The 71,121-nt window shown below is 37.6% G+C and overlaps 1 protein-coding gene and 3 long non-coding RNA genes across 4 annotated transcripts; all 4 read right to left on the reverse strand.

Annotated features, from left to right (window-relative positions):
- Positions 1-1,636: 1,636 nt before the first annotated feature.
- Positions 1,637-5,239, reverse strand: LOC120311860. The gene is made up of 3 exons (XR_005557747.1): positions 5,105-5,239; positions 3,574-3,702; positions 1,637-2,636 (listed from the first exon to the last, which is right to left on the reverse strand). It is a non-coding gene; the product is annotated as an uncharacterized LOC120311860 (long non-coding RNA).
- An 8,858-nt stretch (positions 5,240-14,097) lies between these two features.
- On the reverse strand, positions 14,098-16,525 carry LOC120311877 (WAP four-disulfide core domain protein 12-like). Its single transcript, XM_039351946.1, has 2 exons — positions 16,438-16,525; positions 14,098-14,448 (listed from the first exon to the last, which is right to left on the reverse strand). The coding sequence occupies exons 1-2, from the start codon at positions 16,523-16,525 to the stop codon at positions 14,249-14,251; spliced, it is 288 nt and encodes a 95-aa protein (XP_039207880.1). The 3' UTR covers positions 14,098-14,248.
- Positions 16,526-19,999: 3,474 nt separating this feature from the next.
- On the reverse strand, positions 20,000-21,692 carry LOC120311508. Its single transcript, XR_005557638.1, has 3 exons — positions 21,477-21,692; positions 20,603-20,774; positions 20,000-20,131 (listed from the first exon to the last, which is right to left on the reverse strand). It is a non-coding gene; the product is annotated as an uncharacterized LOC120311508 (long non-coding RNA).
- A 2,789-nt stretch (positions 21,693-24,481) lies between these two features.
- Positions 24,482-27,100, reverse strand: LOC120311722. The gene is made up of 3 exons (XR_005557711.1): positions 26,970-27,100; positions 25,132-25,303; positions 24,482-24,657 (listed from the first exon to the last, which is right to left on the reverse strand). It is a non-coding gene; the product is annotated as an uncharacterized LOC120311722 (long non-coding RNA).
- Positions 27,101-71,121: the final 44,021 nt, after the last annotated feature.

A 71,121-nucleotide genomic window follows, 5' to 3' on the forward strand; every position in this document is an offset into this window, starting at 1 on the left:
TTGGAAGATATGAAAGAACAGGTTAGGAATAGATAATCATCAAAAAAAATGTAGAAATATGATCACTAGGAGTTGAAAATCACTTGACAGCATATAACCAAAACTACTGTAAAGTAATAGAGAACAGTTTTGATCTTCTATGTGACATTCCTTTAAGCATTTTCAAATATCCTTGTCTTTGTGTCTATCCATGTATTCTTCTTCTTTATATTCGTTCTGATCACACTTAGTTAGGTGTAATGATATTGGTTCTACATCCCTGTCTAAAAACTATGTTTATCAGAGAACAATAGTTTATTCCCTTCCTTATTTCCTGCCTGCTTCATCAGTGGTGAAGATAAGATCATAAGCAGTTCAACCTGAAGTTCCATGAGATTAGTAGCAGGACATTTATAATGAGACTGAAGCTCTTGAATAGTGTCAAAGTTTATCTAATGATCACTTCCTGCTTTAAAAGGCATAACAATATTGAAATGAATGCATAATAATCTTGCTAGGTGGCCTTGAAAACACTGCAATTCAAACTAAACCAGCAACATTTGTTCTTTTCTAAAGAAGATAAAGAAGTACTCAGATATTTAGAGTTTCAACTAGCAAGGAAGAATCATTAAAGTCAAATAATGATTTAGAGAGCAAAACCAATCCTATACCAGCATAGCTGTCCTATGCTGTATTATTAAAGTCAGGCTTAAGTTCATTGTAAATAGTAACTAAATTGGCACATTGATACAAAATCTTATGACTAGTTCTATGGTTACGAGTCCACTTATATAGTCAAGCATTCTCCTTTCTCTCTCTTAAGCTGTACACACTGTTCAGTGAGACTTCTTTCTGTGTTGTTCCTTAGGCACCAAGTAGAGAGCAGCTAGAATCTTTCAAAAAGTTATGAGAACACAATAACCCAAAGACTACAAAGCTTTATTGAAAAAGAACGTTCTTTGCCATCCTATCATTCCTTCTTTCATTCACCAGGCTCTTATGATTCAGAGTTGACCAACCATCTATCTCAAAAACGTGTATACCTTTCATCCATTGAAATTCCTTGTTTTAAGTCTTTTACAGTTTTGTTATTTGCTGGGCTAACTGCTTAGCACAATTTTGATTTTCATGGTGTCTCTTTAAAACCAGCATCCTCACTGTTCTGGGATCTGTTTTTCTAATCTCAGGAGGGTGATTATGATACCTATCTGATCTTTCTCACTTCCAAATAATGACTTCTTGGGCTCTATTTTATAGACACAGGTTCTAACATTTACGTGACTCCAATTTCTTTTAAATATTGTTACAACATTTGTTGATGCATTAAAGTTCATATGCCTGAATATATGCATGTATATTAGAATCACCCTTCATTTACATTTCATTCCAATCTATCCTGGTGGCAGCACTGACAACACTAGTTTAGCTTATTTTCTCTGGGAAAAGAACAGTTTCCCAGTTCCAACATTTCATGATTTATAGCAACATGTCAGCTGAAGAATTCTGGGCGTTGAAGTCCACACATTTTAAAGCTGCCAAATTTGAAAAACACTGCTTTATATGCACATGCACTAGTGAGTAATCATTTTATTTATAATAGAGAATTTCTAAATAGAACATTGTTGGTCAATAATTCCATCTTGATAGATCCAGAACATCTTTAATTTGGGGTAAAAGGCAAAATAATATTTTGGTCAGTTATTGATCTTTGTGTATCTATGCATTCATGGAGGTATTGTAGGCTGAATCTAATGATAGCCTATCTCATGTGATCCCTGCAAAACCCCATTAGCTTCTTCAGCATATACAACCCAGATCAGCAATGCTGGCTGTGGACTTCTGGGAGTTGAAGTCCACATGCCTTAAAATTGTCAAGGTTGAGAACTGATTAAGCATTTATCTCTCTATTGACGTGGTTATTAGCTTGGTCATCAAGGAAGATCATACAGCCATGGCTGGGTTATTAGGTCTTTTCTGTTATCACCACTGCCCTCTGTAATGTTTTTCCTCTCTTAAGATAAAACACTCTTTGTGTGACACTTTTGACTACTGTAGTAGATGGATCTTCTTGTTCTAACTTTCCAGTGATATTTAATGCTGTTTTAACATCTTTTTAAAATATGTGAGATGTTTTTATTGGTGGTTTTCCATAGCATTGTTTTATTTTGCCTCATATTTTAAATTATTGTGGTTTGCAATGGATATGTGTCAGTAAATGCATTCATGGTGGATAGATTATGTATATATGCATGTGCATATGTGTTTATTTCATTCCTATCTCACTTTTCCTTTGGTAGTTCAAAGATAGTTCAAATATATATAGCTGCATGTGCATGTTTGTGTGTCCATATATACATAATCTATCCATAATCTATCTATGTATATTACCATTTCTTTCTTCATATCAGCCTTTTGAAGTAGATTAGCCTGTTAGCATTAAGTAAACATCACCTTTGTTTTAATCTAGTCCAACACTTTAAGCACTATAACACGCTGGTTGTCTTTTGAAGATGCCAATCAACATCCAAATGGATTTTCCTTCTTCAGATGAAATGAAGTTCAGATGAGATGTTTGGTTGTTGACTTTTCACTGCAAGAATGTGTGTGGGTGAAGCGCTATTGATGTTAGGTATCCTTCCAAATATCAGGTCATTATACTAAAGAAAAAAAAAACAAGACATCTGTTGAATTAAAGGCTATCATTACACTCCAGAAATATAGGTTGGAAACTAGTCTAAATAGATTGGGTGGGTCATGCAGTTTGCAAACTCTGTCTGAAAGGTATGATTTTATTTCTAATCTTAACATTCAATAGCAAAAACTGTCCATAGGGAGAATATGCTTCAAGTTGCCTCTTTCAAAATTTGTCAATTTATAGGACTTAGGAGGTATGACTTTTCAGTGGTTGCCCCTGCTCTTCCCCCAAGCATTAGGGCCTATTTGAATGATTATCTCCTTTATTTGCTAGGTGCCACTTTATGCTTTACATTTTGTATTTCTTTATTGTGAATTTTTTTCTTTTTGATTTATTGTTTGTTTTTTATGCTGTTCAGTACCCAGAATCCCATTGTTTAAGCTGGGTGGCTTTATAAATCTTGAAAAAAAAAATAAAAAAACTAATCTAAAACATAACAAAACAATAAAAAGTAAAACACCTGCCTACGAACAGTTGAGGCTAAATACTGTAGATATAAATCTACTAAAAATATTACAAGTAAAAAAATGAGTTTTTTTAAAAAAAATCTTTGAAGAATGAAAGAGTTTTGAAAGGATAAAGGATCTTTTCAGTCCTGGTGATGACATAGACACATCCAGGTTGTTTTCCTGGGAAAAATATGGAAGTGATTTGCATTGAGTTCTTCCAGGATGGCTTTCTAGCATCTGATCAAGTCTATTCCTAAGGGTTTCTTGGTGGTATCCCATCCAAAAACCAAGCAGCTCATTGCTTCTTATCCTTTTGGAGTTTATTCCAGGTTCACTAGATGCACCCACCTCTTGAATCTAACAAAGGTATTACACAAACTCAAAGGGAACAAAACTGGTACAAGGTTGTGAGTCTACTACTGAAAAGACCTACTCCACATAGTCACTTACCATGGTTCAACAAGTTTTTTAGTGAATCCAGTGCTCAGGTAAAAATGTATTATTGATTTTAGCAGCCCCAGTACATAAAATATGGATTATTCTTATAACATCTTACAGTTCTGGAGAATATCTGAGAAGCTAGAAAACCATAAAAACATAAATAATTTTTAAAATAATAACACATTTAGATTTATAACTGGATTGTGGATTATTGCAACAGGATCTGGAATATATTACAGCATAACAACACTAATACTTAGATTTATATACCACTCCATAATGCTTTACAGCACTCTCTTGAGCAGTTTACTGTGTCAGCATATTGCCCTAACAATTTGGGTCTTCATTTTACTGACCTGGGAAGGATGAAGGCTGAGTCAACCTTAAGCCCCCTTAGGATCAAACTCCAGACTGTGGGCAGAGTTAGCAGGCAATTCTGCATTCTAACCATCGTACCACCAGTGCTCATAATATACAAGATCAATAAACAATAATGAATTGCCCTATAAGGAAAAGCTAAGAGGAAGACATGATATTTCTTTTTGTATTTAGTTTGGTAGTAGCCAAGCTGACATTAAATATGTGTTCTACCCTGAATGTAAGAATTAATACATCTTTAGGTATAGTAACATTTGAAATCATACCACTCCAAATATGATTGGTTCAGGCTTCAAATTCATTCAAAGAAACAATTCAAATGTCTCTTTATTACCAAAATGCTTTGGGACCACATTTTCTTCTATCAGGTATATTGTCCATGTTGAATTTCTTTTTTTTTTTTTTTTTTAATTGAAATTTTTCAAAAATTTTCCATGTTGAATTTCATAATCCTTTATTTCAGATTCTTATGCTAATGGTATAGGGCTCTAAGATTTTACTGTACTTATTTAATACTCAATTTTAAATATAAGCAATCTCAAGGACCCTTGTCAAAATGAAAAGACAGGTTGGAAATACTTTAAAATATATTTATGAATTACAAATATATTGATTGTTTGGTTATTGCAGTATTGCTTCTTAATCACTGTGACTTTGCTGATCAAGATTACATGAATAATATGAATGTGAATTACTCACTTGTCAATACAGTCATAAGGCAAAGATTAACACGTAATCCCAAACTTCCTTGGGATGACTATGTGTATACTATTTATGCTCATGGAATTAATTCAGAATTCACAAGAAACATTACTGGATCTTAGTAAGGAAAAAGCCACATAAATCAGAATGCCTGATGGATCAAAAACTATGATATGCCTAATAGGTTTTAGAATGATGATGTTCAAACAACAGGTCTTGTTGTCATAGTGTAAAGTTAATAAAAAGGAGTGTTCTCTACCAATAGTTATATATCATTGTATACCATTATGTCTCTTCCACTTCAGTCAGAATTGTTTATGCATTTTGGAATAGCACTATTTCCTATTTTCAGGCTCATTTTCCTTTGTAGGTATAGTCTATGTCATCCATGTATAGATCAGTCTTAGGATCATTGATAAAATCTTTTTTATAATAGTTATAATCTCAGTGCATACTGTACCATATACTGGTGGAAGACACACCCTCCCACATATTCCTTCACAACACTTCAGGTTGCCACTGCATTGGAAGTCATAATCACAGTCATTGGGTGGATTGAGCATCCGACATTTTTCAAGAATAAATGGACACAATCCTGGTTTCTCTACAATACAGTACAGGAAAAAATAAAAATGTGACATTGAAGATAAACTCATATGGTTAATGCTTCCTGAATTCACCTTGAGTGCTAAAGCCTATGTCAGAAGTATTCCATGCTGTAGCTTTCTCATATAGTCCATAAAAACCTGAATCTGAAGGGTGAATTATTTTGGGCCTTAATTGCCGTTCCCAAAACAAATCAGTGGAATATGCTTTCATACTGAATGCCAATTTCATAATGAAGATAACATTATTTTGTATGCTATATGGGCCATTTTAGCACCTCTGTTATTTTGTTGCCCCCTAAAACCTAAACTGGAGAAAAGTTAATCCTTTTCAAGCCCTCTCAAAGTGTAGTTACAGAATGGTAACTATGCTACTTTATTTTTTATTTTTTTTAAAAATTACCTTGAAGCCAGAGTAATTAAACTCCTAATAACATACTCCACCCATCCAATGCTGTTCCCTAATCCATCAAATTATACTAAAAAAAAGGAATGTAATTCCTGTCAAACTGCGGGCATGCAGTGGCACATTTTGGCAGTGGAATTCAGGAGTTTCTGGGGTTTAAATGCATTTTTTCAGCATATAAAAAGCTTAAGTCAATTATTTTAGCCTTTCAAATGCCTCAGAATGCCTCAAAATAGGGTCTCAGACATATGGGCTCATCAAATGGGTTGGATCTGAAGCCACAAAAGGGATGCTAGCAGGCCACATTTTGTACTATTGTTCTTGCTTCTATCTTCCAAAACACACCACCCATGATTCCAAACCTAAGCATGCTGAATTGATATTTTCTTCTGTATGCCATATATTGTTTTATATAAATCATATATTGACTACTCACCATAGTAGAAAAAAAATATCTACATCTTTAATTGAAGCAAGCAAATTACTCAGACCTAAATTTGGAAATACAGTAGTTTTGATACTTACCTATGAAAATCCTTGTTCCAGATGCAGATGATATCTCTGACCAAAGGACAAGAATGCCTATAAAAAATAAGAAATCCAATGTCTTCATGGTACTGTACCAGATGTTGATGCCCAAGGCAGAGATAGGCTGTTATTTATATTGGTAAGACTGGGTCATATGATCATGATTGTCTTCTCCCATTTAGGTAATAATTAGCTTTTCACATCCTCATAGGTAGGCGATGCATCTTGCACATGTAATTCCATTGTTCAGCATTTTCCATGTAGGCTATTTTTTTTTTTTTACAACCATAGATACTGGAATAAATGGAGGATAAACTGTAACCTTTCCAACCTAGCTTTGGGCCAAATTTGTGGCTATGTCACTTCTCAGATTTCCTGGGCAACACGGCCAGCAACAAAACAATATTCCAAGACAAATATAGGTCTTCAGTTCTTTAGATATTATGGTCAAAATAGAGATATACCATATGAACATATAAAGAGAAGAAAGATTATCTATAGGATGAGCTTTTCTTTAATTCAATGCCAATCTGGAAAAACCTGAACTATAATTATCATTTTATTTTTCTAGATTTCTGAAAATGACACAGAACATATGTGGAACAACAGGAATACATAGAATATTTTGCGGAAGATAAACAGGATGTGGTAAAGAGGCCCTAGAGAATGACAACTATCACTTGGTATTCCAATCTTGAACTTCATTCTGCAGGAAAAGAAGGAGAGAAATTGCTTGGGACATCTGTGTTAACATGGGTGAAAGAGTGGATAACACTCAGAAATAAAAGGTTATTGTATTTAGAGGGACATGGTTTACAACTGGGATGGCATGTTTTTTTATGGTACGGGAAAAACAGTCCATAAGTACTTTCAAAATCATTTTATAAGAAATGCTTTGTTAATAGTATGGGAGAAAATTAAAGCTGACCAGGGTGGTTATCAACGATGGAGGCATTTATTCATCCGAATCTGGTAGACTTTGAAAAAACATGGACATATAAAGATATTTTAGATATGGATGGGAAATTAAAATCTAAACAAGAATTGGAAAATCAGGGAATTAATCTGTCTTGGTGGGCACATTTACAGATACAAAGTAGATATGAAAAAGATGTAAAAATGTATGGATTTTACAAGGACCAATCTGTGTTTGATAAGATTTTGTTATCTTCAGATGAGAAATTAATCAAGAAATTGTATAACTTTTTGTTAATTTTAGATATGGAAAGTGAACAAGTGAAAGAAACAATGACAAAATGGGCAAAAAAATTTGGTTATAATATAGAATTAGAAAAATGGCAAATGTTATGGGAGAGAAACTATAAATTAACAATGTCAACTTCATACAAAGAAAATTTGCATAAAATGTTTTATAGATGGCACCTTCCACCAGTAAGATTAGCAAAAATGTTTAAAAATATTTCAGATAGATGTTGGAAATGTAAACATAACATAGGCACGTATTATCATATTTGGTGGACATGTGGGAAGGCAAAGACTTATTGGAAAAATATACATATGTGCTTAGAAAAAATATTGGGCGAACAAGTGGATTTTAAACCTGAGCTTTTTCTACTAGGCATTATGCCTAAAAAGACTAATAAGCAGAAATTATATTTAATTTTACACATCACCACAGCAGCGAGAATAATTTTTGCACAATACTGGAAGAATGAAGGATTGCCATCAGAAGAAGAAATAATTAGGAAAATACTGGAATGTGCAGAGATGGACAGATTAACTATGAGATTGAAAGACAAAGAAGATACAGACTACTATCAAATTTGTAATTTATTTTATTCTTGGTTAGAGAAAAGAATGAAGGATTAGGAATTGAACATGTATTAGCTTACCAAACTCCAGACAACTTTGTTGATTGGAAAAATTAACATATGTTGATGAAAATAATAAATAAATAAATAAATAAATTGCTTGGGGGAAGTACTAAAAAAAATCTGGCAGGAGTTTGCCAGAATAACAAAGTCTTAATACCCAGCAGTGTAACATGAACCGTTCATACAGTCATACAATACAATCAACAAGTTGAATTTCCTGTGGCTTCTTTAGCATGCAGCAGATTATGAGAAGATTGATGCCTGACTGATTCTCTGAACCCAGAACACAGCAGCAAAGACATCTTCATAACAAATTGTGAAGTCGAATTTGGACTAGAGGGGATTGTTGCTGATTTAATTTTTTAATTGGGAGCCTCCCAGAGTTGGCTGAAAGATGGGCAGCTATATAAATGACAAATGAAAGGAAATACCCATGTCCCAGAATAATGTTGGAGGATCCAATCTGAGTTGATCACTTGGACCAGAGGTTTAATCGTTCAAGCTTTCAAGCTGAAGCCCATCCTCAGTGAACTACTCTTTCTCCAGAATGTGCTATATAAATATTTTAAATAAATAATAATAAATAGATTTTTAGAGCTGAACTTTAGAATTTTGGAAATAGACCTATTTTGAAAAAGCCAGACTTTCTCAGGTTTATAGTGTGAGAGCTATTCTAATATTAGTATTGGAGTTCCTGGCTCCAGGGGCATGTCATCGTTAAGGATCCTGAGAGTGATTTTCTGCAGTGCTGGCCCCACTTTGGAAAAGTCTACCTAGAAATAAAGGGAGCTCCATTGCTATTGGTGTTCAGGCTGGCTGAGTCTTTCTGGAAGGACCTTTGGAGACAGAATGGAAGTGGAGTTGTTCCTGAGAAATTAGTGCCTGGTTGGTACCAGAGGTTATAATGATGATATTGGTGGTGTTCTGAATTATGACTATATTTCTTTTTCATTTTTAATCTGATTGCTTATAGAGGAATTGTAAATTTCTCAGAGTTAGCTTATTAACTCCCAAAATATCAATAAATAATGGGAATATTATTAGCTTCTGTTCATAAATACGTTGCAATCTGGAAGACCGAGACCTGGTATTGTGATAATGTCTTGACTGAATGAAATATATATATTGTTTTTGACAACCCTTTAATCTATGTCAAAAACCAAAGCTGAACTAGAAAGTGTAATACTGATGGTGAACATTGGTGAACTGGACAGCCATTTGTCCGAAATGGTGTAGGGTTTCCTGCCCGAGCAGGGGGTTGGACTAGATGACCTCCAAGGTCCCTTCCAACTTTACTATTATTATTATTATTATTATTATTATTATTATTATTATTATTATTATTATCACTCCTGGAGCTGTCATATCAAACCTATGTGGAAACAGATTTGCTGATTTGATTACTGGTGACTTTTGAAGTTGAGTTTAAAGTACCGTATTTTCCGGCATATAAGACGACTTTCTAAACCCTGAAAATCTTCTCAAAAGTCGGGGGTCATCTTATACGCCGGAATATACGGGTAGCTGTTCTCTGAATTTAAAACCAATCTGCCCCCTAGTGGCCAGCCCTATTTTTTTTTTTTTTACAGAAATAAGCACTGACAAGACAAAGCTTTCTAGCAGCAAAGGAATGGAGCTCCTATTGTGCTCATCTATAAACAAAAATTCAATATTGTACTGTATTTTCTGGTGTATAAGATGAAAATCTTCTCAAAAGTTGGGGGTCGTCTTATACGCCCAGTCGCCTTATACACCGGAATATACGGTATTCATATTGGTGGGTAAAACAATTTTTTTTAAAAAAACTTGGCAACTTGAAGATCTGGATTTCAACGCCCAAGATTACAGAACAGACTAAACTGAGTGTTGTCTCCTATTGTAACTTGGGAGTAGGCACAAACTTTTTGTACTTTTTAAAATGCTGCTGACTACATAGATTTAATACTTATATTTTCAAAGGCCAACTAAAGCTATTTGAGAGTGTCAATCAGTCAATCAGTAGTTCGCTATTATCATTTAGCAGGGCCTAGATTCTTGTTGATAGTGATCCTTGCCCTTTGGAATACCCTTCCCCTGATTTCAGCAAGTCTTTAACCACTTAGCCTTCCAAAAAGCCTTGACGACCTGTCTTTTCCCACAAGCCTTCAGGTAGTTTAAGGTTGGAGCCCAGTGAAGTTCTTTGTAGATATGCAGGAATTTGTTGCATTTGGCAGTGTCAGGAGTCTCTGTGGTTTTTTTTTTTTTTTTGCTGTTTTATTGATTTTATCTTGTTTGTAAATAGGTTATAATGCATATGAATCTTTTAAATACTTGAATTAAAATGCCCTGAAAGAAAAATATTCTTATGCATTATTCTGATGTTGGGAAATATAGCAGAAGAAATTCATTATCTGTATGTGAAAAGATAAAACCAAAACTTTATATGAAAATCCCAGGATGGTTATCAATGATGGAAGCTTTTGCTCACCCAAACCTAGTTAAATTTGAAAAAAAATTAATATATAAGGATATTCTGAATACAGATAGAAAATTAAAAACTAAACAAGAGCTAGAAGAGAAGGGCATTGACTTATCATGGTGGGCCCGATTGCAAATGCAATCGAGGTATGATAAAGATGTTAAAACATATGGTTTTTATAAAGACCAGACAATATTTGATCAGGTGTGGTTGATGTTGGATGAAAAATCATTAAAAAATTGTATATTTTGTTTTTGAATTTAAAAATGCAAGACAAACAAGTGAAAGAAGCAATGATTATACAGGCAAAAAAACCTTTGGATATAATATAGAATTAGAGAAATGGCAAAATCTTTGGGAAAGAAATTATAAACTGACAATGGTACTTCATATAAAGAAAACTTACATAAAATGTTTTATAGATGGCATTTTCTGCTTGTTAGATTAGCAAAAATGTTTTAAAAATGTTAAAAAATGTCTAGTAAATGTTGGAAATGTAATCAAAATCCTGGTACATATTATCACTTGTGGTGGACATGTGTTAAAGCAAAAAAGTTTTGGACATAAATACACACTTGGTTAGAAAAGATGTTAGGGAAACGTAGATTTTAAACCTGAACTTTTTTATTAGGCATAATGGCAGAAAAATTTGATAAACAAAAAAGAAAACTATTCTTATGCATTATTCTGATGTTGGGAAATATAGCAGAAGGTTACAGAAGACCCAGAAAAATTGTCTTCATGATGCTACCAGATAATAATTCTTTTTTAAAATAAGCTTTATTGGTTTTTAAAACATAAATCACATAATAGTTGATTAACAGTGTGTTTGCTTGGTTTACATTTGTAAAGAAAAATAATTAACAATTGATTTCTATAATTCACAATCCACATGTTCAAACCAAAGTTTCTTTTTTTCCTTAAATATTCTCTCTGGTAGCATCTATATTCTTAATTTTCACTTTAATATTTTAATATTTTTCCTTTGATCAGTATCTTTCTTGGTCAATGTGTTTTGCTGAATTTTTCCATCTATTTTTCCCCAACCAATTATACAATTTGTTCCAGATTATACAATTATACAATCTGTTTCACTCTTATCCTTATCCACAGAGTCAGACTGTGAATTATATGAAGAGGGCTGAGTCAATTTTTTTTTGTATAATGCTAATTTCACATCTCATATATCTAGTTGATATCTTATATACTGGTACTGTACCTACCTGATACCTTTTCAGGGTGAACTGCATTTTTCAGTATTTTTCAATATTAATCTCTTTTTTTGTTTTCTCTTTTCTTTGCTGAAGCAATAGCTATTGCAGTAGGGATAAATTGCATTAACCTTTCCCAACCCTGTAAATACTCTATGCAGAAACTGTTCTACTCTTTGTTGCTTTCTGAGCAAGCTCCAAATGCTCAATATGGAATGCTGTGTGTGACAGAAACCCCAGGAAATTTCAGCCATATGCACACCTGACCTCAGACAAGCTAGAATCCATAGTCTATTATCTTGGCTTGGCGTTTGTATTTTTGTATTTTATTCTATAATCTAATAAAATGTTACAAACTCTAAAAAAAAGGGGGGGGAGTACCGGTTCTAAATCATTCGGTAGCAGTTCCTTTGCTGAATTACTTTCCCTTTGCACTGACAAATGTATGATGAATTTAACAGAGCAATAAAGGACTCTATTGAAGCCTGCCTCTGCCTAGGTGACCTGGGTCATAACAATATATAAAGGGTCTCCTGCATATGGGATGCATAGTCCATCTGTTTGGACTTAGCTTTGAGGCACTGATACAAGTGGCTTTTCCCCCCTAATTGTCTCTCTTGTCAGTTTGTGGTTAACCTATAGTTTCTTTGAACAATAATGTGGTTAGCTCATTTCACTTTCAAACCATTAGCAATATCCTGTCCATTTCCCTTCCCATTCAACATCTCAACCAAAGCAATTCTTGTTTCCTACATTCTAATGGGAAGTCCAGTTGGAAGAACTAAACAACATAGTAAGGATCTGCCCACACTCCTTGTGGTAAACAGTTCCCATATTTAGTCTGGTAATAACATTCAGAATTCTCCAAATGCACTCCAGTTTGGAATATCATAACATTTCTAAAAGATATAAACTAACTTTCCTAGACTGAGGAGGACAACAGGAGGTGATATGGAGTTTGCAAAATAAGTGTGACTTAAAGAGAAACAGGATTAACTGGGGAAGAGTTTATTGAAATGAGGATTGAAATGAATGAGTTAGATCCCTTTTAATCATGATTCAAACTGAAGCATAGGTTGGAAGCATATATGGTTGTTCCTGTGAATGACCTAAGTTTAACTTAGATGCTTGGAGTGCAGCTTTCCTTGTCTTATTAGATCTCTTGGGGACTTTTGATACTATCAATCCTAATATGGTTCTGAGCTGCTATGAAAGTTACAATTTGAGAGCACAGCATTGTAAGTGTCTACTTAAAATGTGAGTTTTATTTTTTAAATTTTTATTTTATTTAAAAGATTAAAATCCAAAATCCAAAAAACAATTGATAAAGACGAAACAAAAGAACATGAAAAAATGTGAATTAAAATGACAAAAAATAAAAAATGCATATTATCCCCCCAGATGAACAATGACAGATATATTGCAACAATAATATTATAAACATCTACATCTATTTGCAACCCAATTTGACCTGTCATGCATTGTATATATAAAGAATAATTAACAATTAAATAATAGCAAAGTTAAACTTCAAGGCCCTTTGTTAACAATGTGACCTTTGAAAGGATTCTTTTTTCAAGCTCTCAATTTTTCTTTCTTCTTGATATCAAACTAATTTAGTAAAATCTACTCTGCCATGGATAGGTTGTCTTCTTAGGGGAAATATTGTAATTAAATTTTGTCTAGTAGAAATTACCAAGATGCATTCTGTAGGTAAATAAAGAACTGAAAAGTGAAATTTGAGATGCTAATTTTATTTATGAGAAAGAAACAATTTCCATTACAATGAACAATCTTTCTTCATTTTTTATATTTCATTATCATTATAGTAAGCTGTACCCACTCAAAAAAAGGAAGGAAGGGAAAAAGGAAAGAAAGAATGATGAAAGAAAAGTTCTCTGAAATAACCAGGAATAAAACAGTGTAACAAATATCTTGCTGTTCTGATCTCTTGGTCAAGAAACACTCCTGAGGCTGATGAAGGGATCAGAAGATGCTGTAAAATTGTTGGAGTTTTATGTGGAGTTGCCAAACCACTTTCATCAACCAGGATGCCTGTTAATGGATTACAAATTAGATGTTAAGCTTAAACAACAATACACAAGTAGCTAAACAAGCATCTATGTTTCTAATTACCAAACTAGTTCAAGAAGAAACATTTTGCATCAAGGAAGCAGCCAAATGATATAATAAAGAAAAACTTCTGTCAGCCTAGGTTGGAGGAACTCTAGTTGTCAATGGATGGTTGAAGAATTTAAAATAAGAGTCAAGGATTAGCTGCTATGGGAAACTTAATGAAATATAACAATGCCAGCAAATTAGGTTTGCATGTGGTTGGTCAAAGTTTCTGTAGCTAATCTGAAGCAAAGAAATCAAAGGCAGGTGAAGTGAAAGCAATATCTGTATTCACCCAAGAAAGAAAGGAAAGAATGGGGAGATGAGGCTACGGGCTAAAGTGAAGGAAGCATGGAGGATATTTCATCAAGACCCTGATAATATGGAACCCAGTGCATCCTTGAGAAGAAAGTGAATATAAAGTACTACCTGGATCCCGGATCTTCTTATTCTGGGTCCACACAGTGCATTGCACAACAAGAGAAACAACATTTCTTCTTTTCTTTACAAGAACAATCTCTCTTGCACTCATCAGGCTGAGGACCAGTGCATCTGCAGTGATCTCTTGGGCACACCCCCGGGTTCTGTTGAACTTTACCTTCTGGTGACAACAGAGGGGAAACAGGGGGGAAATGTTGTGGAATTACACACACACACACACACATCTCCTTTCTGATGTTGCTGTCACTTGGTCGTAGGAGCACCTGGGGCTGTGACTCCTAAGCTGAGAGAGAATCTCCAAAAGAGCTCAGGAACAATATCAAATCTCTCTGTCCAGAAGTGTGCAGTGCTAGGAACAGCTAAGATACTAGGCAGAACCTCAAACTCCCAGGCCTCTGGTAGAGGAACTAAGATTTGGAAGACACAACCACCCATAGAGGTGAAAAGTGATACATACATATATATAAGAGCCATGGTGGCGCAATGGTTAGAATAAAATATTTGAAACTAATTCTGCCAATTGCCAGCAGTTTGATCAAGGTTGACTCAGCTTTCCAGCCTTCTGAGGTCGATAAAATGAGGACCAATTTATTGGGGGCAATATTATAACACTGTGAACCGCTTAGAGAAGACTGTAAAGCACAGTGAAGTGGTATATAAGTCTAAGTGCTATTGCTATCTATCTATCTATCTATCTATCTATCTATCTATCTATCTATCTACCTACCTACCTATCTACCTACCTATCTACCTACCTATCGATATCTCAATATATCTATATCTCGATAGATATATATGTCTCTCTCTCTCTATGTTTTTATATGTATATAGCTGTACTTATTCTAAGTCTGACAGAAATCTTAAAATATAATGTAGAGGTAATTCTACTTTATCGACTGCCTTGTTTAGTGACTATGCACAGTTACTATCACAACAAAAAAGTAACTTTATGACCAATCTGGGCATTTACAACCTCAACAGATCTGCAAAGTAAAGAAAATCTGATGTAAGATCATAAGCATATTTCATTTAGTGCTTTCTTTGCTTATCAACTGAGCTGATGGGCCCAATAGTTGCTAAATAAGGGCTACCTATATTCAGTGCACTTGTAATTAGCAACCAAAAAAATCTCAAAGCTTTCAACAATTATTGCCAAAGTTTGTTGAAAAAAAGAGCTGAACTCATTTTCCAGGAGACTAATGAAGAAGTGACTTAATTAGTATCTGCGCCCCACATTTTCAGTTACCACAGAAAGGACTTCAATCCACTGCTAGACTTACACCTCTTAGAAGGGAAATTCTGAACAATTTCTCCTTCCTAACTGAAGCCAGAACAATTGGAAAAAAAGTCATGGAAGATTACTTCAATATATGATTACTATTGCAAACTTATATGCACAGAGAAAGATTCAGTTCTACCCTCTTTGGAGGAATAGTTGGTGAAGACAAGAAGCAACAGGAATTTTCCTCACAGATATTGTCCAATGTATTCCTAATTCTTCCTTTGTTTCAAAGGACAATTCAATCCACTGACTTTTTCAGGCTTCCAACTGCATATTTCACTAAAAGATTTATGGTTCAGCAGCTTCTATGAACAAAATCACTTAGTCTTCACCCTTCAGCAATATGGGCTTCATTCCCTCCTTACTTGCAACAACATTGTCTGATGCAACACCTACAAACCTTATCAAAATGAATTGTAATTTTCTCCAACTGCAAAGGCCTGCAGTGTGCTACTTATTGAGAGAGAATGCATATTATATTTGAAAAGGTTGCCATTTACAGCTAATATCTGTAGCATGGAGTACAGTAAATTTGAAATTTCTGATAGAATTGTGAATTGGCCTGATATGACTTAAAACAAATTCTACTGGGTATGTGGATATATGGAAAAACTCTCAAGATCCACAGATTGGTTGAATAATATCAACACTACAGTAAACTGTATTAAGAGCATCTCCAGCAAAATTTAAACATTTGCATATTATATTTCTGGAAACTGCATTATAGATTAAAATATGTTACCTTATTTTTCCTGATAACAATAATGGTAATAAAGATTATATAAATAACTATTCAATCAGCTACATCAAAGAGACAATTTAAAAGTAAAGACGAAGGCATAAAACTCAGTGAGGCTTCCGGCTCTTTCCTCCATCATCTCAGTTCACCAAACAACAACTTTTATGTCTCACCTGTTGGGATGTCACTCCCGGTTGTGGAGGGGAATCCCACCCAAAGAGCTAGAAGGGCCACAAGGAGAAAGGTGGTGAGCAGCTTCATGCTGTCCTCCAGATTCAGCAAATGACTTAGAATGATCAAAAACTACTGCTGGGCAAAGCAGTGTATGAACAGAAATATGGTTAGGGCTTCAGTTGCATAGAACTGCAATAATAGTTTTGCCAAACTGGTTTGTATGCTTCAATTTTGTCTCCTCCCCCCAAACATAAGCAATTCATCTCATTTTTGTTGAAACAGAAGCTAGGGTTAGAACAGATGACAACATTAGTGTAATATTATGGAATAGTGTAGCTCATGATCAAACTTTCATGTCTATAAACCTTAGTTTCTCTGACGTCCAACAAAAGAGATGTCCTTTTTTGGTCCTCATGTCCCCTGTCTGGCAAGCAGAGTCTTTTTTTTTTAATAATATTTGTTTATTAATTTTCTGTGTTTACAATTCATAAGTGCTTAGTAAACAATGTGTTGTCTGGGTCCAATTTGCTTAATAATACACATTAAGATCCTAGTCTCTACCCCGTTTTTCCATAATGGAAATATTCTGATTTTTTTTTTTAATTTTCAATGTCAGTCTGTCCATTTCTGCACATTCCAGTGTATTCTTGATTATCTCTTCTTCAGATGGTATTTCTTCATTTTTCCAGTGCTGAGCAAATACAATTCTTGCTGCTGTTAATACATGCAACATCAAATATATATTTTCTTTAGCATATTTTTCTGATATTATACCTAATAAAAATAATTCCAGTTTAAAATCTACATGTTTTCTTAACATCTTTTCTAGCCAAGTATGTATTTTTGTCCAAAATTTTTTTTGCTTTAGGGCACACCCACCAAATATGATAGTACATGCCTGGTTTTTGCTTACATTTCCAACAATTACTAGACATGTTTTTGAACATTTTTGCTAACTTCGCAGGTGTTAGATGCCATCTATAAAACATTTTATATACATTTTCTTTATAAGCAGTTGCCATTGTCAATTTATAGTTTCTTTCTCATAGATTTTGCCATTTTCTAATTCTATATTGTGCCCATGTTATCATTGTTCCTTTCACTTGTTCATCTTCCATTTTTAGATTTAATAGTTTCTTAATCAGTTTTTCATCTGATGTCAACAATATTCATATCTCAGATAGGAGAAAGCAGAGTCAAATATATTTCCTTAAATTTTGAACTTTTTTTGATAAAGGTAGTCATTCAAACTTTCACATATTGTAGTCTTGTAAAATGCCTGCTTCTTTTATTTCCTCATCTATCAATAGATTTATGTAATTTAGCTTATGTCCTGATTCCAGCAATTGGCTTTAATCTGGCCCCTTCAATTCTATGATCACTGTTTGTAGATTATATGTGATTGAAAAACACATCATAGTTGATTCTGTATGATTGCTAACAATTTTTATTCATTTTAATAATAGACAACAACTCCAGAGCACAGATTTTCCTACTCTTTGTTCTGTAGTTTGACTGGAAAGCAGGTATAATCCAGATTCTCAAACCAAACAATGTTCCAAATGAAAATGTCTGCTACTATGTCACAGAACGTGTGCTGGACCAGCCAGTTAGCTTAAGAACTGTATGTTAGAACGTTTAACATTTAAAGGGTTAAACGCTGTTTCCTTAAGAGATGGTTTATGGGTAATATAGTTTTAGCAATCCTATAGTTTATCTAGTCAGTGGGAGAAGTTAAAAGTTATTACAGGATATCCTGTTACATGCCTTTGTGCCTTTGTATCATCTTTCTGCATGGGTTCCAGCACATGGCTGGAAGCTCCGTGCCAAAGCATGTGATTTGCACACAGGATGGAGAAATCCATTAACCTTTTACCTATGAAATGGATCAGATTACCACTGCATTCCGGAGGAACCTCTGTTGTAACTGTGAGTTATTGATTGAGGATACCTGTGAAATAAAGTAATCTTTCTTGATCTGTTCATTGAGTAAATATTTGCTTGCTCCACATGGAAAGTCAACCATCCAATCTGTGTGGGCAGGACAGAATGTATGGAAAACTTATAAATTTTCGGTGGCCTAGAGTGAAGAAAAGGAGAACAATCAGCTGCCCTTTTACCTTGAAGTCCAGCTGTGCTGTTTAATGAGCTGCACAGGCTAGGGTTGGTGTGGGATATTTTTAGTCAGCAGTCCCACTGGTATAGCAAGGTATGTAGGTTATGGGACTTCAGCCCAGGTGGGGTGGTGATACCCATGTTCTCAGTTAATGTAAGACATGCTGTCGATTCAACAAATAATTGAAGGAAGAGAGAGAGGAGGAATGGAGAAGAGAGGAGAATGGAGTATCTGGAGAGAAAGTTTGAAGAGAAGTTGGAGAGAGATGTAAAGCATACAAAGCAGTAGTGGGTTCCTGTTTGGGAGAAGCAAAGAAGAGTCCATGGGAGCTTCCCTGGAAGAAGGGAATTGAAGACTCCCAGGGACCAGAGCTCCATGCAAGACCCAAGAATAGGGAAGGAGGGACCTGGCTGGCTGAAGGGGATGGCTTCATCCAAGATTTTGGAGGAGATGAAGGGAGTGCAGATGGAGAAATCCAGTTTTGATGTGAAAACTATGCATGAGGTTCTGAGAGAGAGTCAGCTTTGAAAGATGTTTTGAAAGATGAAAAAGAAAGTTTTTGGTTGAGCTGGAGAAGGTCATGTGATAGTACTCCCAGCTATTTTCTTTCTACTCTCACACATACTCTCTCTCTTGTCTAGCTCAGAAATTGGTGAGGGAGACATAGAGAAGGGGAAGGAAGCAGGAGAGAGAGTGGGGTAAAGTTGCTGGTAGGAAGAGCTGGGAGGAATCCTGACCCCAGCACCATTGTATAGCCCTGCTATACCTGCTGTAAATAAATATGTAGTATAGGGAAAAGCAGAAAAGCCTACGTTGTTATGCGTTTCTGTGTCTCCTTTGCAAAACAGTATACCTTCACTACAAAAAAGAACTTTGTCATACTGTTAAAAGTCAATGTTGAGGTAATTGTATTGAAGATTATATTGAAGATATTCAATTAGTTTACATTTCGGTGTGAGACTTTGAAAAAAGTTTGTGAATATATGGATATTAACAATCAGCAATTTTTGTATTACAGTAAAACAAGATGTCTTAGTATATTTGCTGTTACTGAGAGACTAGTGAAGTTATTTCCAGGACTAAAGGAATTTCCTTTCTGTAAATCAGCCACCATTTATGATCAAAAAAATTTTTGAGAATAATTTTGCAAAATTTGTATTTGTTTCTGAGCTCATTGATATCTGTCTTCCAGGATAAAATTGAGGTAGTTAAAAATGAGAAATTATTAGTAATAGAGGTGGGAAATCTCCTTCACTCAACAGTAGAACTTCTTAAAGGGAGATTGAGTGCCCCTGAAAGTTAGAGAATTGTGAACACACTGTATGAAAAAGAAAAGGGAAGAAAAATAATATCAGCATTTCATAGAAGAGATTATTTTATTTATTCATTATTTATTTAATTAATTTGCTTGCCGCCCATCTCACAACAAGGTGACTCTAGCTGGCTTACAACATTAAAACCATAACAACAACTTTGTTTCCCGAATAAAAGATTCTTTAAGGTAAACAATGCCTCAAAGTTCTTTTGAAGGGTTTCATCTGACGGAACCATGACACCACTTTCATCAACCGGGAAGCCTGTTAATGGATTACAAATTAGATGTTAAACTTAAACAACAATGCAGAAGTAGCTAAGCAAGCATCTATGTTTCTAATTACCAAACTAGTTCAAGGAAAAATATTTTGCTGGAGATAGAGTCAGGAAAGCAGCCTGGTTGGAGGAATCCTAGTTGTCAATGGATGGCTGAAGAATTTAAAATAAAAGTCAAGGCCCAGCTGCTATGGGAAGTTTAATGTACTCTAAAAATGACAGAAATTTGTCTGTGGTTGCTCAAAGTTTATGGCAGCTCATCCAAAGCAAAGGGAATCAAAACAGGTGAAGTGAAAGCAATATCTGTGTTCCCCAGAGAAGGAAAGGAGAGAATGTGGGGAAGATTAGGCTACAGGGCTAAAGTGAAGGGAGCATTGAGGATATTTCTTTTTTCACCCAGAACATGATAATATTGAACGCAGTGCATTCTTGAGATGAAAGTATATGTAAACTATTACCTGAATCCCAGAGCTTCTTATGCTGGATCTACACAGTTCATTGAACAACAGTAGTAACAACACTTCTTATTTTTTTCACATTCATGATCTCTACTGCACTTGTCAGATTCAGGTTGAACGCAGCTGCAATAATTGACTGGGCACACCCCCGGTTTCTGTTGAATTGGATGTTCTGGTAATGGCAGAAAACAGTACAGGGAAAAAAAAGTGAATCAATATGTATTTCTCTCTCTCATATATCTGTCTGTCTGTCTGTCTGTCTGTCTGTCTGTCTGTCTGTCTGTCACATTCTGCCCTTCAATTGATCACTTTGGCCTTTACTATTCACATCCTCTCCAGTAAATTGTATGAAGAGTATCTCCAACAAAATGTAAACATTTGCATATTTTATTCTGAAACTGCAATATTAACATATTTTCCCTGATAATAATGGTAGTAAAAGCTATATAGATTTATATTCAATCAGCTACATCAGTTTAAAAGTAAAGACGAAGGCATAAAGTGAGGTTTCCTTTTTTTCCCTTCATCATTTCCATTCACCAAACAGCTACTTTTATTCTCATCTGTTGGGAAATCACTTCCTGCTGTGGAGGGGTAGCCCATCCAAACATCTACCCTTCCATGTCTTTAAATGTTAGGTTCCCTGACATCTAGCAAAAGGAAATGTCCTCACTGTTAGGAAGTTTCTCCTTAATTCCAGGTTGTTTCTCTCTTTGGTTAGTTTCCAACCATTGTCTCTTGTCCTGCCCTCTGGTGCTTTGGAGAATAGTTTGATGCCCTTTTCTTTGTGGCAGCCCTCAAATGTTGGAATACTGCTATCATGTCACCCCTATTTCTTCTTTTCAGTTCACCAAACAGCTACTTTTATTCTCACCTGTTGGGAAATCACTTCCTGCTGTGGAGGGGTAGCCCATCCAGAGAGCTAGAAGGCCCATAAGGAGAAAGGTGGTGAGCAGCTTCATGCTGTCCTCCAGATTCAGCAAATGACTTAGAATGATCAAAAACTATTGCTGGGCAAAACAGTGTATGAACAGAAATGTGGTTAGGGCTACAGTTGCACAGAACTGCAATAATAGTCTTGCCAAACTGGTTTGTCTCCTCCCCCAAACATAAGCAATTCATCTCATTTTTGTTGAAACAGAAACTTTGGCTACAACAGGTGGGAATATTAGTAACCACAATATTATGGGATAGTCCAGATCATAATCACCCTTCCATGTCTGTAAACGTTAGGTTCTCTGACATCTAACAAAAGGAGATGTCCTCTCTTTTGCCCTAATGTCCTCTGCCCAAAAAGCAGAGTCTTAAAATCAAATAATATCTTTTTTTTAAAAAAAATGAATCTTTTTGATAAGAGTAGTAATTTAAACTTTCATATATTATGGCCTTGTAAAATGGCTGCATCGTTCATTTCCTCATTTGCCAACAGACTCAAGAGCCAAAATGTATGTAATTTATTTCCTGATTCCAGCAATTAACTTTAATCTCGCCCCTTCAATTCTATGATCACTGTAATCTGTAGATCACATCATATGTTCCTAGGGTGAAATTTGAAAAGCACATTACAGTTGATTCCATATGATCGCTAGCAATTTTTCTTTCTTTTAGTAATATTTTTGCAATGGTAATTGAAGACAGCAACCCCAAAGCACAGAGGATTTTCTACTAATTGTTCAGTACATTGATTGGAAAGCTGGTATAATCCTGATAAAGAATGGAAGGAGAAAGGAGGGGGGTAGAATTTACTATTTGTCCATCAATCATCTCCAACATAATAACATGATACTCTTCCATTGGGGCCCCAAGCCAACTGGCAAAGCCAATTCTTCTGACTTACAGAAGGTTAGGAGAGTGGAGGCAGATCTTACCCTGGGAGGCAAGATGACCCAAAGGGCTGGTGGCAGAGAAGAGTCTTCTCCTGGATCCCACCAGCTGGAATTCCTTGACAGACAGTTTCCACAGCATGCCTCCTCTGCTGGCATAAGTGAGGAAGGCCTGTCCCTTTGTTTGAGATGGTTCCTCAAGTAACCTGGACCCATGTTATTCAATGCTTTATAGTAATAACCAACACATTGAATTGCATTAGATTACTATATGAAGAGTGCATTAAGTATTTGGAAAAGGAGTTAAAAGCTTTTGTTGAATTTCACAGCTTTTAGTCCATGTGTTTGGACACAAGGGAAGACATTTTGTTACACATGCTGTTACTATGCCTTCTGTAACTGAAGGAAAAGGGTATTATTGTGGATGATGTATAGTTATTTGCCACTAGTGTAAAATTAAAATATTTCTAAAAGAACAGAATGTCCACATCTTTGAAGATTTCTTGCTTGTACAGTGTGTGGTAGTCTTACTTCAAAAGCTCAAACAATGCAAGTTGTTTCTCTGGGTTGCAAAAAAATCTTTGGATTCTTCTTCTGTATTCCTGGACACAATGCTAATTTGAAGGGCTATTGGCTTTAATCAGTGCTTAGTGGATAAAAGAAACTGGCTATCCCTTGAATCTGTCAAGGGAATAACCATGAGGAATGTCACCAAATGATGCCAACTGTACCTTCAGGAAGGAAGATGATGTTGCTGAACCAGATAACTAGGACAGCGGAATCCTGCATGTGCCAGATAATCCTTGAAATTTCAGCCAAATGTATATAGTCTCCAATGAGCTGGGATGACCCTCCCTATCTTTTAACAGTATTTATTACTGATTATTTTTGTTTTATTCTAATATGTACCAGTTTTAATGTAAGCTGACTGCAGTCATCCATGACAAGATGCACAGCACATAGAGTAAATTTAACAGATAGATAGATAGATAGATAGATAGATAGATAGATAGATAGATAGATAGATAGATATTGATTTGGCTTTGCGACATTGATACACCAAGTGGCTGTTTTTCTAATTATGTCTCTTGACAGTTTGTGGTTAACTGACACTTGAATGTGACATAACCTAACCACCTTATACTTTTAAGAAACTATAATGTGGTTAGGTTATTTCACATTCAAGTCATCAGCAATATCCTGTGACCTTTCACATTCAACAAGCAAAGCAGTTTTTGTCTCTTACATTCGGATGTGAGCTGCAGTTGGAAGAACCAACCAACACAGTAAGGATCTGCCCACACTCCTTGTGGTTAAATAGTTCCCCTATTTATACTGGTAATAATATTCAAACTTCCCTGAATGCAGTCCAGTTTTGATGTTAGCAAATCTTCCTGATCCTGAGGAGGCCAAAAAGAGGTGATATTCAGTTTAGAAAAGTTATATTAGAACAGAGTCAGGACCATCTAACTGGGGGGAAACTGACTGAATGGAGAGGTAAAATGGGTTGTGTAGATCCCTTTCAATCAGGACACAATCTGAAGCATGGGGTGGAGGCATATGTGATTGCTATTGTGGAGGACTTCAGTTATAATGTATGTGGTAGGAGTGCAGCTTCCTTGATGTATTAGATTTCTTAAAAACTTTTGATAATATCAGTTCAGGTATAGTTTGGGAATTCAGGGCACAGTTATTACAATTGTCTATTTATAATGTGATTCTTTTTCCTGCCTAAGCCTGAGCTTTTCCTTCTTTGAGGTACAGAAATGTGAGATTAACATCACAATTTAATAGAATCTATTCTGTCATGGTTGTATTGTTGTTGTTGTTGTTTTTAAAATGAATTAAATATGATCAAGATGGCATTTTGCAGGTAAATAAGGGAAGAATTGAAAAATGAAATTTGCAAAAGTAATTTTATTTATAATAGAGAAATAATCATTGCCACTATAATGAAAAACATATTGTTTTCTGCATTTTTCATTATCCATTGATTATCCATTGAAAATATGTATATCATTTCAAGCTGTAAGACAGAAAGTGAGACAGTCAGAGAAACAGACAGAAAGAAAAGTTCCCTGAAACAACAAGGAGTAAAGCAGTATGGCAGGTATCTTGCTGTTCTCATTTCTTGTTCAAGAGACATTTTTGAGGCTTAGGAAGGGATCAGAAAGATGCTGTAATATTGTTGAATGCATTGAACCATCAAACCACTTTCATTAACTGGGAAGCCTGTTATGGATTAGAAATGACATGTTAAAACCTAAATAAGCAACACACCAGAAGTCACTACATGAGAATCATATTTCTAACAACCAAACTATTTTCAAGGATATGGTACACATTTTGCTGGGGATAGAGTCTTGAAAGCAGCCAAATGATATAATTAAAAAAAAAAAATTCAAGTTGGATTGGAGGATTCTAATTGTAAAGGGCTTCCTGAAGAATTTAAACTAAGAGTCAAGGACCAGCTTGTAAAGGAATTTTAATGAAATATAACAATGCCAACAAATTAGGTTGTGCAGTTCCCACAGAGTTTATCCAAAGCAGGGGGAATCAGAGGCAGGTGAGGTGAAAGCAATATCTGTATTCCCCACAGAAAAAAAGAGGAAAGACTGTGGGGAAGATGAGGCTGGAAGAGTAAGGGAAAGAAGCATGGAGGATGAACCAAGTGTGTCCTTGAGAAAAGTGCATATAAAGTACTACCTGAGTCTCAGAACTTCTTATCTTGGAGATACACATCTCATTGCACAACAATAGTTACAACACTTCTCTTTTCCTTTGCAATCATTATCTCTCCGGCACTCATTATGCTGAGGATGAATGCAAAAGCAAGGATCGGTTGGGCACTCCCCTGGCTTCTGTGGACTTTGTTTTCCTGCAATAGCAGAGGATAGTACAGTAAAACAGTGGTAAACCTTAAAATATAATGTATAGGTAATACTCACTCATCAACTGCTTTGTTTAGTGACTATGCACAGTTACTACAGGGGTGTCAAAATTGCAATGTCATGTGATGTGTCGTGACGTATCATGACTTTGTTTCCATTGCTTGCAATGGAGTGGGCACAGTTTTGCTATGATGCATCTGGCCCGCGGGCCAGCAGTTTGACACCCCTGATTTATCATCTTTGTAATTTTGTAAAACAAAGGAAAGCTGAAGTGAGATCCTAAGGACAGTCACTGTTACATTTGGTAACTGCTTTGCTTATCAAGAGAGTTGCTAAAAGAGAATTACCTGCATTAGAAACACATGTAATTAGCAGCCAAAAACCATCATTATCAATGGCAAAATTACTAAAGTTTGTTAAAAAGATGAGCATGCTCATTTTCCTGGAGACTAACAAAGAGGAGATTAATTAGTTTCTGTGTTTGTTGCACATTTTCAGAGCTACCTCAAAAAGGATTTCTGAGAACGGAAGCTTTGAACAATGTCTCCTTCCTGAGTTCCTGTGGTACAACTACTATTTTTTTCATTGGATACCTTGTTTTTATTTAGAATATGATTTTTCTCTTTGATACTTAGAAAGCATTTCTGGCTCTCATAAGAGCCACAATCAGCATTGAACAGTAGGAAATTTTGTCACAGATATTGTTCAACACATTCTCTGTAGAATTCCTAACTCTATCTTCCTTTCAAAGGCAATTCAATCCACTGACTTTTTCAGCCTTCCAACTTAAATCTATGCTAACAAAATGCAGAGGGAGATGGCTGAATGACATGAACTGTTGCTATCCATGGGTAAATGTGGCTTGCTACTTTATGCTTCAGCAGCTTATATGAACACAGCCATTTTGTCTTTGTTCTTCAGCAATTTAGCCTGTTCTTCATTCTCTTCTTACCTGCATAGAATCTACCTCGTGCAATACCTACAAACTTTGACAAAGTGAACTGAATTGCAATTTTCTCCAAACTGAAAAGCCTGCAGTATGCTAGATGTAAAAACGGTGCTCACAACAACCAATGTGGAGTAGGTTAAGAAATCAGTCTCAACTTTAGAATTCTTTCATTCCTATTTAATTCCTTTCAAGTGTTGTAAAATTAATATATATTATTTTTACACTGGAAGTACATATCAACTTACTGAAAGAAAATGGAGACATCTGAAAATGTTGCCATCTGCAGGTGTAGCTAATATATATATAACATGGAGTACATTGAATTTGAAATCCCCATGAGTTGAACTGATGTGTCTTAAAGCAAATTCTATTGGATAAATAGAAAAATTCTGAAGGTCCAAAAGGTTGGTTGAATGCTATAAGGACCACAATACATTGTATGAAGAGCATCTCCAACAAAAAACAAACATTTCCATATATCATTATTTTAATCTGTAATGAAACATCATCATGGATTAAAATATGTTAACAGGTTTTCTATGATAACAATAATTGTAATAAATGCAGCAACATAGAAATCAATATTCAATTGTCCACAGAAAATAGATGACATTTAAGTAAAGATGTAGGCATTAAAACCAATAAGACTTCCTGCTCTTTCCTTTACCATGTCTTCTTATTGAACAGCTAGTTTTATGTCTTACCTGTTTGGAAGCCACTTCCAATTGCAGAGGGGAATCCCATCCAAATTGCTAGAAAGCCCACAAGGGGAAAGATAGTCAGCAGTTTCATGTTGTCCTCCAGATTCAGGAAAAATTAATAATCAAGAACTATAACTGAGCAAAGCCAATATATAAGCAGAAATGTTCTAAGGATTATAGTTACACCTAACTGCAATCAATAACATTGCAAAAGATTTTATATGCTTTCCTCCCTCCTCACCCCAAACTTAAGCAATTTCTTTTGTCTAATTGCCACAGTATGTATGCTGTGTTAAAAGATAGGCCAGGGAACTGGTGACTACATCCATAACTGCAATATTCTGGTGTGGTGTAGATTATAGTCACCCTTCTGTGTCCTAAAATCTAGGGTTCCCTGACCTGCAGGAAAAGCAGGTGTCCTCCTTTTTGTTCTCATGACCCCTGTCTATGTTTTCCAACATTTGGGTTTTTTATTTAATGGAGGGTTGTTGTTGTTGTTGTTACAAAAATAGTCATTCAAACTTTTGTGTATTGTGACCTTGTAAATTGTCTACTTCTTTCCCTCACAAAAGATTAGACAGCCCAAATATAACTTCTTCAATTTTATGATCACTGTAAAGCATATGAAATATTATACATTTTAGGGTGAAATTTAAAAATGAATAATGATCAATTCTATATTATCACAAGCAGTTTTTCTATCTCTGAACAATTATCACTTCCAGTACTTTGACTGGAAAGCTGATACAATCTAGATGAATTTATTACTGATAATTTTTGTTTTATTCTAATATGTACCAGTTTTAATGTAAGCTGACTGCAGTCATCTATGACAAGATGCACAGCACATAAAGTAAATTTAACAGATAGATAGATAGATAGATAGATAGATAGATAGATAGATAGATAGATAGATAGATAGATAGATAGATAGATAGATATTGATTTGGCTTTGTGACATTGATCACCAAGTGGCTGTTTTTCTAATTATGTCTCTTGACAGTTTGTAGTTAACTGACACTTGAATGTGAAATAACCTAACCAGATTATAGTTTTAAGAAACTATAATGTGGTTAGGTTATTTCACATTCAAGTCATCAGCAATATCCTGTGACCTTTCACATTCAACATCTCAAGCAAAGCAGTTTTTGTCTCTTACATTCGGATGTGAGCTCCAGTTGGAAGAACCAACCAACACAGTAAGGATCTGCCCACACTCCTTGTGGTTAAATAGTTCCCCTATTTATACTGGTAATAATATTCAAACTTCCCTGAATGCAGTCCAGTTTTGATGTTAGCAAATCTTCCTGATCCTGAGGAAACCAAAAAGAGGTGATATTCAGTTTAGAAAGGTTATATTAGAACAGAGTCAGGACCATCTAACTGGGGGGAAACTGACTGAATGGAGAGGTAAAATGGATGGTGTAGATCCCTTTCAGTCAGGACACAATCTGAAGCATGGGGTGGAGGCATATGTGATTGCTATGGTGGAGGACTTCAGTTATAATGTATGTGGTAGGAGTGCAGCTTCCTTGATGTATTAGATCTCTTAAAAACTTTTGATAATATCAGTTCAAGTATAGTTTGGGAATTCAGGGCACAGTTATTACAATTGTCTATTTATAATGTGATTCTTTTTCCTGCCTAAGCTTGAGCCTAAGATTAGACAGCCCAAATATAACTTCTTCAATTTTATGATCACTGTAAATCACATGAAATATTATACATTTTAGGGTGAAATTTAAAAATCAATAATGATCAATTCTACATTATCACAAGCAGTTTTTCTATCTCTGAACAATTATCGCTTCCAGTACTTTGACTGGAAAGCTGATACAATCTAGATGAATATATTCAAAGTAAAAAATGCTCACAAGGAAGCCTCTATTCCTATAACACAGAATGCATTGAAAACCCTATCAAAATATGATCTTTCTAGCATAAGGATTTAATGGCCTGGCCTGGCTGCCATCCTGCTTTGATCTGATGAAAAGGAGAAAAGGCAGCTCACAAGTGGTGTTGAAGGTCTGCTGTGCTTTCACATATGTGATGAACTGCCTTCCCTATTGCTGGGGATGCTATAGGGAGATTTTGAGTCAGCAATCCCACTGGTGCAGCATAATATGTAAGTGATGGGGATTAGGGCCTTGGGGGGACATCCATCTCCTCATTTACTACAGGTTTGCTGTTGGTCTAACCAAGAAAAAGAGAGAGAAGGAGTGGAGAGTTAGACTGAAATTGTGTAAACCCAGGAACTGGAAAGAAAAGCTGGAGTGAACAGTTATGGGTTCCTGTTTGGGAGAAAGGAAGAAAGGTATATGGGTGGTTCCCTGGAAGAAGGGAATACAAAACTCCTCGGAACCAGAGTTCCATGCAAGAAAGGGCAGGAGGGACCCAACTGATTGCCAGGGGCAGCTCAGCCAAGATCCTAGGGGGGATGTAAGCATTCCATTGCTGATGGAGAAGTCTGGTTTTGGGTGGACAACTATATGGGAATCCTTGAGAGAACTTCATCCCACAACAGAGAAAGTGGAAGTACTGAGCTGAGCTAGAGAAGGTGAAGCCATGCTGAACACAATATACTAATCCCAGATATTTTTTTTCCTTTGCACAAGAATTTTTGCCAAGAGAAAAGGTGAAGGAGCAGGAGAGAGGGGGGGGGGAAGAGAGACTAGGAGAAATCCCCACCCCAGCATTTTATTGTATAGTTGTGTTGAAAACTGCTGTAACAGTAGATAATACTATAAAAAGCATAAAAGACCCCACTGTTTTGTGTTTTTTTATCCATTGCCACCTTTGCAAAGCAATACACCTATCAAGCACCAGGGAACTAAAAAAATCCAGACAGTTCAATTGAATATAAAGATTTATTGCAAGCTTAAGCTCTCTTAACTAATGGTCAAAGCAAATTGGCGGTAGATAAGAGCGAAAGGAATTCAAGGTGGGCTGGACTTAGATTTTTTTGTGAGTGTGAAGGGACTCATGACTGATGACACATTTGACCCTGCCCTCAGGCTCAGTCTGGTCATCTACCATGGGCTCTTCTATGCTGCTTTTCCCTTTCTGCATTGTGTCTTCAAAGTCTGAAATTTTCATGGGAACTTGACAAGGACAGAAGAAAAGCAGTCTCAAAGGAATCTACCTCCCATTCCTCTGAAGTACTTGGTTCGAGGTTCCCTCTCCTTCCCAGGAACTGAAGGTCATATGTGGCAGGTTCATTGTAGGAGAGTATCCTGCCTTCCCCTGGAGGATGCAGAGGGGCTGGTTAACCTCTTCCTCAGTAGGTTTCTCTGGTGAAATGGGGCAGGGAGCTGGTAGGTTGGTCAACTTTGGCTTGTTAGGGAAGCACTGGTGAAAATGATGAACTAAATCAGGGCATGGACCATGCATTTTCCCAGGAGCTATCTGCAACTGAGTAGCCTTTCCAATGAATCAAGTACTGAATGCCTTTGCCTCTTTTCTAAAGACTAGGATTTCTTCCAACTTGTATTCTGGTTCTCCCTCTACTATGACCAGTAGTGGAGGGGTGCAGTGGGACTGTATTGTGCTTGGGGAAACATCTTTGGAGAGTAATGTTCAGTGAAATACTGGATGCACCTTCATTGAAGGGGGTAATGGGATGTGGAAGGCTACAGGGTTGATTTGTTGGAGAACTTTGAATGGTCCCACCAATTTATCATCTGGTTTCTTGGAAGATTTTGAAGTGGCTAAAAACTTGGTAGAAAGCCAAACTTTATCTCCTACTGCTATAGTGGGCCTTCTGCCAATGGGCATCTGCTGCCTTCTTGTAAGTCTGTTTCACTTGGTTGAGCTGCTGTTTCCAAAAGTCTTGGGCTGCAATTTGCTCCAATAAGATGTCTGCAGCTATCCTAGAGAAGAAGGAGTGTGGATACAGTGAAAGGGGAAATGGGCGAGCAACACCAAAAGTCATGTGTATGTATTTATTTACCAAAAGTCATGTGTATGTATTTATTTCATTTTATTAAAAGTATCTTATATATGAATGTAAAAAGAATGTATGTTAACATCTGATAAATATCATGGTATATGTATGGGGGAGAGTTTGGAAAAATAAAAAATTATTAAAAAAAAACAGATGTCTGCAGTTATCCTAGGCTACCAAAAGTCTCTTAAGGTTCTGTACAGAGTTTTGAACACATCCCCATCCCCTGCTGTTTGATTGTCATGGCAAAGCTGTAGTACCTCTTCCCTGCATGGAAGGGAAACTACTGTTCTGCCTCTGTGTTTCAGGGCACCTCCCTCCATTGCATTACCTGCTGGGGTTTCACTGAGGTCCTCTATTCTGGCTCATGAGAAGCGATCCAGTTGTTGCGGGGGCTTTATTCTGGTGGATTAAGTCCTGTGCAGTTGGCTGCTCCTAACCTCTCAGCAGTTGATGATGATTGGTGAAACTGGAAACTTAAAGATTGTAGGATTGTTGTTGGTCCTGAAGTCAATCGAACAAGGGAATATTCTGGTTTGTGAGAGAGGGCATCTGGCATTAAGTTCTTGGATCCTGGAATATATTTAATGTAAAAATAAAAGTGTCTGGGCAAAAGTGGCTTGGTTTGTTGCAGGGTGTGTAGATTCTTGTGGTCAGTGTTTACTTCCATAGAAAGTTGTTGGAATGCTGATTTAATGGCAAGGAATTTCATAATTGCATTCTGGGATCATCAGGACTCTGGAAAAGAAGGTGCATGGCATAAGGTTATTGTCTCCCCCTTTTTCTTGTAAAAGAAGAGCTCCAATGGCTACATCTGAAGCACCTACTTGGACAATAAATCTCTTTGATGTGTCCAGATGCTGAAGCAGGGGCCACCAAGCAAAAAGCTGCTTTAACTCTTTGAATACTGATTGGTGTATAGAAGTCCAAGCAATTTTAGCTCAGTTGGGTCAGTGATTTGGCTTCATGAGCAAAACCGGATATAAATTTCTTGTAGAAGTTAGCAAAACCTTTGGATGCCTTTGGCCTTGTTTAGGATAGTTTAGACCTTCTGCGGATCCATTTGGATGCCTTTGGGGAAAATATGGTAATTGAAAAAGTCTAGTTGTTGCAGGTCAAAGGCTCATTTTTCTGGCTTGGCAAAGAGGTGGTTATTTCTTAATCTATGGAGAATTGTGTGCATGTGATCTGTATGCTGATCGTTGTTCTCAGAGTAGACCAAAATGTCATCGAGATAGATAACTACAAATTTATGAATGAGATCTGAGAATATCTATTCATGAATCTGGAAAATACATCCCCTGTGTTAATTATTCCAAATGGGGTTATTATTCCAAGTTTGCCATATCTGCTATCAAAGGCAGTTAAGTATTCATGACCTCTTTGATCCTAATGAGGTTGTAAGCATTGCAGTGGTCCAGTCTTATAAAAATGTATACTTTCTGTAGCATATCCAAGAGGCCTGGAATGAACAGCAATGAATAATAGTCTCTTACTGTTACTGAGTTCAAAGCTTTGTAATTTTCGACCACTCTCAGTGGGGGATCCCTACTACTGTTAGACCCACTGGGGGCAAGGGGAGGGTGGCGAGAGACTGGGAGGGTCATATGAATCCCTTTTGCAAATTAGAGTCCAAATCATGTTCCAGAGTTTCTAGACATTTGGTATTGTCTCTTGACAGGAATCTCGGTGCAAGGGACTATATTTATTTCACAAAGTCTTTGTGGAGGAGAAGGACTGAGGCTTCCTCCTCTCCAAAAACATCAGCAAAATCTTGTATTCACTTGGCAGATTCAGGAACTTTTTGTCAGTTGTCAGAGGGGTTTTGGAGGGTTAATTGCAGTGAGAAAGGCTGTCGTGGTTCCGACAGATAAATCTCTTCAAAAGAACTTCGGGCATTGTTTTTCTTAAAGAATATTTTATTTGAGAAACAAAGTATCAGCACTACATAGTTGAAGCCAAAAACTGAATTCCCCTCCCCTGGTACAAAGCAGCAAAGTGCAATTCCTTCCTCCAATTAACAGTCATAAATCACATTCCCCAATTAACTTGAAGCACGGGCTTTCTCCCCATTTCTCCTGCCCGCCAAATTTCTATCAAATCTGGACCCAATAACCTTGGGTTCCCACGGCTGAATTATTATTGTTATGAATAATAATAATAATAATAGTAGTAGTAGTAGTAATAATAATAATAATAATAATAATGTTGGAAGGGGCTTCTAGGTCGCTTCTCTCCTTGATTAGTTTCCATCCGTTGCTTCTTGTCCTGCCTTCAGGCGCTTTGGAAAATAGCTTGACTCCCTCTTCTTTGTAGCAGCCCCTGAGATATTGGAACACTGCTATCATGTCCCCCCTCGTCCTTCTCTTCATTAAATTAGACATACCCAATTCCAGCAACCGTTCCTTATATGTTGGACTCTCTATAGCTGGACTCTCATCCACATTCCCCCTCCCAGCATCAAGAACTCTAAAAGCGATAGAGAAAAGATGGCTACATTTCCATCTGTTATCAAAGCAAGAACATCCGATGTTAGCAGAGTTGACAAAGGCTTGTCAACTGGTTTGTAGCACTAGTGGAAGATCAATGTGGTCAGCCACATAAAGGATTAATGTTTTAGGATATTGATTTATTGTTAATTGCAAAAATACTGTGGTGTGAGTGATGGGGTCCACTTTTAAAATTTGGCCATCAATAGTTATCACTGGCAATGGAAACTTCAGAGGAACAGTGAGGATCTTACGTTTCTGACTGTGGCTACCACTTATGAAGTCTGAGGTTGCCCCAGAATCTGAATATAATAATAATAATAATAATAATAATAATAGTAATAATAATAATAATAGTAGTAGTAAAATTGGAAGGGACCTTGGAGGTCATCTAGTCCAACCCCCTGCTCAAGTAGAAAACCCTACACCATTTTGGACAAATGGCTGTCCAGTCTCTTCTTAAAAACTTCCAGTGTTGGAGCATTTACTGCTTCTGGAGGCAGGTTGTTCCACTGATTAATTGTTCTCACTGTCAGGAAGTTTCTCCTTAGTTCTAGGTTGCTTCTCTCCTTGATTAGTTCCCACCCGTTGCTTCTTGTCCTGCCTTCAGGTGCTTTGGAAAATAGCTTGATTCCCTCTTCTTTATGGCAGCCCCTGAGATATCGGAATGGTGCTATCATGTCCCCCCTTGTCCTTCTCTTCGTTAAATTAGACATACCCAATTCTAGCAACCGTTCCTTATATGTTTTAGCTTCCAGTCCCCTAATCATCTTTGTTATCAAAACAGGGATGGTGGTTTCCTGGCCATTGGGAAATGTCATGATAGAATAAAATTTTATTAATGTGCCTGAGAGTGTAGGAATTGAGGCTCATTCAGTCTTGGTTGGCCTTCCTGTGAGCTCATGGAGGAGGGGCATTTCTTGTTGCCTTGGCCTTGGGGCTTGTCATCCAGGCAGTGAATAGTGGAGTCATTGCTAGACTGTCTATTGCCTCTTCTGGGAGGTTTAATATGGAAATTCTTGACCATGTAGCCAGGCTCTCTGCAATAGAAACAAAGAGTGCTGTTCCCATTCTTCTACTCCAGGAACTTGTCTGGCCTCTCTGATTTGCATCGGCTCTTCAGTGTCCAAATCCAAGGGGGCAGGGACGCTCAGAGTAGTGATGAGAGAAGGCAGCTTTGGAAGCAGTTGGCTGGGGATGCTGAAAAAATGTTTTAAGTTCTGCAAGTCGGGACTCAGCAGCTAAGTAGAGGTCTTATAGATGAATGGGAATAACTTGTATCAATTGTGTGATTATGACCTTGTTGAGCTTGCTCTTGAATTGTGATCTTAAGGCTGGCTCATTCCAATCCAGTTCTGCTGCGAGAAGCTTGAAATCTTCAAGGTATGTTCTCACAGAGTTATTGACCCGGTAGAGCTGGTAAATGTATTGGTCAGTAGTTTCTGTCTGAATAGGATCTCCAAAGTGCTCTCTAAATCTAGTAAGGAAATTTGGGAAATTATTCAGGATGGGGTTATTGATCTTGATGAGTGGAGATGAAGGAGACCCTCAATTGTCTGTTGGAAACTCCCCTGGTCATGTGCCAATGAACATTTGGCACTGGACTAGGAACGTTCACATGTTATCAGACTCCCCAGTGAATATCTGCAGTAAGCAGTGGGGGTCTTGAGGATGAGCGCAGCAGGAACTGGCAGTTGTTCTTGGGCAAGAACTGGTAATTGTGGTTGCAGAGGAATCCCTTGGTGAGTCAGAATCTGCATTTGCTGTATCAGTTGTTGAAGGTTGGCTGCAAAATTCCTCTATAACAGCATTTTATGTATTCTGATTAGTTGAAAGTTGATGTTGAGGCAATTGTATTGCAGATATTCAATTAGTTTACTATATATGCAGTTCAGGCCTCAGAAGCAGCCCAGGAGTTCAGGACCTGCATAGTGGCCATGGACCTATCCCAGATCATCATGGACCTGACTCAGGACAGTGCTCATACACAAGACATGGTCTTCTTGTCAGAATAAGGGTAATGTGATCTGACGGGGGGGGGGGAACCTAACATTATCACCCATCATGGTCAGATCATACCCTGATGTGCTTGAGACTCATCTATGCCACTGGGCCCAATTGAGCAGTCTTCCTTGACAACTGATGGACCCAAATGGGATCTAGAGAGAACTGGGAGATAGCCTGGAGTTTTTGCTCCAATGGTCTGCCAAAGCCTTGATAATGACCTGGAATCAAAGGGCAATCAAGGATGTGTTCAAGATCCAGTGTGCCTGTGCAATTTCTCTTGACCCTTTGCTCCCAACTCTCTTTGAGGCTCATGGAGGAGTTGCAGGTTCTGAAAAGGGTTAAGAGATGCCTAGAGTGCCACTGGAGGAAAATGAAGTATGATTCTGGGCATGACTTAAATCTATGGTAAATCTTATTTCGTGATGATAAGAGTAGTGAAACAGCATTATTCCCCCCCCCCTATTGTTCTCTGTCTCTGTTTCTTTCTCAATTGATAAGCCAGCCATCTCCCTGGCTTGTTAGCATTACAGAATGTATTTTGTTTCATAAACAATAAATTGGTTGCAGCTTGATCTGCTAACAACATATTAAATTGTGTTCTTAACAACTTTAAGGATTATTTAATACTTTCATCAGAAGGATTTAAAATCAAAGACTTTTCTTTTAATTTAATTTCATCTTCCAATTCTTTACGTTTCTGAATCTGTTTTTGCTTATGACAATTATTCATTTTTATCAAAATCCCACGCATAAATGCTTTCCCTGCATCCCATACCATTGACATTGAAGTCCCCTTATACATATTCAAAGCAAAATAATCCTTTAAACATTCCTTTAGTTTCTGAACATTTTTTTCTTGTCTAAATAAATTCTCATTTACCCTCCAGGATCTTCTCTCCTCTTTTTCTTGAGTCAACTCCATCCAAACTGGACTATGATCCGTCAAAGACCTAGGGAAAATCTTGACATACTTTACTCTATTACATAAGTCCGTTGTAATCAAGAAGAAGTCAATTCTTGAGAAGGATTGGTGTCTATCTGAAAAGAAGGTAAAGTCTTTCTCCTCTTGATTACATTCCCGCCAATAGTCCCGTAATTCCCAGTCCTCTTTCATATCAAAAAAGGCTTTAGGTAATTTTGCCTGCTTAAGAAGAGGAGAGGAACCTTTTTTGTCCCTTTGTACATCTAAGACACCATTCCAATCCCCCATTAGTACCACGGATCTGTAGTCCAGCAGATTTATTTTTTCATGTAAGAGTCTATAAAATTGTTCCTGTTGCTGATTTGGTGCATATAGTCCCACTATAAGTACTTTCTTACCATATAAGCCCAATTCAACCATCACATATCTCCCTTGGGGGTCAGACTCCACCAGACAAACTGGCAGATTTTGCTTAACATAGATAACAACTCCCCCCTTCTTCCCGGAAGCAGAAGATACGAAGTGAGATCCCAGACGGGCATTAACTAAATATTTCTGATCCTTAAGTAAAATATGAGTTTCCTGTAAGCAAATAACATCATTATTAAGTTGCTTCAAATAATAAAAGATTTTTTTCCTTTTCTGAGGAGAATTCAATCCATTAACATTCCAGGTCAAAAACTTTGCCATCTCCCTTGGCCCGCAGCATGGAGAAGACACCTTGGAGATCTGAAATTGCAACATGTGTTGCATGACTCTTGGGTCTTGCTCCTCCCACCGGCGGTGATACATTTCCAGGAGAAATCTCTTTGGCCTCTTTCTTACGTGGCTCCTTCTCTTTACGTTTATAAGCTGCACGAGTCATTCTCTGCTCTTTAACCTCCGTCTGGCGTTGCCCTTCAGCTTGCAGCATCCCAGCAGAAACCAAACCTACTGCCTCAGACTGCTGCTCCGCCTCTTTGCCACTCAGGGATTTCTGAACAGGTAAAGTTGAGCCTGCACCTAGGACTGAAGTATAGAATTCTCTAGCTTTATCAACCTTATTCAATCTATAACGTGTCCCCGCATGGCTCAAAACAATACCCATCGGGATTTCCCATCTAAATGGCATCGATCTAGCTTTAAGCTCATTAGCTAAGAAAGCAAAATCTTTCCTGATTCTTAAAATTTTTGATGGTATTTCCTTTAGTATGATGACATCTTGGGCAGCTATCTGAAATCTTTTATTATAAAAGGCTTGTATGATCTCATTACGCAGAGACTTCTTCATAAAATAAATCACCACATCTCTAGGCAAATTCTTCTGCTTAGCAATCCAAGAGTTAAGCCTGTACACTTTTTCAACTTCTCTGCGTAATTCTCCTTTATCCATATCCAAAACCACAGCCAAATCAGTAAGGACCACCTCCATCAGATCTTGATTCATATCTTCCTTGAGGCCTCTAATCCTCAAGGCATATTCCATCTGCCTATACTGAAACATCAGAATATCTTCTTGTGAAGTCTCCACCTTCCTTTCCACATCTTGAATTTTGTCATCAAAGGAATCAACTTTATCTTCAACTTCCTCGAGTCTTGCATCCAGCTTAACCACCACTGTAGCAAACCTGAGACTGCTGCAAGTATATCTTGTCGCAAAATATTATTGTTATTTTCCAATTGATCCTTTATCCCACTTATCTCTTCTTTGAAGTCAGATTTAATTTCTGATTTAAGCTGTGTAGAAAATTGCTTCATTTCCTCTCTCATTTGAGCTACAGCCTCTCCCATTATACCTCTAACCTCTTGTGCTGAAAGTCCAGGCAAAGGAGGGGAGGGTGGTGGCTGTGCCAGTGGTGCATGTTTAAGTTGTTGTTGTGGTTGTGCAGGAGAAGTTATAGGGGAGGAGATCACCTTGGATGTTGTAGAAGGCGGCTGTCTCTTTGAAGCCATTTTAAATGACACAGTTCTCACTTCCCTTTCCCCCCCCAAAAAAAAGAGATGAGGGGGAAAGAGAAAAATTTTTACTTTTAAAAGAGGCAGCAAAAACACTATAATCCTTGAAAATCCAGAGAAAAAAGACCAAGAAGAAAAAATCAAAAAAGAGAATTCAATACCAAAAGCAAAAGTAAAGTCCAGTCCTTAAAAGGAGAAAGTGAAACAAAAGACAAAGGAAAAAAAAAACTCCGTCACTTTCAAAACGCCATCTTAATTCCTTCTCCACAGTAATAAAAAGAAAAAAAAAGGAGAAATAATCAAAACTAAATAAAAAAAATAAACACCTAAATTATATAAGAAAAAATCCTTTAAACTGCTCTGTCCGGTTTTTTAGGAATTACTCACCAACTCTCTATAAGCACGGAGATAGAAGCGGCAGTTTCTTTTGATTCCTAGGAAGCAAAAACAGCTGGGAGGCGGAGACAACAAGAGCTCCGAGGGAACACTCCTTTCACCCCCTCTAGAATTAAATCCAGAGAGGGTTCAGGGGTTCTACCTCTACTCTTGTACTCTCTGTCCCTTCCCTTTGCTCGGGAAGGGAATTCCGAGCCGCGGGCCAGCTGATGCGCGCTGCGCTCCGCGGCTCTAACACTTTCCCAGCTGGACGGCTAGAGGATAGCCGCCATCGCTGTCGCTCCGTACCAGAAGCCCATATCCCATTTGTTAAACATCCTAGGAATGGAACTGAGTTAAGAAAGATTTTTCTGGATTTCAGTTGGTTCATCTAGTTTGGGGACATTGCTAGTGGTTAATATGGACTCCAGTGTGTGGTATCCTCTGCTTTTTTAACTTTCCCACTCAGGTCATCAATAGAAGGGTCAATTGTTTTCTATTCTTTGGGCATGTTAATTGTTTTATAGTTCTTTATGTCATATGAGTTAGGAGAAGAAATTTGGTAAAACTCTTGAAAAGCTTAATTACTTCTAATACTTTGAGTTAAGATCAAGTGTTTGGAATAATAGTCCAGAATTGGAATAAATGGAAGAATCATTTACATAAATGAAAGGCAGTTTGGATTACTTGGATTAGTAAAACCATGGTGCATTTTAAAGAGATTTACCAGTGGATGAGTGAAAAACTAAGCATTTTCTTTTACAAATTCAGGAAAGAATATTCAATTTTCTTTTTTTATTATGATGATGAAATTGACAAGAAATGTGCCAGTTGCTAATAAAGAAACAAGATTTTCATGTTTTTGTTACTTTCTCTTTTCTGGTCCACTAATAGATATATCAGAAGAAAAGATGTCAAGCATTCAGAGACTTCAGTGTAGGAGGCTCATAAAATAGTTTTTTCAGTGGGGGCCATGTGTCCCTCAAAGATTGGTCCATGGAAAATAGTTGGAGCTTGCTTTTCTGAAATTTATAGAATGTAAAAGGTTGGAAAATACACCAATCAGAGATTATGGTAGATGCACAGAAACAAAGAGAGAGTAAAATCCATAAAGGGATTTTCATTTTTAGTCATTTTAGTATATGGAGTTGTGCCATTTAAGGTTGTATTGTGGAAAATCCTTCAGGAGGCCAAACAGCTGTCTCATTGTGAAAAAGGAAAGAAACCACAGTGTGCATGGTCAGAGGTAAAAAGAGGCACTTGGGGCATGATGGCATTTCTCTGCGTGGTCCTGTAGATGATCATCTATGCTCTCTAATCCCAGAAGGACTGGCTAATCCAAACAGGGCCACCTGGTGACAAGGGTAAATTAGTTTCTCAGAAGGAACTGATTAAGAAATCTTTTTTGGATTATTATCAAAAATTATATAAATCTACTAATGTGCAAATTTTGGAGATAAATAAATATCTAAGCGAGGTTAGTTTCCCTAAATTGACAGAGGATCAGAAACATGAAGTTAATGGTTTAATTACTAAGGAGGAAATTTCGCTAGCAATTCAACAATTGAAACCAGGGAAAGCACCGGGTACGGATGGGTTAACAGCTGTTTATTATAAAGCCTTATTGTAGGAGATGACTCAACCATTAGGTGATCTTTTTAATGGCATTTTACAGGGTCAAGAGATTCCTCCCTCATGGCGTACTGCTTTTATATCATTGATTCCAAAGGAAGATCAAGATCTTACTTTACCAAAGAATTATAGGCCTATCTCTCTTTTAAATGTGGATTATAAGATATTTGTAAAAATCTTAGTAAATAGGCTTATGAGGGTGGTGCACCACCTTGTACATAAAGATCAATCTGGGTTCATAACTGGAAGGTACATGGAAAATAATGTCAGACAAATTATTAATTTATTAGAATATTTAGATAAAAATAACCAAGTTCCTGCAGGGCTGATATTTTTAGATGCTGAAAAAGCCTTTGATCAATTGAATTGGCATTTTATGTTAAGAGTAATGGAAGAGATGAATTTTGGTGAAAAGATATTGCAAGCTCTTATGGTAATATATCAAAAACAAACGGCACAACTTATCGTTAATGGAGGCTTGTCAGAGGTTTTTACAATAGAGAAAGGTACTAGACAGGGTTGCCCATTATCACCGTTGCTGTTTGTCTTAACACTGGAAATACTGTTGATCAAAATTCAAGAGTCGCAGGAAATTAAAGGAATAGAAGTTAATAAAAAAGAGTATAAGTTAAGAGCTTTTGCGGATGACTTGGTTATCACTTTGTCGCAACCTACTTATTCTGTAGTAAAATTATTACAGCTGATTCATAATTATGGTTTGGTTTCGGTTTTTAAGATTAATGTTAATAAGACAAAAATTTTACCTAAAAATATGACTAGTCGGGAGAAGCAGACTTTGGTTAACTTGACGGGTTTTGAAATTGTTAATAAGGTAAAATATTTGGGGGTGATGCTATCTGTTTCTAATGCAAAATTATTTAAAAATAATTATGAAAGGTTGTGGGTTAGGGTACAGAGAGACTTGAAGAATTGGGAAAAGTTGCAATTATCCCTCATGGGAAGAATTGCAGTGATAAAAATGAATATTCGACCCAAGTTTCTCTTTTTGTTCCAAATGATACCGATTTTGAAGAATGCGATCAATTTAACTGAGTGGCAGAAAGGCCTTAATAAATTTATTTGGGCAGGGAAAAAGCCAAGGGTTAAGTTTAAAATTATGCAAGATTTCCGTGAGAGGGGAGGACTCCAGGTGCCGAATTTGAAATTATATTATGATGCGGTGGTTTTAACATTAGTTAGTGACTGGGTAAATTTGACAAATTCTGATATACTTCACTTAGAGGGATGGAATTTACTTTTTGGGTGGCATGCCTATTTAATATTTAATAAAAAAATGGATTGGGCTTTTAAATCTCATATCTTAAGGATTTCTTTACTTAGGGTTTGGAGAAAATATTATAAAAGTGATTTCAAAGTACCGTTATGGGCTATACCTTGGCATGCAATAGAAGGAATAAAAAGAGGGGTTAAAATGGATATGGTGTCCTATAGACAGTTACTTAAATGGGATGGACAAAACTGGCAGTTAAAATCACGGGAAGAGTTAGCACAAGAAAATATTATTTATTCTTGGTTCCAATATAGGCAATTATTAGACAGATGGAAGATGGACTGTAAGGTGGGTTTTCTCAGAGAAGATGAAAATCTTATTAAGCAAGTGAAGGATCAAAGACAAACCCACATTAAGAGGATTTATGTGGTTTTAGTTGAATTGGATTCAGAAACGGAACTAATTAAAGATTGTATGATTAGATGGGCGCAGAATTTTGGTGAGCCAGTTCCATTGGATACCTGGGAAACTATTTGGGTGAGAAATGTCAAATTTACACAAGCACAGAACTTAAGGGAGAATTTTTATAAAATGTTTTATAGATGGCACCTTGATCCACAAAAAATGTCTGTTATGTACCCTGACTTACAACCTAAATGTTGGAGATGTGGTTGTATGGACGCTACTTATTATCATATTTGGTGGTCGTGCAGAGAGATAAAAGCATTCTGGATTAAGATATGGTGGAATATCAAGAGAATTTTTAAAAGGAGGGTAAAATTTACTCCACAATTATTTTTGTTAGGTATAGTTATTGATTGTGATACAAAGGAGGGTATATTGATGTTAAATTTGATTACAGCTGCGAGGCTGTTAGTAGGACAATATTGGAAGAAGGAATCTTTGCCTACATTGCAGGAATGGTTTCTTAAAGTGTCTCATTTGGCGGAAATGGCAAAGATTTCGGCTTTCTTAAAGGGTCAAACTCAAGAGAAATTTCTTGCTGTTTGGGATAAATGGATAAAATTCATACAATTTAAATTTGATATAAAAATACTATATAGTTTTTTCATAATTTTTAACTTTATATATATATATATATATATTCTATTTTATATTCTTTTTTTTATAAATATAATTTTTTTTAATTTTTTTTAATTAAGCCTATATTCTGCTCTGGGAGGCCCTGGGGGGGGAAGGGGGGGTTTGGGTAGGGGTGGGGGAAGGGGGGTTTTGTTGGGTAATGTTTGTTTTTATTTGTATATGTTGTTTTTTGTTTTTGTATTGTCTTTTATTTTCTGTAAAATTTATAAAACTTTTTAATAAAAAAAACAACAACAACAAATGGGATATATGTTTAACAAATGAGGACCCAGATTGTTGGGGGCAATGTAAATATATATATACATTGCTTACTGGTGTACACCACTTAGAGAGTGCTTGCACTTAAAGCGGTATATAAGTCTCATAAATAAATAAATAAATAAATAAATAAATAAATAAATAAATATAAACAACTAAGAGTGTCAGGGTGGTAAAGCCAGATTCTCCTTCTCTCTTTATCAAAATGGGAGCACATTCAAAAAGAATAAATGAGTTCACTAGGAGAAGCTAGATGATTATGTGCTGAAGCACTTAATGGATATTGGTGAGGAAGATTCTAATTACATTTCTTTACATTACAAGTTATTAGAATGCTAGTAATCTTTTTAATTTTTAACAGAATAGCCCCCCCGTCAAAAAAGGGGGAGTGAGCTTTGCACTCTCATGGCCATTATCTTAACATCTGGACTACATCCTTTGGACAACCCCTCAATGAAAGCAGGATTGTGACCTTTCAAGCTTTTGGCCTTTCCAAGGGGATATTTATAGCCCAAACTCTAGTGACCAAATAAAACAACTACCCCTGTCTTAACTATATCTCTAGGTACAAGATGATATTACTGAAGATAGCTAGTGAATGGAATTTGCTATATGCCTAAACATTTCATCCTATATGGCATCGCCACATCGTATCTCAGTTTGGAGGAGGAGGAATTGGAACTTGGATCATCCAATGGGGATGGCACATCTCCCTTGGAATGTTGGAGAGTCCAAGGGCTATCCCAGGCCACTCAGGCATTGGGGGAAGTGGTCAACCAGATGCCTGCCCTCACAGATATGTGGGAGGTTTAGCTATAGATAGGCAGTGGTGTTGAGAGGCAGCAGATCCCTCAGATGAGTAACAGCTGCCTCCCCCACTTGATCTGAAGGCACAGAGAATAGAGTGGAGGCAAGTTCAAAGGAGGTCTATGAGGCTGCTTGGGAGAAGGTTGCCTCACCCTGCTTCACAAGGAATGCTGGTTTGGGTTGACTTAAGTAGAAGCCCAGGCGAGAGTGTCTTTGTCGGGAACAATTGTTGGTTGGCATGTATTCCCCTGACTTTGGAAAAACTCAGCCTTGACTTGTGTTTCTGTCTTTCCTTGCCTTGTGCCTTTGCATTGTGAACTTGCTGTCAATGCTGCTAACATTGGATGTTCCCGCTTTCTCTTTAAAATGCTTTTCTGGTATTTAGAAATTAGGTGCAGTAAGGGGGGTTGGGATGAAAGCTTGAGCTCAGCTAGCCATAATAATAACTCTGCTTTGTGGGAATCCAAGGACAAGCTGTTAATGTTTTAGTGGGCTGAGGAGCTGGGGAGGAAGCCTGCGTTTTAGGATAATTGGAGAATGTGATTTATGATAGCTTATTGGGGGAGGGAATTGCACTTTGTTACTTTGTATCTGGAGCAGTGGTTCTCAACCTTTTTAATGCCACGACCCCCAACCGGTCGTAAGTCGAGGATTACTCAACCGGTCGTAAGTCGAGGACTACTCAACTGGTGCAGCACCGTTTGCAGAATGGGACTTTTGGCAGGGTCAGCAGGGCAGAGACAGCCTGAACAATTCCTATTGGCTTTTGAAAGCCAATAGAATTAGACTCTATTTAAGAGAGTCTATTCTATTGGCTTTCAAAAGCCAATAGAATAAAAGGGACTAGCACAGTTAAGGAAAAGGGGAAAAAAATGGTGGTTTGGGAACCCCCGTGAAATGGTCATTCGACCCCAAATGGGGTTCCGACCCACAGGTTGAGAACCATTGATCTAGAGGAAGAGAATTTAGTTTTGGGATTCAACTATGTAGTGCCGATACTTTGTCTCCTGAATAAAATGTTCTTTAAGGAAGAATTTTGCCTTGAAGTTCTTTTGATGGGTTTCATCTATCGGAACCATGACATTTGCTTTGCCCTATGGACCTTGAGTCTGGATCTTGCCCTATGAGCTTGCACCTTGTCTTTGGACTTCCTCTCTGCCTTTGCAAATTGGTTTTCTTGCTTACTTTTTTTTTGTGGGACTGTGGGAAGCTGCCTTCCAGGAAGTGTGGGGTGAAGCCTTATTGGCTGTCCCAAGGCTGTTTGTTGTAGAATTTAACAGAGCAATAAAGGACCCTATTGAAGCCTGCCTCTGCCTAGGTGACCTGGGTCATAACAATATATATAGGGTCTCCTGCATATGGGATGTATAGTCCATCTGTTTGGACTTAGCTTTGAGGCATGGATACACCAAGTGGCTTTTTTCCCCTAATTGGCTTTCTTGTCAGTTTGTGGTTAACTCATAGTTTCTTTGAAGAATAATGTGGTTAGCTCATTTCACTTTCAAACCATTAGCAACATCCTGTCCATTTCCTTTCCCATTCAACATCTCAAGCAAAGCAATTCTCGTTTCCTACATTCTAATGGGAAGTCCAGTTGGAAGAACCAAACAACATAGTAGAATCTGCGCACATTCCTTGTGGTTAATAGTTCCCATATTTATTCTGGTAATAACAATCAGAATTCCCCAAATGCAGTTCAGTTTAGAATATCATAATATTTCTAAAGGATATAAACTAACTTTCCTGGACCTGAGGAGGACAACAGCAGGTGATATGGAGTTTGGAAAATAAGTGTGATTTGAAGAGAAACAGGATTAACTGGGGAAGAGCTTATTGAAATGAGGATTGAAATGAATGAGTTAGACCCCTTTTAATCATGGTTCAAACTGTGCATGGGGTGGAAGCATATATGGTTGCTCTTGTGAATGATCTAAGTTGTAATTTAGATGCTTGGAGTGCAGCTTTCCTCATCTTTTTAGAATAGAATAGAATAGAATAGAATAGCTTGTAGGGACCTTGGAGGTCTTCTAGTCCAGCCCCCTGCTCAAGCAGAAGAACCTATACCATTTCAGACAAGTGACTGTCTAGTCTTTTCTTAAAAACCTCCATTGATGGAGTGCCCATGATTTCTGAAGGCAAGCTGTTCCACTGGTTAATTGTCCTCCCTGTTAGGAATTTTCTCCTTAATTCCAGGTTGCTTCTCTCTTTGGTTAGTTTCCAACCATTGTCTCTTGTCCTACCCTCTGGAGAATAGTTTGATGCCCTCTTCTTTGTGGCAGCCCTCAAATGTTGGAATACTGCTATCATGTCACCCCTATTTCTTCTTTTCTTTAGACTAGCCAAACCCAAGTCCCATAGCCATTCTTCGTATATTTTAGTCTCCAGGCCTCTGATCATCTTAGTTGCTCTTCTCTGACTTTTTACCAAACTCTCAACATCTTTTTTGTGATATGGTGACCAAAATTGGCTGCAGTATTCCAGGTGTGGTCTTACTAGGGTTTTATAAAGCGGTAATAGTACTTTGTTTGATCTTGATTCTATGACTCTGTTTATACAACCCAGGATTGTATTAGCTTTTTTGATGGCGGCTGCACACTGCTGGCTCATAGTCAAGTGATCATCCACTAGAACTCCAAGGTCCCTCTCACAGTTACTATTTTTGAGCCAAGTCTCGCCCAATCTGTATTTGTACCTTTGTTTTTTCCTGCCTAAATGTAGAACTTTGCTTTTCTCCACATTGAAACTCATGTTGTTGGATAGGGCCCATTGTTCAAGGTTCTCAAGATCTTTTTGGATCCTGAGTTTGTCTTCTGGGCTGTTAGCTACTCCTGTCAGTTTGGTGTCATCTGCAAATTTCATGAGTTCCCCTTCAATTCCCTCATTTAAGTCATTTATGAAGATATTGAAGAGTACTGGACCTAAGATGGAACCTTGTGGTACCCCACTGCTTACTTCTCTCCATGTGGATGTAGTGCCATAGAGGACTACTCATTGAGTACAGTTTGTTAGCCAGCTACAGATCCATCTGGTGGTGATGTTGTCTATTCCACCTTTTCCTAGCTTACCAAGGAATAGGTTGTGGTCTACCCTGTCAAATGCCTTACTGAAATCTAAGTATACTATGTTGACTGTGTTTCGCTGGTCTACTAGTTTAATCACTTTATCAAACAATGAGATGAGATTGGTTTGGCATGATCTGTTTTTAACAAACCCGTGCTGGCTACTAGTTATGACTTTGTTTGTTTCTAGTTGTTTGCAGATCTGTTTTTTGATTATCCTTTCTAGGATCTTCCCAGGTATTGATGTTAAACTGATTGGTCTATAGTTTCCTGGGTCCGTTTTTCCCCTTTCTGGAAGATGAGGACCACATCAGCCCTTTTCCAATCCTCAGGTACTTCCCTGGTGCTCCAGGATTTATGCAACAGTTCTGAGATAACATCTGCCAGCTCTTTCAGAACTCTTGGATGTAGTCTGTTGGGTCCCGGTGATTTATATTCATCAAGATTGGATAGGCGTTCCCTTACCATTTTCTTGCTTATTTTAAATTTTGTTTCTAGTATGTCTTTTGCAGTGGTTTTTTTTTGATGCGTTGGGCTATAGTTTCTTTTTGTGTGAAGACTGACACAAAGTATGAGTTAAGCAGCTCTGCTTTCTCCCTGTTGCCTGTAATTTCCTTGCCATCTTCTCTCTTTAGTGGGCCTACAGTTTCCTTGATTTTTTTCCCCTTGTTAAAATGTTGGAAGAAACTTTTTTTATTGTCCTTGATTTCTGTTGCAAGTCTTTGTTTGTTCTGAGCCTTTGCTTTCCTGACTTCATCTTTCTATGTTCTGGTTGTCTGTTGATAATCGGCTTTAGTTATGTACCCCTCTTTCCATTTTTTGTATTTCTCCTTTTTGTCTTTTAGCTTGTTAGAGAGATCTTTGTGCAGTCATGCTGGCTTCTTCTTAGATTTCTTGTTTTTCTTTCTCAGTAGTATTGTGCTGGTCTGGGCTTTTGTGATCACATATTCAGGGTTTCCCACACTTCCTGGGTTATTTTCCCCTTTAGGATTTTCATCCATGGGATTTTTCCTAGGTTCTTTCTGAGTTTGTTAAAGTCGGCTCTTTTGAAGTTTAGGACATTGGTTGGATTGTTTTCTATTGCTAGTGGTCACTTTTGTCCAAGGTTCCGGTAATTTCAATTCCCTGTATCACTTCTTCTCTGTTTGTAAGGATTAAGTCCAGTATAGCTTTCCCTCCTCCACCTGTTGCTTTTGAACAATTTGTATCCATTATTAAGCACTGTAACTGAGCAATGCCAATATATAAACAGAAATGGATTTAGGATTACAGTTGCACTGAAGTGCAGTCAATAGTTTCCCAAAAGATCTCTATAGGCTTCCACCCCCCCAACAAACCTAAGCAGTTGCCTTGTCCTCATTTTCACAAAATATATGTTGTGGTCAGGGCAGGAACTTGAGGCTAGATTACTAACTGCAATGTTCTGATGTAGTGCAGAACCAGTCCCACTTTCTTTCATATTTCTATTGTGATATTCTGCTTTTTCCTCATACATTTCTCTGTACTCTCACTGATTGCCCATTCTTCCTTCACTCTCACCATGTCTTTGCTTGAGACTGAATTAAAGCATATTAAAGCATATTCACACTGATCTGAGGTTGGCTATTGTTGGGGATTGGGAAGATGAATTTATTCTGTTCCTGCTCTTGATGAGAGGGTAATTTTGCAGTCATTCCCTTGGAATTTCAGGGCTGGCAATTTCCATTTGGCAGGAGAAATCCATGTCTCATCCCATCCAGTAGTTTGGAGGAATTTCCCATCCTACAGACAAGGTGCTATGGCCGCTTGCTATGAGTTTCTAGTGCAGAAATGACCCCAGGCATAGAAAAATGTTCATCTACCTTCAGGAAAGTTCGTTGTGGCTGATCTTGTCAAAGTCAGTGACATTTTAGAAATAAATGTCAGATAACAACAAAAATTAGTGGAGCAGTCATATTTTCAGGCAAGAATGCTCACATTGAACTTATTGCAGTAATGACATAATTTGAAATTAAACACTCACATGACACAAACAAGTAAGCTGCTTGCTGAATTAAATGCATACAAAGATAAGGATTTTTCAGGGCTTCTATGAAAGTTACAAGTTGACAGCAAAATATTGTAGTGTCTACCTATAAGTGCTTCACCCCTGAAGCACTTTCATTTTAATGCTCTCAACTTTTCTTCTTTGTGATACTGAAATGTGAGACTAACCTCAACAGTTTTGTGGAATCTACTTTTCCATGGATTTATAATTTAGTTTTCTTTGGGAAATATTGAAATTAAAAATGGCCATCACAGATGACCAATGTGGCATTTGTGAGGGAATAAAGGAAGAATAGAAGGTGACGTTTGAGCAAGTAAATTTTATTTGTGATAGTAAATGAAAAATAAGTGACTGAAGGAAAAGAAAGAAAGAGAAAGAAAGAAAGAAAGAAAGAAAGAAAGAAAGAATCTTTTAAAAACAAGGGGAAAGGGTATATAATGGCAACATGGCAGATATTTTAATGTTTTCTTCTCTTGTTCAGAAGACATTTCTGAGATCAAACAAAGGATCAGAAAGATGCTGTAAAATTGCTGAATACCATTGAATCATCATCCGCTTTCATCAATTGGGAACTCTGTTATGGATTAAAAATGATATATTAAACTTAAATAAAGAGCAATCCAGAAGTGACTACATGAGCATCTTTACCTACTAAATGAGTTTCAAGAGGAAACCATTTGCTGGAGATGTTGTCAAAGAAGAGCCAAATGATATAATAAAAAATAAAAATGTGTCAATCTGGGTTGGAGGAACTTGAGTTGTAAATGAATGGCTGAAGAATTTAAAATAAGAGTCAAGGACCAGCCTGTATGGGAAGTTTTAATAATGCAGAACAATATTTTAGTTTATTTATTAAATTTATAAGCCCCCCATCTTATGGTCAAATGACACTGGGCAGCTTCCAGTATGATAAAAACTACAGAGTAAAACAATGAAATATTAAAATTTAAAATGAACAAACATTAGTTAAGATAGGAACCCCAGAATACAAATGGGTGGAGGTGGAGTTTTCTTTTTAATCCATAACCAGCTCCAGTATGGAACATCCCCATCAGGGCCCAAGGGCAACTGGCAGAGCCTAATTTTGAGACCCTTTTCACAAACATAAGAGAGCATGCACAGCCCTTACCTCGAGGGACACAGTGTTCCAGAGGGCCAAAACCCTGCCAGAGAAGCCTTTTCTCCTGGACCCTGTCAGCCAGAATTCCTTGAGGAATGAGGTCCACAGCATGCCCCATCTGCCAGAGTCAGTGGTTTGGGCCAATGTACCTCAGTTAGTCTAGACCCATGCCATAATCCATTTAACGGTGATAACCGAGAGCTTGAATTGGACCAGGAAGCAAACTTGCAACCAATGCAGCTCATGCACACAGAGGTATTTCATGGGCCACTCTGGGGACCCCAGAACTGTCAGTCAACTGCATTTTGTGCCAGCATTGCCTACCAAAGACTCTTCAAGCATACCTCATGTTGATTGCCCTGCAGCAGTCCAAACATGAGATGAGCAGGGCCCAAGTGACTGAGTGCAGGGACTAACAATCCAGGAAAAGGTACTTCTAGCACACAACATGAAGTTGCACAAAGGACTTCCTAGTCACAACTCCCACCTGCTCTTCAGGACAACATGATAATTTAAAACCCAGTGTGTTCTTGAGAAGAATGGGCACATAATGTCTTACCTGAGTCTGAGAACTTCTTACAGCATTACTATACATCTCTTTGAACAAGAAACAAGACAGCACGTCTTGTTTCTTGGACAATCCTCATCACTGATGCAGCCCCGATTTATAACGTTAGGGCAAAAGGAAGCAGCGAATGGGTAAATTCTGGGCTTTTCATAAATCACTTGTCCTGCCAATAGAAGAGGATAGTGCATGGAGAAAACATACCATTTTGGAATCAATGTATGTATGTAAATACACTTGCTCTATTCCTTACACAAATCTTAAAATGTAATGTACAGTCAGAATCATGTATCAACTGCCTTGTTTAGTGTCCGTTTGCAAAAGAAAGCTGAAGAACGTTCATAAGCATTGCTTCACGTATTGAGTTGACTGTCCCAATTGTCCAAAATTATGGTTTTCAACAGCAAAATTATTACTAAAGATTGTTAAAAAGAAGAGCTGCACTCATTTTCCCAGAGACTCATAAAGAGGATAACTTGCTTAGCTTCTGTGTTTGTGCCATAATTTCAGAGCTACCTTAGAATGGATTTCTATCCATTGCTAAACTCACAGCTCTGAGAAGGGAAAAAAATTCTCCATCCTGAGTTCTGCTATGGTGCAACTACTATCTTATTCATTGAATACCTCATTTTTTAATATAGAATGTGATTTTGCTGTTTGACACTAAAGAGGCATTCTTGGCCTTGATAAGATTCACAATTTTCACTGAGCAGAAGGAAAATTTCTTACAGATATTGTTAAACACCATTCTCTGTAGAATTCGTAACTCTGTGTTCCTTTCAAAGACCAAGTCAATTCACTGATATTTTCAGCTTCAAACTGTATTTTCCATTTAAGTTTATGTCAAGGAAATTCAGAGAGAGAGTGGTTAAATAGCATGACCTGATGTTATCCTTGATTAAATGTGGCTTGTTACTTTATGGTTCAACAGCTGATATGAACACAGCCACTTAGTCTTCACTCTTCAGGAATATAGCCTGTTCTTCATTCCATCCTGTCCTGCATATAACCTGCCTGATGCAATATCTATTAATTAAAAAATGCAGCCCAGGACTAATATGGAAGAAGTTGAGTTTGAAATCCCCAACATAACCATGAATTGGCCTGGCCTGGCCTGGCTGAAAACAAAACATTATTGGACAAATATCTATATATCAAGCAGACATATGAAAAATCCCCAACACTGGAAGAAGGAAGAAACACCATCAAATGAAGAGATAATTAAAAAGATACTGGACTGTGCTGAAATAGACAGACTCATGCTAAGGAGTAAAGAAAAAGTAGATACAGAATATTTTCAAACATGGAGCTTATTTTATCAATGGCTGGAAAAACAGTGTAGAGCAGACATGTCAAACTCGCGACATCACATGATGTCGCGCAACGTATCAGGACGGTTTTGCCATTGCCGGCAATGGGGTGAGCGCAGCTTCCATGTGATGTGTTTGGCCCACGGGCCAGCAGTTTGACACCCCTGGTATAGAGGATAGGAACATCTGTGTTACTAAGCCAAACAAAAAGTAACCCAGATAACATGATGTTTATTAAGCACTAATGAAATGTAACAATAATAATAATTTTTTTAAAAAAAAAATCTCTCAAAATCCATTGATTGAATAATATAAGGACTACAGTAAACTGTATGAAGAACATCTCCAACAAAATTTAAACATTTACATATTTCTGGAACTGCATTATGGATTAAAATATGTTACTACATTTTTATGATAATAATGGCAATAAATGCAACGCTACAGAAAATAGATGACTTATAAGTAAAGATGCAGGCATAAAACTCAGTGCGGCTTCCTGCTCTGTCCTCCAATATCTCTTGTTCACCAAACAGCTACTTTTATGTCTCACCTTTATGTTTCTTGGCTTCAGAGGGGAAACCCATCCAAAGAGCCAAAAGGCCCACAAGGAGAAAGGTGGTGAGCAGCTTCATGTTGTCCTCTATAGTCAGCAAACGATTAAGAATGATCAAGAACTATAGTTCAGCAAAGCAAACAGATAAAAGAGAAATGTGTTGAAGGCTGCAGTTGCACCTAACAGTAAACAATAGTTTTGCAAAAAATCTTTATATACTTCCCCCCCACACACACCATCCTAAACTTAAGCTATTGCTTTCTTCTAATTTCCACATAATATATATTATATTAAAAGAGAAGCCAAGGCTGGAACTAGTGGATAGATCAGTTATTGCAATATTCTGGTGTGGTATAGACCAGAGTCCTCCTTCCATGTCCTGAGATCCAGGGTTCCATGACCCCCAGAAAAAGGAAGGGATGTCCTCCTTTTTGTCCTCGTGTCCTCTGTCTATATTTTTCAGCTTTGGGGTATTTTTAAATGGAAGGTTTTTTTACAAAGGTTTAAGCTAATTGGGGAATAGTTTATTGGGGTGGGAATTGTACTTTGTTACTTTGTATCTGGGGGAAGGGAATTTAGTTTTTGGGTTCAACTATGTAGTGCCAATACTTTGTATCCCAAATAAATGTTCATTAAGGAAGAATTTTGCCTTGAAATTCTTTTGATGGGTTTCATCTATCGGAACCATGACATTAACTCCAAAACTACCATTTTCTACCTTAACTACCTTGGGGTCCTGAGCTCCAGTCTCTGTCCCTAAGTCGAGAGATAGACTGACAAAGAAGGTCCTGCAAAAAGTCAATACTCGAAAAGTTGTGAGTCTTGATATATCCCTGGGCAAGTACTTAAGGACCAGCTGGCTATTGTTTTTGCAGGCATCTTTCACAGACATCTCTCATTGCGTTAGGCCATGGTTCCATCATGTTTTAAGACTGCAATCATTTTACCAGTGCCAAAAAACCTATAATCACATGCCTTAGTGATTACCGTCCAGTTGCACTCACTTCTATTATGATGAAGTGTTTTGAGAGATTGGTGAAGGACTATATGGTTTCACGCCTTCCCGCTACATTAGACTCATTACAGTTTGCTTATCGGAAGAACCGTTCTGTAGAAGATACACTTTCCTGTGTGCTTCATCTTAGCTTGGCGGAACTGGAGGGAAAGAATACTCATGTTCGAATGCTGTTTGTTGATTTTAGTTTGGCATTCAACACAATCATTCCTCAGCATCTGGTGAACAAACTGGGCCTATTAGGTTTTTATACTCCTTTATGTAATTGCATGCTTGATTTCCTTATTGATAGGTCCCAGTTTGTGCGAGTTGGGAAGAAAGTTTCCAACTCCATCTCCCTGAGTACAAGTTCCCCACAAGGCTGTGTCCTGAGTCTGCTACTATTCACCTTGCTGACCCATAACTGCTGTGCCAAATCTGCTATGAAGTATGCAGATGACATGGCAGTCTTATCTGGGATGACAGTGAAGATGCTTATAGGGAAGAGGTAAAGGCTCTGATCGACTGGTGCAGTAAAAGTATATCTGGTTCTAAATGTTGTTAAAAGAAAGGAGATCATTGTAGATTTTAGAAAGAGCGGGCATAGTCATACAGTATCAAGGATGCAGCTGTGGAGGTGGTCAACAGTATTAAGTAACTGGGGAAGCAGATAACTAACAATCTGGATTGGTCTCTCCACACCTCATCCTTAGTGAAGCGTGCAAACCAGCATCTGCATTTCCTGCATTGGATGAGGAGAGCACATCTTTCTCCTTCTGTCCTGGCCACTTTTTACAGAGGCATGATTAAGAGCATTTTAACAAACTGCATCACTGTTTGGTGGCAGCAGTGCCTCAGATAGAAAGTCCATACAGAGAGTGGTAAGGATAGCGGAGAAGATCATAGGAAGCTTGCTCCCTGGTATTCAGGATGCTGCTTATAAGTGGCTTAGGTGCTTAGAGCTCAAAGCATTGTTAGAAATCCCACACAACCATTTTATGGTCTATTTCTGTTACTCCCCTCTGGGAGGAGGTTGCAAAGTATTTCTAGCAGGACTACCAGATTCTGTAATAGCTTTGTTCCCTATGCTATCCGTCTGGTAACCTTGCAAGATTCATTTTTCTCGCAATGCACAGTCTGAACTAGACTGTGTTGTTTCTCTGTGTCATAAAATATATGTGGGTATATGCATATTCTGTATTTATTTATTTTGTAATATTTATATACCGTATACTGGAGGTGGTAACCCTTTGAGAGCTGTATGCAACAAAATTTCATTTTAATGTATGCCGATTAGTGTACATTCAAAGTGACAATAAAGTTATTATTCAATTCTGTTCTGTTCTAATATTCTTTCAGTCAGTACCAATAGTTATGGTGAAGAAATTTTCAGAACAAATTTGCAAAAGTTTATATTTGGTTTCTGGATTCATTGATGTCTGCCTTCCAGGGCAAGATTGCAGCACTTGAAAGTAAAGAATTGACAGTAATAGAGGTGTATCTCTCCTCCAGGCAACAGTTAAACTTCTTAAGGCAGACATGTCAAACACAAGGCCCAGGGGCCGGATGCGGCCCGCAAAGTGGTTTCATGTGGCCCGTGAAGCCATCCTGGAAGCAGTGAGGGAACGGCCCCCACTGCCTTGGCCCTGGCCCAGGCCAGCCAGGAGGGAGCCAAGGTATAATTTTGTAGGTGGCCATCTATGCTGAAACACATTCAGTCTTACCTCCACAAGGCCATCTGGAAAAAGCGAGGAACTAGCACCTGCTGCATCGGCCCCACTCCTGGGTGCCTGCTGGGGAGGTGTCACCCTTTGTGAGGAATGAAGAAATGTACCATCGCCAGGAAGTGGCCAGCAAATGGCCCTGGCCTACTTCAAATATCCGGCTTGATGGGCTCTGGAGCACTGAGAGACTGAGCTGGGTGGCACAAATCTGATGAGAAGTGTAATGCTGCCTAGCCCCCAGCCTGCCCAGTTTCAGCAGGCAGCAAGGTGCAAAGCTGGCGAGCTTTGCATTGCCCGGCTCAACCTCTCCACACTGTGAGGAGAGGTTGAGCCGGGCAATGCAAAGCTCGCCAGCCGAGACTAGGCAGGCTAGGGACTGGGTGGCATTGCGCAGGTAATGTTGACTCTCACGCTGCTCATGGCATCCCATCCCCCAGAGCCCACCAAGCCAGATATGTGAAGTAGGTGAGGGCGATGTGCTGGCCACTTCCAGGCGATGGTGCATTTCTTCATTCCTCATGAAGGGTGACACCACTCCATCTGCGTTTCTTGCCTGTTTTTCTTCCTCCCTCATCTCAAATATTTTCCCACCACTCTGTACTTAGGAAGGAAAGGAGAGGGAGGGTCTGAGGGAAGTCCTGCCTTAGTCCTGCCCTGCTGCCCTTTCACCATCTCCTTGCACCCTCCTCCTGACTATCCTGGGAGTCTCCCATCCTATTGCTAAGGAGGCTTTGGATACAAAGCTGGGTCTCCTCCCATGGAGAGGGAAAGGGCCTCCCTCTGACTTTGCCCTCATATCCGTCATGAACAACCTGGCTAAGGACAGCAGCAGCAGCCTTGAGGAGGAGGTAAGTGCAGCTGGGCACCCCCTTGGGGAAGTGGGGCTGGGCTTGGTGCCATGGGTTCTTGAGGGCCAGTCTGGGTATTTGACCTCTGCTGCCCAGGGCTCCGGGCAGCCATCACCACCATCCAGCCCCCCCACATGGCCTGAGAAGAACAGTGAGCCTCCTCCAGTGGACCATGCCTTGGCACTTGCCCTGGTCCCACCCTCTTCTGCCAGAGACCCTCAGATCTCTCCCACTTCTGCCCAGGCCCTCACAGGTACCATTGATGCGAACGATGTAGGACTGGCCACGCCCACCCAGTAGGCCACACACCCACTCCATCCACACCCACTCAGTAGGCTGTACCCACCCTGGCCACACCCACTGGCCCCCAGAGGGCAACCGCAATGTTGATGTGGCCCTCAGTGAAATTGAGTTTGACACCCCTGTCTTTTTTTTTTCAACAATCTTTTTTATTAATTTTTTACCATCAACATATGTTAATTTTTCCAATCAAACAAGTTGTCTGGTGTTTGCTAAGCTAATACATGTTCACTTCCTAATCCTTCATTCTTTTCTCTAACCAAGAATAAAATAAATTCCAAATTTTATAATAGTCTATCTTCTTTGTCTTTCAGCCTCATAGTCTATCCATCTCTGCACATTCCAATATTTTCGTGATTATTTCTTCTTCTGATGGCAATCCTTCATTCTTCCAGTACTGTGCAAAAATTATTCTTGCTGCTGTGGTAATATGTAGAATTAAATATAATTTCTGCTCATTAATCTTTTCAGACATAATGCCTAGTAAAAAAAAGTTCAGGTTTAAAATCCACTTGTTCGCCCAATATTTTTTCTAACCACATATGTATGCTTTTCCAATAGGCCTTTGCCTTCCCACATGTCCACCAAATATGGTAATACGTGCCTATATTATGTTTACATTTCCAACATCTATGTTGATGTGGCCCTCAATGAAATTAAGTTTGACACCCCTGTCTTAAGGGCTGACTGAGTATCCCTGAAAGTTAGAGAAACCGTGAGGTAACTGCAGGAAAGAGAAAAGAGAGAAAAACAAGAGAAAGAATATCAGTATTTCCTACAATCAATTAAGTGGTTGCAAGAAGAGGGTATTAAATGTTTGGAAAAGGGGTTAAACCCATTTGTTGGACTTTATGTTGTGGATTAATTGAGACATAAGGAAGGACATTTCATTTGATGTGTTATTACCATCCATTCGGGACCTGAAGGAAAAGACTATTATTATGGATCAAGGACAGTTACAGTATTTGCCACTAGTGCAAAATTAAAATATTTTGAAAAGAGTAGAATGGCCACTTCTTTGAATGCAAGAAGATGTTGTGCATATAGAGTGGTGTTCTTACTTCAGAAGCTCAAAAATGCATATTGTTTCTCTGGGTTACTAAAAATCTGGGAATTTTCCTTCTGCATTCCAGGACCCATTGCTAATTTGATGGACTATTAATGCTCATCAAACAAAAATAGATTGATTTTCCATTGATTCTGTCAAAGGAATCTTTATAAAGAATGTTATCTGTGAGAAAATGCACACATATATTCTTGAAAATTAAAATGTGTTGGAAAAGATTGAATCTTCTTTAAAACTTTAATTTCCACATACGTGTTGTTCTTCAGAACAAATATTTGTTGAAAAAATACTGCAGTTGAAAATGCAGTTTTTCTCATGCTGGAAAAATTAATTTCATATACAAATACATACATTTTTTGTGGTTTTATACTGTTGCCAACTTTTCAAGGAAGACAGGATTGAGAGCTTTCAAAGTTTTGGCTGAAATAAGAAAACATTTACATCCACTATCTCAAGTGCCCAAATGAGGGCAATGGTTCCTGATCTAACTATATCTTTATGAAGGAAGATGATCTGAGGTCCCTCTGTCACCAAAAGAGTCCTAAGTCTAGTCCCCTTGAAGTACATTGACTCTTATCTGGTGCCAATTTGCCTTTTCCATTAGTAAATCAGATTTTTGTATAGGTGGCAGGGATCAAACTTGCAATGCATTTTAATTCTATCCTGCTTTCTGGTTTCTTATGCCTGATATGATGTTGCTGCATAAGGTAGTGGAATTCTGCATGTGATAGATGATCCTACAATTTCAGCCTTATTTATGTGTCCCTGCTAAGATGGGATATATATAGTCTATTACTTTGGCTTGACTTTTCCCTAATAAGGTCTGTTGTCAGTTTGTGGTTAATTGACAGTTTCTTGTAACTACAATATGGTTAGATTATTTCACATTCAAGCCATTAGTAATATCTTTTCTGTTAATTTGTTGTTATAGAAATGACTAGTATTTACTAAATATGTAAGGCAAAAAGGTGTGGTTGCAACTGTATTTTGTATTCTACTGCACCGAAAAAAGTTGGAAGTCACTGCTTTTTTTGCTTCCCTTTTACTTAGCCCTGGTCTCCTCTTTTTTCTTCTTCTCCTATTCCCTCATTATCTTGGTTTCTTTTTGTATTTTATATTATAATAATCTCTAATAAAAAATAATTTAAAAAATTAAATATTCTACATGTCTCTTATTCATTTGTAGTTAAATGATACTTTCTTGCATCTATAATCTGGTTAGTTCATTTCAGTTTCAAGCTATTAACAATATCCTGTCCATTACCTTTCACATTCAACATATCAAACAAGGCAATGCTCATCTCCTGCATCCTAATATGAGGTTCAGATGGAGGAAGGAATAGGAAGGAATATAGTAAGAATCTGGCCATGCTCTTTGTAATTAAAAGACAATTTCTACCCATATGTTCTTAACAATAACGATTTGCTGTCAAATTGTGCAATTCAAAATTCTATAAAAATTAATTTAATATTTATTTTCTAATAAGGCCTCTTGTCAGTTTGTGGTTAATTGACAGTTTCTTGCAACTATACTATGGTTAGCTCATTTCCCATTCAAGCCATTGACAATATCTTGTCCGTTATTTTTCACATTCAACATGTCAGCCAAGACAATCCTCATTTTTTACCCTACAATCTGAGATTCAGTTGGAGGAAGAAATCAACATAATAAGGATCTGGCCACATTTTTGTGATTAATAGTTTCCATATTTATTCTGATAATATTCAGACTCCCGCCCCCAAATCTGACCAATTTGGAATATTAAAGTTTTCTTGTCTTGAGGAGGACAACAGGAGGGTCAAATGCATCATCACTCTGGGGTCCCTCTGCCAACAAAAGAGTCCTATGTCTGGTCCCTTTGAAGTCCATTGACTCTTATCTGGTGCCAATTGGGCCATCTCTATTCCTAACGTCTAGCTGAGGTCTGCAAGATTCCTAACTTTTTATTCTTTTTATCAGCTTTATAATCACCCAGAATTGCTACAAGTTTTACATGTGGATATTCCCTGTGAATAAGCATTCTTTGTTCTTGCCACAGAGACTCCACAGTCTGTCTGGTCTCCTTTCAAGTATATGCTATAACCTTGCTTTCTTTTAGCAGACAGACCATCAGTATACACATATATTCTTGAAAATATAAATGTGCTGGAAAAAGTTAAATCTTCTTGAAAATGTTAATTTCCATACATATGTCCTAGACTTAGAGAATAAAGATTTGTTAAAAAAATATTGCAGTTGAAAAAGCAGTTTACCTCATGGCTGGAATTAGTAATTTCATATACATATTGGTACAAATTTTGTAGTTTTATTTTGTTGGCAACTCTGCAAGGAAGGCAGGATTGGGAGCTTTCAAGGTTTTGGTTCAAGCAAGGAAATATTTGCAGTTCTTACCTCAGTGCCCAAATGATGCCAACTGACCAAGGCCTAGCTATTCCTTCAGGAAGGAAGATGGTATTGCTGAACCAGAAAACAACAACAGTGAAATTCTGTGTGCACCAGATGATGCTAGAAATTTCAGCCACATACTTATGTTTATGGTCTGCAGCAAGCCTGGATATAAAATCTATTAGCTTGACTTTCTTTTGGAGCAGGGATACATGGCTTTTGTTTTCTAATTATGTCTTTTGTCGGTTGGAACCTAATCCCTGATTGTTGGTACCTAATGCCAGACAAACTGTCAAAGATGTATTAAGCTGTTCCAAATCCCTGTTAGAAAAGTGGAAAAGAAGATACGTCATCTTTAGTGAACTTGCAAGAAAGCATAGAAATAATGAGGTCAGATTCATAGCTTAATTCAAAAGATTATTTAAACAAATATAAAACCGACACCAGAATTTGTTTTGGAACTATTGAGCAAAAAACTTGAAAAATGCATTTGGAACTTTATTACATATATGTTGACTGCAGCGAAAATTCTGTATGTGCAAACACGAAAAGATGCATCAATATCCAGAATGAAAAAATGGATTGAAAAAGTAATGGAGTTGGCAGACATGGTAAAATTAACTGGTTTAAAGAAAAGAATTTGGATTTAAGAAAAGAACAGTTTTCTTTCTACTTGGAAACCCCCTTTGAACTTTATGCTTGAAACAGTAAAAAAATGAAATTTTGATCTTAGGTTTTGATGATTAGATTAATTTGTTATAGAACTAGCAATGGCTTAAACACTTAAAGTGGTTGTAAGTGTATTTTGTATTCTACCTCACCAAAAGAATTTGGAAATCACTGCTTTCTCTTTTACTTAGTACCTCTTTCCTTCTCTTTTGCTTCCTCTACTCGCTCATCATCTTTGTTTTTATTTGTATTTGATATTATAATAAACTCTAATAAAAAATACTCTACAGGTCTCTTGCTGGTCATAGTTAACTGACAGCTTCTTGTACCTATAATCTGGCTAGCTCATTTCGCTTTCAGACCATTAACAATCTTCTGTCCATTACTTTTCACATTCAACAACTAAGAGTCTGCCCTCACTCCTTGCGGCTAATAATTCCTCAATTTACCCTGTTAAAAATGCTGGGAAAATTATATGGGAAGGATCTGGTCAAGCTTCCTCTGATTAAAAGACAACATCTACTCATATGTTCTTAAGAATATTTGTTGTAAAATATTGCAATTCAAAAATACAGGAAAAATTAATTTAATATTTATGCTGACTTAGGGACAATTTTTGTAGTTTTATCTGTTGGCAACCCAAGAGGGAAGGCAGGATTGAGAGCTTTCAAGATTTTAGCCAAAGTGAGATGACATTTGCAGTCCCTACCTCAAGTGCCAAATGATTCCAATTGGCTCTGGCTTAGCTGGACCTTCAGGAAGAAAGATGCTGCTAGGACAAGATAACTAGGACCGTGGAATCCTATGTATATGAGGTGACCCTACAATTTTCAGCCATACTTTTGTGTCACTGATAAAATGGAATATATAATCTATTAGTTTGGCTTGGCTTTAGGGCATAGATGTGCCAAGTGGCTGTCTTATTTCTTAATAAGGCTTCTTGTCAGTTTGTTGTTAATTGACAGTTTCTTGCAACTATATTGTGGTTATCTCATTTCCCTTTCAAGCCAGTAACAAAATGTTCTCCACTACTTTTCACATTCAACATCTCAACCAAGGCAATTCTCCTCTCTCACCCCCACAATTTGAGATCCAGTTGTGGCTCAAGCAAGGAGACATTGCATCCTCTACCTCAAATGCCCAAATGATTCCAACCAGCTCCAGCCTAACTGTGCTTTCAGGAAGGAAGATGATGTTGCTGAATAACATAATCAGGACAGTAGAAGCTAGATGATCCTACAAATTTCTAGTGGCTGTCTTTTTCCAAATAACAGGGGTTCTCAACCTTGGCAACTTTAAGACTTGTGGACTTTGCTGGCTGAGGAAGTCTGGGAGTTGAAATCCACAAGTCTTAAAGTTGCCAAGGTTGAGAACCCCTGAATAAGGTGTCTCGGAGTTTGTGGTTAATTGACAGATTCTTGGAACTATAATGTGTTCCATTTCAAGCCATTAGCAAAAATTTTTCTGTTACTTTTCACATTCAACATCTAAACCAAAGTGATTCTCATCTCTCATCCCACAGTCTGAGATCCAGTTGGAGGAACAAATCAGTATAGTAAGGATCTGTCCACATGTTTTGTGATTAATAGTTTCCATACTTATTATGATAATAATATTCAGATGCCCCTAAAATCTGATCAATTTGGAATGTCAAAACCTTCCCAAAGAATAGAAACAAACTTTTCTTGTCTTGAGGGAGACAATAGGAGATGATATTGGGTCTGGAAAATAGGTGAAATTCAAGGAGAAAAAATATTATCTAACCTGAGGAAAAGCTGACCCAAAAGAGGGATACAACTGATTATTTGGATACTTTTCAGTCAGGTCTCAAACTGGAGCATGGGGTGGAAGGATATGTATTCTGGGTTACTTAATTTGTGACATAGACAACTGGAGTGCAACCTAGATTGTCCTATTGGATTGCTTAAGGCCTTTTGATATTATAAATACTGGTATCTTTCAGTCCTGCTATGAAAGTTATGAGTTGATGGCACAGTATCGTAGTTGTCTACTTATAATGTGACTCACAAACCAGTTTTTTCCCAAGCTCTCAACTTTCCTTCTTTTCAGTACCATAATGTCAGACCAACTTCAGACTTTAGTGGAATCTACTGTACCATGGATACCAAGGAAGGGAGGGAAGGAGGGCGGGAGGGAAACACCTTCAAAAAACAAGAGCAGGATGGTGTATAATGGGAACATGACAGATATCTTGCTGTTCTCAACTGTTCTTCAAGAGACATTTCTCAAACTGATGAAGGGATCGAAAAGATGCTGTAAAGTCACTGAATACATGTGAAAGAAATAAAAGTTATTCTTTTAATAATTGTAGAAATGTAATGCCATATATGAAACTGTCTTTTTAGTACAAATGTAACACTGTAAGGTAAATGTAACAATGCAATGCCAAGGAATGTTTACTGTTTCCTTCCCATGTAAAAGTGACTACAAATTGTAATCAGCAGAGATAATTAATTATGACCAAATGTTTACTATTTCCTGCCTAAAAATCCTCCAGACACAGGAACCTACACTTTGAGTAGAAATCCTACTATCAAAGAGGGGGATTTTGACCCAAGGTCAAATAAACAAGATAACAGCAGATGGATGAAGAGGTCAGGTTAACAAAGTACAACTTCAAAGTCCATCTATAAAGATGAAAGAGCTTCTTAGATGTGACATGCATTGGAGGGGTATAAAATGCAAAACCTGAAACCAGGCCAGCATGTTCCTGGAGCCCAATCCATTGGGAAGGATCCAGGAGGCCGCATTTGCAAACGCCTCTCGTCTTCTCTCTTCTCTTTCCTCTTTATTCTTTTTATGTTATTCTCCAATAAACCTTTGTTTTGTTAACCAGTGATTGTGATTAGTGATTGCTTTGCTTATCAGGTGAATTGCCCACCCAAATTGTGTTTGCTAAATGAGGACTACCTGTATTCAGTACACATGTGATTAGCAGCAAAACAAAAAACAAAAAAAAAAACAAAACCTCATACTTTTGAGAAAAAATATTAGCAAAGATCATTGAATTTCCTGGAGACTAAAAAAATGGTGACTTAATTAGTATCTGTGTTTGTCCTAATCCCTTTCTTAAGTGAAGCCAGTATTTTTCTTTTAGGATTAATGGATAAACAAATAGAAAAATAATATGGAAGATAATTTCAACTATGATTTCTTTGGCAAGATTAACATATGCACAGATAAAAAGCTATCCACTTTGGAGTATAAGCTGGTGAAATTGACAGTTTTTATTGAAATAATTAAATTTGACTTTTTTTGATTAGAGAAAAGACAGTATATTAGCTTGGAAGCCTCTCATAGATTTTTGCCTAAAAATGAAAAGAAAAATGAACAGGATTTATAGATTTAATTATTATGCAGGATAAAGTATGGAAAGAAGAATAATATGATGCAATTCTAGAGAGATAGGTTAATACAGGTAAAGTATTTGTGTGTGTGTAAAAACATATATTTATACTTATAATTGATTGATTGATTAAATTTATATGCTGCCTATCTCACTCTACAAAGTGACTCTGACCACTTTATTATTAAACCCATAAATGCTAAAATATTAACAACAAAAACTAAAGACAAGAACACTGTTGGCATCTTCCCTATTAATTCCAATATATTATATCTTCCCTATTAACTCCAATATAGAGGGACCCTGTGAAGACCCAAGCCAACTAGCTTTTCACACCTTTCCATGAGACCAAAAGGGTAGGGCCAGGGCTCAACTTGGATGACAAGATGTTCCAAAGATTGAAGACTATAATAGAAAAGGCTCTCTTGCTAGTCCCCACCAGCTAAAACTCTTTGACTGATGGGATCAACAGAATGCTACTTCTATGAGACCAAATTGGACAGACCAATCCCATTAGGACAAGATGGTAGCTTGGATAATCTGCTTCCGTGCCATGAAGAGCTTTAACAATTATTACCAACATATTGGAAGCAAAGAAGCAACCACTGAAGCTCATGCCATAGCAGTTTGTATTTATTTATTTATTTATTAAATTTATATGCTAACTACTGCAGTGACTAGTACAGTGTTACATGCTCAATCTTAGTGCCAGATGAAATTCTACATGTTGTTACAATCTGTACCATTAATTAATTCAGCAGTGGCCTTTTACTTGCAGGTAGAAGGGTACACCAGCTTTTGCAAAAGCTTTAATAAAATTTGTTTGGTTTTCCAAACCCTCGGAGGTGAATTTTTATTCCTCACAACAGAAATGGAGTTAGGATTACAGATGCACCAAACTGCAATCAATCTTTATAGGATCCCCACAAATCTAAGCAGGTGCTTTGTCCTCATTTTCATAAAATATATGTTGTGGTCAGGGCAGGAATGTGAGGTTACATTACTAACTGCAATGTTCTGATGTAGTGCAGAACCTGTCCCACTTTCTTTCATATTTCTGTTGTGATGTTCAACTCCTGCTTTTTCCTCATACATTTCTCTGTACTCTCACTGATTGTCCATTCTTCCTTCCCCCTCATCATGTCTTTGCTTGAGACTGAATTAAAGGATATTAAGGCATATTGATTCACACTGATCTGAGCTTGGCTATTGTTGGGGTTTGGGAAGATGAATTTATTCTGCTCCTGCTCATGATGGGAGGGTAATTTTGCAGTCATTCCCTTGGAATTGCAGGACTGGCGATTTCCATTTGGCAGGAGAAATCCATGTCTCATCCCATCCAGTAGCTTGGAGGAATTTCCCATCCTGCAGACAAGGTGCTATGGCAGCTTGCCATGAGTTTCTAGTGCAGAAATGGCCCCAGGCATAGCAAAATGTTCATCTACCTTCAGGAAAGTTCCTTGTGGCTGATCTTATCAAAGTTAGTGACATTTTAGAAATAAATGTCAGATAACAACAAAAATTAGTGGAGCAGTCATATTTTCAGGCAAGAATGCTCACATTGAACTTATTGCAGTAATGACATAATTTGAAATTAAACACTCACATGACACAAACAGGTAAGCTGCTTGCTGTATTAAATGCATACAAAAATAAGGATTTTTCAGGGCTTCTATGAAAGTTACAAGTTGACAGCAAAATATTGTAGTGTCTACCTATAAGTGCTTCACCCCTGAAGCACTTTCATTTTAATGCTCTCAACTTTTCTTCTTTGTGATACTGAAATGTGAGACTAACCTCAACAGTTTTGTGGAATCTACTTTTCCATGGATTTATAATTTAGTTTTCTTTGGGAAATATTGAAATTAAAAATGTCCATCACAGATGACCAATGTGGCATTTGTGGGGGAATAAAGGAAGAACGGAAGGTGACATTTGAGCAAGTAAATTTTATTTGTGATAGTAAATGAAAAATAAGTGACTGAAGGAAAAGAAAGAAAGAGAAAGAAAGAAAGAAAGAAAGAAAGAAAGAAAGAAAGAGAAAGAAGGAAGGAAGGAAAGAATATTTTAAAAAAACAAGGGGAAAGGGTATATAATGGCAACATGGCAGATATTTTGATGTTTTCTTCTCTTGTTCAAGAGACATTTCTGAGATCAAAGAAAGGATCAGAAAGATGCTGTAAAATCGCTGAAAACCATTGAATCATCAAATCGCATTCATCACTTGGGAACCCTGTTATGGATTAAAAATGATATATTAAACTTAAATAAAGAGCAATCCAGAAGTGACTACAGGAGCATCTTTACCTACTAAATGAGTTTCAAGAGGAAACCATTTGCTGGAGATGTTGTCAAAGAAGAGCCAAATGATATAATAAAGAAAAACATCTGTCAATCTGGGTTGGAGGAACTTGAGTTGTAAATGAATGGCTGAAGAATTTAAAGTAAGAGCCAAGGACCAGCCTGTATGGGAAGTTTTAATAATGTAGAACAATATTTTAGTTTATTTATTAAATTTATAAGCCCCCTATCTTATGGTCAAATGACACTGGGCACCTTCCAGTATGATTAAAAATTACAGAGTAAAACAATGAAATAAAATTTAAAATGAACAAACATTAATTAAGATAGGAACCCCAGAATACAAACGAGTGAAGGTGGAGTTTTCTTTTTAATCCATAAGCAGCTCCAGTATGGAATATCCTCACCAGGCAATTGGCAGGCCAGGGCAACTGGCAGAGCCTAATTTTGAGATCCTTTTCACAAACATAAGAGAGCATGCACAGCCCTTACCTCGAGGGACACAATGTTCCAGAGGGCCAAAGCCATGGCAGAGAAGCCTTTTCTCCTGGACCCTGTCAGCCAGAATTCCTTGAGGAATGAGGTCCACAGCATGCCCCATCTGCCAGAGTCAGTGGTTTGGGCCAATATTCCTCAGTTAATCTAGACCCATGCCATCATCCGTTTAATGGTGATAACCGAGAGCTTGAATTGGACCAGGAAGCAAACGTGCAACCAATGCAGCTCATGCACACAGAGATGTTTCATGGGCCACTCTGGGGGCCCCAGAACTGCCAGTCAACTGCATTTTGTGCCAGCATTGCTTGCCAAAGACTCCTCAAGCATAGCCCTATGTTGATTGCTCTGCAGCAGTCCAAATATGAGATGAGCAGGGCCTAAGTGAGTGAGTGCAGGGACTAACAATCCAGGAAAGGGCACTTCTAGCACACAACATGAAGTTGTAAAATCAACTTCCTACCCACAACCACCACTTGCTCTTTAGGACAACATGATAATTTAAAACCCAGTGTGTTCTTGAGAAGAATGGGCAGATAAAGTCCTACCTGAGTCTGAGAACTTCTTTCGGTATATCTACACATTCCCTCATACAACAAACATCACAGCACTTCTGGTTTCTTGGACAATCAGAATCCGTGTAGCATAGCTTAATAATACCCTTAGGGCAATGGCAAAGGGCGTATGGGCAACTTCCTGGCTTTTCACAAACCATTGGTCCTGCCAATAGAAGAGAATATTGCATGGAGCAAACAAACCATTTTGCAATCAATGTATGTATGTATATACACTTGTTCTATTCCTTACACAAATCTTAAAATGTAATGTACAGTCAGAATCATGTCCAAAATTATGGTTTTCAACAGCAAAATTATTACTAAAGATTGTTAAAAAGAAGAGCTGCACTCATTTTCCCAAAGACTCATAAAGAGGATAATTTGCTTAGCTTCTGTGTTTGTACCATAATTTCAGAGCTACCTTAGAAAGGATTTCTATCCATTGCTAAACTCACAGCTCTGAGAAGGGAAAAAAATTCTCCATCCTGAGTTCTGCTATGGTGCAACTACTATCTTATTCATTGAATACCTCGTTTTTTAATATAGAATGTGATTTTGCTGTTTGACACTAAAGAGGCATTCTTGGCCTTGATAAGATTCACAATTTTCACTGAGCAGAAGGAAAATTTCTTACAGATATTGTTAAACACATTCTCTGTAGAATTCCTAACTCTGTGTTCCTTTCAAAGACAAAGTCAATTCACTGATATTTTCAGCTTCAGGACTACACTAAACTGTATGAAGCACACCTCCAACAAAATTTAAACATTTGCATATTTCTGGAACTGCATTATGGATTAAAAAATGTTATTACATTTTTATGCTAATAATGGCAATAAATGCAACACTACAGAAAATAACATTTAACTGTCCACAGAAAATATATGACTTATAAGTAAAGATGCAGGCATAAAACTCAGTGCAGCTTCCTGCTCTGTCCTCCAATATCTCTGTTCACCAAACAGCTACTTTTATGTCTCACCTTTATGTTTCTTGGCTTCAGAGGGGAAACCCATCCAAAGAGCCAAAAGGCCCACAAGGAGAAAGGTGGTGAGCAGCTTCATGTTGTCCTCTACAGTCAGCAAACGATTAAGAATGATCAAGAACTATAGTTCAGCAAAGCAAATAGATAAAAGAGAAATGTGTTTAAGGCTGCAGTTATGCCTAACAGTAAACAATATTTTTGCAAAAAATCTTTATATACTTCCCCCCCACACACACACACCATCCTAAACTTAAGCAATTGCTTTCTTCTCATTTCCACAGAATATATATTATATTAAAAGAGAAGCCAAGGCTGGAACTAGTGGATAGATCAGTTATTGCAATATTCTGGTGTGGTATAGACCAGAGTCCTCCTTCCATGTCCTGAGATCCAGGGTTCCCTGACCCCCAGAAAAAGGAATGGATGTCCTCCTTTTTGTCCTCGTGTCCTCTGTCTACATTTTTCAGCATTTTTGTGTATTGTGACCTAATAATGTCTGCTTCTTTCTTTCTTTCTATTATTTGACAACAGACTGGACCACCAAAATATAAGTTAATTTATTTCTTGATTCATCAGTTCAACCAGTTCAGCCAGTTCAGTTCTATGATCACTGTACATTGTAAATCACACAACTCATCATACATTTCTAGGGTGAAATTTGAAAAATGCATCACATCAGTTCTATATTATAGCTAGAAATATTTCTATCTCTGAATAATTATTGCTTCCAATACTTTGATTGGAAAGCTGGTGGAATCCAGATGACGATTCTCAGAGTAAAAAGTGCACACAGTGAAATATCTGCTCCTATATCATGGAACATATTGAAAACCTTATGAAGAACTTTCTGCACAAGGACTTAATGGCTTAATGGATGCCCTCTCCTGAGATGAGACAACCATTGGATTGAAATAAAAAAAGGAAAAGCAGCTCAATTTTGCCTTGAAGGTCCACTGTTGTCACAGGTCTGAGGAGTTGCCCTTCCTATTTCAGAGGCTGTTGTGGAGTCAGCAATCCCACTAGTAAAGTGTGATATACAAGTGACGGGGACTAGAGGCCTGGGGGGCGCCCACCACCTAGTTACCATAGGACATACTGTTGATCTAAGGAATAATAAAAGACAGGAGTGCTGAGCCCAGGAGTTGGAAAGAAAGGCTTGAGGGTACAGAGCAATTGTGGTTCCTGCTTGGGAGAAGGGAAGAAAGGTCCAGGGGAGCTTTTTCCCTGGGAAAAGGGAATAGAAGACCCCCCCCACAGGGACACAGACCATTGCTTGTGGAGAAGCCCAGTTTTGAGTGGACAACTATGTGGGACACCTCAAAAGAGATTCATACCAGAACAAAAAAACAGTGTTGAGCAAGAGAAGGTGATATATGGGACCCTGCAGGGTATGGAAACTATGTCAAAGATCTCAAAAGAGGTTCATGCCACAACCAAGAAGCAGGACCTGTAGACCTGAGTTAGAGAAGGTAAAGCCATGCTGTGCACAATATACTAATCCCAGATATTTTCTTTCTTTACACAAATGCTAGCTCTCTTTTTAAGAGAAAAGGGAAGAAGATGAATGACACAGAGAGAAAGTTGCAAGAGAGACCTAGAAGGAATCCCTAATCCAGCATTGTGTTTTATAATTGTGTTGAAAACATATGCTGCAAATAACTATGAATAATATAATAAATAGCATAAAAGTCTCCACTCGCGTGTGTTTCTGTATCCATTGCCACCATTGCAAAACAATGTACCTCCAGTTCAAAAAAGAATTTTGTCACATTATAACAGTTTGTTTCCAGCAATGAAGGAATATTGAGAAAGCATTTAAGGCTGCCCCTCGCCCTCATTTTGGCTCCTCCGATCATCTCTCTGTGATGCTTAGGTTAGCATATAAGCCTTTGTTAATTAGGGAGAGACCTATTAGAAAACAAGTGAGAGTGTGGCTTGCAGGAGCTATGGAAGCTCTACAAGACTGTTTTGCGTGCACAAACTGGAACATATTTAAAGAGGTTGCAATGAATGGACAACGTATTGATGTGAACGAGTATGCTTTTTTGGATGGTTTGAGGCCACAAACAACATTCTGGCAAGAAAGGCTGTTCCCCTTCATGATGAACAGGTGCTCAGGTTTGATACAACTGCTGTTCGGAAGGTCCTGCGGAAAGTCAATACTCAAAAAGCTGCGGGTCTGATAATATCCTTGGCTGAGTAATTAAGAAGTGTACTGACCAGCTGACCACTGTTCTCACAGATATCTTCAATCTCTCATTGCATCAGGCTATGGTTCCATTGTGTTTTACGACTGCAATCATTGTACCAGTGCCCTCCCCCAAACTTATAATCACATGTCTTAATGATTACCGTCCAGTTGCACTCACTTCTATTATGATGAAATGTTTGAGAGATTGGAAAAGGACTATATGGTTTCATGTCTTCCCCCTACATTGGACTCATTACAGTTTGCCTATCGGAAGAACTGCTCTATAGAAGATGCACTTTCCTGTGTGTTTCATCTTAGCTTGGCACACCTGGAGGGGAAAAATACTCATGTGCAAATGCAATTCGTTTATTTTTGTTTGGCATTCAACAATCATTCCTACTTATAGGAAGAGGTGAAGGCTCTGGTGGACTGATGGAATAAAAGCAACCTGGTTCTAAATGTTGATAAAACAAAGGAGGTCATTGTAGATTTTAGAAAGAGCTGGCATAGTCATACAGTAACAAGGATACAGCTGTGGAGGTGGTCAACAGTATTAAGTAACTGGGGGAGCAGATAACTAACAATCTGGATTGGTCTCATCATTTTACATCATTTTTAGTGAAGGGTGAAAACCAGCTTCTGCATTTCCTGTGTTGGATAAGGAGAGCACATCTTTCTCCTTCTGTCGTGGCCACTTTTTACAGAGGAAAGATTAAGAGCATTTTAACAAACTGCATCACTGTCAGGTTTGGTGACAGCAGTGTCTCAGATAGAAAGTCCATAGATAGAGTGGTAAGGACAGCCAAGAATATTATAGGAAGCTCGCTTTCTAGTAGTAGTAGTAGTAGTAGTAGTAGTAGTAGTAGTAGTAGTAATAAAAAAAAATAGCTGGGAAAGCAGATAATAACAAGACCTGGCAACGGCTAAGAGCAG

Source organism: Crotalus tigris, unplaced genomic scaffold (assembly GCF_016545835.1).
Source record: "Crotalus tigris isolate CLP2741 ecotype Arizona unplaced genomic scaffold, ASM1654583v1 scf7180000018371.15429387391:27106975, whole genome shotgun sequence".
Taxonomy (NCBI): domain Eukaryota; kingdom Metazoa; phylum Chordata; class Lepidosauria; order Squamata; family Viperidae; genus Crotalus; species Crotalus tigris.

Excerpts from the sequence above, each read along its gene's own strand:
- LOC120311877 (XM_039351946.1), bottom strand. The coding sequence starts at position 16,525 with ATGAAGCTGCTCACCACCTTTCTCCTTGTGGCCCTTCTAGCTCTTTGG. Across the intron at positions 14,449-16,437 it reads CGGGAGTGACATCCCAACAG|TAATTCCACAACATTTCCCC; the intron begins GTGAGACATAAA and ends TGTGTGTGTGTG.